Source organism: Tenrec ecaudatus, chromosome 3 (assembly GCF_050624435.1).
Source record: "Tenrec ecaudatus isolate mTenEca1 chromosome 3, mTenEca1.hap1, whole genome shotgun sequence".
Classification (NCBI taxonomy): Eukaryota; Metazoa; Chordata; class Mammalia; order Afrosoricida; family Tenrecidae; genus Tenrec; species Tenrec ecaudatus.
This window is the reverse complement of record NC_134532.1, coordinates 36,347,476-36,419,564: the sequence shown is the minus strand read 5'-3', so window position 1 is coordinate 36,419,564 and position 72,089 is coordinate 36,347,476. Positions and strand designations below refer to the sequence as shown.

The following is a 72,089-nucleotide window of genomic DNA, read 5'->3' as shown; positions in this document are numbered from 1 at the left end:
TATGATTAAAGGATTCTGTCCCTTTCAAGTTTTTCTAACACATGGCCAGTTCCCACATATGCTTCACTCTTCTTGTGAAATCCTGTCTTGGGAAAAGCATATAGGTTTAGACTTATTTTATTGATAGTTCGGTTATAAAAAAGAATCCCTTGCTGGTGTGCACAATGTTTTACCTCACATAAAAATTACTTCTGAAAAATTTCTAGTTGGCATGTGAGATAAAGTTTATTGTGCCAACCTGGCTGACACATGTGGTATTAATTGAAGGGTGGAGGGATAAATGGCTCCATGAGCCTTGCCATTCTAATTCTTGGGTTTCTTGCTTTCTGATGGTTGGACCAGGATGCAGTTACCTTAGCCAGTTCCCTTCTTCAACTGGCAAGGCTCATTCCTGAAAGACATCCCTGAGGAGAAGCCACATGGACCTACCCTGATGCAGCCCTGGTTGCTGGAGAAGCCATGTGGAGACCCCTGCCAGTGCTGAGATGCTTACATGCTCACTGATTCGGGTTTCCTCCTGCAGTCAGCGTTATTGCATGTGTTTTGTGAGATGGAGGAGGACTTTATTGATTGGTGTTGGACGTACGGGCTAATTTTGGACTTGTTGGCTTTGGCAGCACTGGGTTGGGATGTTTTCTTGATGTGCACTTACCCTTTATATAAAACTCTCTTATTCATGTTTCTGTGGATTTGTTTCTCTAATGTACCCAGACTGAAACAATATGATAGTAGTTGTTTATTTTTAATGGAATAATGTACTGTAGTCTGAAATTGCAGTGCTAAGTGTGTCATCGTGTCCTGATACACAGTCTTTAAAACATGGGAACACAGGTACAATATTTCATTCTTGACACTGTGAGAGCTATCTCCAGGGATTGTAACAGAAGTTCTGTGTTTCCTGGATGTCTAACAAATAAGGTGGTGAATGATCTTGGTCTCTATTCAAATATAGAGAAATGATCCAACAAAAGTAATTTTGGCAAAGAAGGGGCTTATGAAACACTTTTTTTGTGTGTGGGTGGGTCGGGAGGGAGTCTGGAAATGAGACCATTTAGCCACTATAGTGGGCTTTTGAGGGAGGTATAATGCCATCTCCTGTTGGAATATTTGGGTGCATGTGATTTGTTCTCTGCTTTTGGTAAATATTGGGGTTGGGAGAACTGACTCATATTGAAGTGGTTCTCAAGCCTCGTTACACAGCATAATCACTTATAATGAAGGTTTAAAAAAAAAACAGTGGATCATACCACAATCCAAATCAATTAAACTACTGAGGTGAGAGCTAGGTGATTCCTGATAGCAGTTCATATGAAGAACTGATTTGTCCACTTGTGGAGAATTAGTCACTGCAACCTCATGAATAGCAACAGAACTCTGTCATATATACTGCCAAAAATAAGACCTCAGTCCAGAACTCAACTCACTGCCAGTGAGTCGATGTCAACTCGTACTGACCTTATAGACAGGATAGAAATGTCCCTCTGTGTTTCCCAGACTGTAACTCTTTAAGGGAGTAGAAAGCCCTGTCTTTCTCCCAAGGAACATTGGTGGTTTTGAAATGCTAATTAGTAGTTCATAGACCAATGCATAACTACTATGCCACCAGGGCTCTTTCTCAAGATAGAAGGCACTCAAAATATGGTCAGGGAAGAACTACCAGCTCAAAGCAGAGTTGATCATAATGATATGAATGGAATAAGTCAGTTGAGACCTTCATTTGCTGATAGAGGATGTCTCAATATGATAGAGGATGTCTCAATGTGAGAAGAAACAGTGACAATTATTTAATCATTGAAACTCAGAATTTTGAAGTACTAATATAGAAAAACTAGAAGTCATAAAATATTACATGGAACTCATAAAGATCAATACGCTAGGTGTTAATGAGCTGAAACGGACTGATATCTGCCATTTTGAATCAGACAGTCAAACAGTTTGGTGTGCTGGGAATGACACATGCAAGTGGAATCACATTCATCTTCCTAAAGAACGTTTCAAGATCTACTTGAAGTACGATGCTATTGTGATCAAATACTATATATCTGCAGACAAGAAAATCTAGTCAATACGGTTATTTAAATTGTTGCACCAAGTACTAAAGCTGATGATGAAGAATCTGATGGATTTTACCAACATCTTCAGTGTGAAATTGATCAAACACAATCTGAATGCATGGATAATTATTGGCGATTGGAATTCAAAAGTTGGAAACAAAGAGGAAGGAATAATAATTGGAAAATATGGTCTTGGTGATAGAAATAAATCTGGAGATCACATGATAGAATTTTACAAGGCTAACAACTTGTTCATAGCAAATACTTTGTGGGCACACACAGGAATCAAATTGACTACATTTGTGGGAAGAGAAGATGGAGAAGCTAAATGTCAGCCGCTAAAATCAGTCCAGTAGTCAGCTGTGGAACATGCCATCAATTGCTTGTAGCTAAGTTCAGATTCAAGCTGAAGAAAATTACAACAGGCACACGGGAGCCAAATACAACCTTGAGTCTATCTCACCTGAATATTGAGGTGTCAGGAGCAGATTTGACTCACTAAACACTAAGGATATCACCGAGAACATGAAGAAAGCAAAAGGTCATTGAAGAGACGGGAAAGAAAGGATCAAACTGGATGTCAGAAGAGACTCTGAAACTTGCTTTTAATCATGGAGTAGCTAAGGCACTTCATAAGAAATGATGTCAAAGAGCTGAACAGAAACTTTCAGAAAGCAGCCAGAGAAGTACTATAATGAAATGTGCAAACACCGAGAGTGAGAAAACTAAAATGGAAGAACATGTTCACTATATCTTAAAATAACTGAAGAAAAACAAATCTGAGCTTTGAGGTGCTCTACTGAAATATTCTATGGGGAAATATTGAACGATCCAGGAAGCATGAAGTGAAGATGGAAAGAATACACATTATTTTACCAAGAAGAACTAGTTGGCATTCCACCATTTCAAGAGGAAGGATATAAACAAGAACCAACAGTACTAATGGAAGATATTCAAGCCACACTGACGAAATTAGCCAAAACCAGTTACCAAGAATTGACTGAATTCAATTTTAAAAGTTTCAACAAATTGATGAAGCACTGGAAGCATTGGTGGAATGATGTTTTGGGGTTCTGGGACCCTGCTGGAATGACCCTCTGAGGGATCCATGACCCTACCAGAATGATGCTATTTGGGGTCCGGATCAAACCAGAATGATGCTCTAGGAGTCTGGGACTTGCCAGAAAAAATTGTTGGCGTATCTGAGACCTCTCCAGAAAGTTGCTCTCCCACCAGAGAGATCCTCTGGGGGACTGGACCCCTCCGGAACCATCATCCACTAAGTGCATGCTTCTATGGGGGTGCCGAAAACCCCCTTCCCTCAAGTATACCTCTTGCAGTATTCCCACTCCACAACGCTCCATTCACCTACTCTCAGCACAGACTGGTGCCGACAAAAATTAAGAACAATTATTGTTAGTAGGCATTGTGTTTGGTCCTAGAGAATCTTTATAATAAAAGACTTACTTGAAGCATAAACTATCCAGAGCAAGACAAACTATTTAGTAATAAATGTCAAGTTTATAAATAATGTACTATAGTGGAGCAGAGGAGTGAACTTTGCATAAGATGTGAGAAGGCTAAACATTTAAACTGAGACCTGAGCAAAAAATGACCCAGGTACAAATCTGATGTTTTGATGGATTGGTAGACTGATTATTATCCAGAGGCAATATTCTACAACTCATCTACAGATTCAACCTAATTCTTCTCCAGGTTTGTTTTTCCAGAAAATGACAAGCTGATTCTAAAATTTTTATGGACATGTGACAGTTTTAGTATAGCCCAAATAATCTTGAAATACAATAAAATATAGGTGGAAAATGCACATTGCCTGATATGAAAATTTACTAAAAATCTATAGTAATTAAGACTGTGTAGCAGTGACATAAAGGTAGACATATTAATGGAATATAATTGAGAGTCTAAAAATTCAACCTCATACATCCATAGCTAATTGACTCAAAAAGAGTACACAGAGAAGTCACTGTGATTTCAGCAAATGCTGTCAAACCACTAGATACAGGAAAAAAGAATGGGTTTTGACTTCCACCTTGCACCATATGCAAACACTAACTCAAAATAGATCTAAGACCTAAATGTAAGAGCCAAATGTATAAAACCCTTAATAGAAAACATATACATAAATGTTTGTGACCCTGGATTAGGGAATGGTTTCTTAAGATATCTTGCATTTTAAGCAATTATGACATCTTAAACATAAGCAGCCCAATTTCAACATAAGTTGAACTTCATCAAAATTAAAGTCCCTTATAATTGGAAAGACACAATCAAGAAATTTAAAAAGGCAACCTACATCAGTAACTATTCATGAGATACCTAATAATCTTGTATTCAGAATATATAAAGAAATGTTATGTCAAAAACTAAAACTCAACAAATTAAAAATTAGTCAAGAAGGTAGTCACTACTCTAAAGATACAAGTATGTTAAATATAAACTATATAAATCTATTATAGATTTAGTCTAAAATTTCTGTAAATTGTTTGAAACTGAAAAATATTAAAATGAGTCTACAAGAACTAAAATAATATTCCGAGGCTATCCAATCTGAATTTAGGTAACATTTAAAGAAGAGACTTAATGGAATGAACACTAATGGCCTGATGAGCTGGGATGGGGGGGGGTTGATATTAAGAACATTATATGTGAAGGAAGCAAAAGTTCATTAAAGACAGAAAAGCAAGAAAAAAATCAAAGTGGATATCAGAAGAGACATTGAAATTGCTCATTACTTAGAGTAGCTAAGGCAAATGGAAGAAATGATGGAGTTAAAGAGCTGAACAGATAATCTCAAAGGGCTGCTCAGGAAGACAAAGTATTAAAGAATTAATCAGTTTTTCACCTTATATGCTACCAAGTCCTGCCAGCCACCTCCACCCCCATCTGCCCCAACCCCAAATGGCTCTGATAACGCCCATCAGCCCCCACTACAATCCCTAGGCCACAGCCACATTCTTGAACTATCCAAACAACTTCCCCACAGCTCTCCCTGCATCCACACCTGCACCCCTTCTCCAAGTACCTGCACCAGGCTCCACTCTGAAGCCCCAGTGATATACCTCATGCTGCCATGGCCATGTCACTGCTCTGCTCAACTCCCTCCAAAGGTTCCCTACCCTCATCAGGAAGCTGGATGAGTTCTGGGAGGCTGGTTAGCACCAGGAATGGCTGACCTGTGCTAGCTCCTTCTTCTTGTCCTTTCAAATGTCGGTGTCCCTGAGACATTTGAAAGGGAGGACAGGCCCCAACAATTTTCCTTGACCTTCATCCTCAGGAGTAAGTGTCCCATGGCCTCATTTCCACTCAGTCCAGCATCACTATGATGTGTGTGCATGCCTCTGCAGCACGGATCACATCAGCAGCCAGACTGCCTGCCAGACCTGCACTGAGTTGCTTAACCCACAAAGATCTGGCTCACTTTAGAAACGAACCACTAGGAGCTCAGTGAGGCTCAAGGACTTTCCCAAGGAAATCAGCTAATAAATATAAGCACTAGAATTAGATCTCAATTCTGACTGTAGGGCCTATCAGCCTACACAGATATGTTGAGGGCTTTTGTTGCTACACAGGAGCTGGCATCTAGAAAGTACAGTGTGAACCTTCATGGAATCAACAAGACCAGGTCTATGCACATGAATCACCCTCCACACTCAGGCAGAGACTGGACCAGAACTTCCCCCTAGTGAGATATCAAAGTTTATTGGTGGTTAATAGGGTCAGTATGCAGAAAGTCGGGGGTGGAAGGTAGAGGTGATGGAAAAACTACAAGGATCATGGAATGTTACCTTTCACCAGAGTTTTATAATTGCTGTCAATAAGGCTTAAACCTGTAAATAACTGAACAGGCAAAAGTTGTGAGATAGACACAAGGGGCCTTCAAAAGTTTGTGGGAAACTTCCATTATTTTCAGATTTGTTTGGAGTCATCACTGGGGCTTTTTCTTATTCTGGTTTCTTTGTTGGTCCGCTTTTGCACCTGCATGACCAGGTCCAGCGCCTTCTTGAAAGCTGGAATGACATGGTCCACTGGGGTGAGTGGTGTCCCCAGGTCCCATACTCACTGAAGGCACATCTGTCAACACCTGTAGTTGTTCAGGAGCCAGCAGAACCCCCGCCCACTCCCCAGCCCTGAAACCCCACACCCCCTTGCAACCAGCCCCACCTTGCAAGTAATTGAGAAGCATGTCTACAGTGGGTTCTACTTTGTTGTCAATTTTCTCCAGGTGGTAGTCTGACAGCTTGGCCATCTCGGGAGAGCTTAAGTCAGGTTGGCCCTTGCTGCGACACAGAGGAAAAAGACCCAGACAGTTCATTAACTGCCAGTCAACGTAGCAAGTTATTCCTGGGGTCCTGACTCAGGTAAGGAATGCAAATGCCTGCATAAGATGCCCACATCCTGCTTCCTGATCCTCACCCAGGAGGTCCCCAAGCATTAACTACATCATGAAGCTGAGTGTCAGCTTTATTTCTTGACCCTGTATGCTACCAAATCTTGCCAGCCACCACCCTCTATCATCTGCCCCAATGCAAAATGGCTCCGGATATTTCCCGTCAGCCCCCACTACAATCCCTATGCCACGGCCACACCTCCTTAAACTATCCCAACAAGCTCCCCACTGCTCTCCCTGTATCCACACCTGCCCCCTTTCTCCAAGTACCTGCACCAGGCTCCACACTGAAGCCCCAGTGATATACCTCATGCTGCCATGGCCATGTCACTGCTCTGCTCAACTCCCTCCAAAGGTTCCCTGCTCTCATCAAGAAGTAGGATGAGTTGTGGGAGGCTAGTTAGCATCAGAACCTGGCTGATCTGTGCCAGCTCCTTCTCCTTGTCCTTTCACATGCCTGTGCCCCTGAGGCATTTGGAAGGGAGGACAGGCCCCAGCAATGTTCCTGGACTTTCATCCTCAGCTGTCAGTGTCCCATGACCTTCATTTCCACTCAGCCGAGCTTCATTAGGATGTGTGTGCATGCCTCTGGGCAGCACAGATCACAGCAGTGGCCACCGAGTGCATGCCACACCCTGCACTGAGTCACTTAACCCTCAAGTGCAAACATCCGGCCCACATTAGAGAGGAACCACTAGAGGCCCAGTGAGGCTCAAAGACTTTCCCAAGGAAATCAGCTAATGAATAGAAGCACTAGAATTTGATCTCAATTCTGACTGTAGGGCCTATCAGCCTACACAGACATGTTGCAGGGCTTTTGTCTCTACACAGGAGCTGGCATCTAGAAAGTACAGTGTGAACCTTCATGGAATCAACAAGAACAGGTCTATGCACATGAATCACATTCCACACTCAGGCAGGGACTGGAGCAGAACTTCCACTGGGCCAGGGGGCTGTAGGAAGTCCCATGTGGCATGGGGATGAGCTTTCCTAGACCCACTAGATTGGGAGGTGGAGAATTAAGACTACAGTAGAGAGCAGGTGTCCTGGTGTCTGGTGGGTTGCATGCTGTGCTTCTAACCACAAAGCCATCAGCTGGAAACCACTGGCTGGAAAAAGATGAGGCTTTCTACTCCTGTGAAGAGTTACAGTCTGGGAAACCCCCACCCTGTCCAAAGGGTCGCTGGGTCAGAATCACTGGCGGTGAGTTTTCAGGGGAGTACTGCCTCTTGTCATGCCAGCACGTTTTCAAGGAATGGCGTGGAACACCAGGCCAGCCCCTCAGTCTCTCGCTGGCAGAGCCACACCCCACCTGGATGATCTCCTTGAGCAACTCTACGGCCTCCTTCAGGTCCCGGATCTGGGCCATGGCTTCCTTAAAGCTGGAACTTTTCCTAAAATCGCTTATTCAAAACCAAAACAAAAAGAACCCCCAAACCAAGCAACATACACAGGGAAATCATTAGAATAAGGATAAAATGACTCCAGGTGGGAATACACAGTTACAATGGAGTCAGCATCTAAATATAGGGCAAGCTACTAGAAACTTCTTCAAATGCAACAGAAAACAGAAATTTCCCTCTGGGCAACAAGCAGGAGCAGCTCCCACACTCCCCCACACTAACAAATTTACAGAAATATGGATCCAGTTCAATTGCCTGGATGTCTTTTACTGGCTACTTTCTCTGCATGAAAAGCAATTCATTATTGATGGCAATTTTCTCCTGTCCTCTTAAAGAAACCTTCTCTCCAGCTGTCTGTCCTCCACTAAGAAGCTTTCCTCCAGCTTCTTTCTACTGTTACATACAAACAAACAGGGTTTTGTAAAAATTAAAGAAGCAACATGCAAAATTTTTGAAGAGTGTATGTGGCATCGGGGGATCTTCCGTACTTGAGGGGTCTTGCCCTTCTTTGGAGACTTATATGCTTTCCCAAAGAAAGACTGGCCCTCTCTTTGCTTGAGTTCCGACTCACTAAACCCCCATCTTTGTACAGCTGGGCCTGTCTCTTTCTCCTTTTTCTTGCCACCTGCCAGACTGTTGACTGATAGCCACCAACCTGGGTCACCTCCCTTGAAGCCCCCAGTCCTGGACTTACCCTAGCAACCTGGGAATGCCAATCATGTCTCAATGCGCGGTGGGTGCACTGGAATATCACTTTAACACCCTAAAGGGTGAGCGCGCTCCCTGCCCTACCGGCTGTCAAGAATGAGCCAGGGAGTTTCCAGACTGGGTTCACCCCTCCCTCTCCCCTTCACTACTCCTGGAGAAGACACCACACAGGGGACAAGACTAGGCAAACCTAAGGAGGTCGCCCTAAAACGTTTTGTGCTCCAGCTACAGCCACTTGCTTCCTGAATAGCATTCAATTCGTGGTGAGAGAAGCAACAGAGCCACGGCTCACCTGTGAGCTGAAGACATTCTAGGAGTCTCAGGGAGGAGGCACTACTGTGTGAAAGGAAACAATGGAGGGGGCGAGACACGCAAAATTCCCGCAATGAATCAGGAACACCGACGCCTAAAGCCCAGTCTGGGATCTTCCTTTCTCCAACAGGAATTCTCCCCAGGAACCCCAACCAATCCCAAAACTGGGGGATGGAACCAGCCCCCGGGACATCCTCCCACATCTCACCATGTGAGGGGCGCTGACGGAGCAGGGGAGGGGGAAGAAGGACGCTTGCACCCCAGCCAGGCTGCTGTTTGCACCAGGGTCACCCCAAACTGGTCACCGCGCGACCCCTCACCTGGCGTATACTTTAACTTCCATGTGGTTCTTATGCATGTCTGAGAGTGAGAAAATAAACCACTACATCACCGGTCTAGTTTTGGACTGTTGTTGATAAGGACACTACCTGCTATGGTAAAGATGAAACAGTATGTTCTATAAAATGGAAGGAAAAAAAACAAAAGCCTAAGGAGCTTTTACTCTGCTCTCTATTGTTCTATGAGTCTAGAATTCATATGACAGGTCTGACTTTATTGTTCTTTTAAATGTATGTTCTTATTCATAAACGTAAAACCTTTGTGTGTTTGTGTATTTGAAAACTGAAGGTAAATACAATAGTAACATCACATTAAAAGTGGTGCTTGGTAAAGTAGAGGGGCAGCAAAAAGAAGAAAACTTTTTAGAGTGACAAAGGCTCAAACAATGGGCTCAAATATATGAACAATTATGATGATGGTATAGGACAGGCAAGTGTTTCTTCCTGTGGTACACAGGGTAACTATAATTTAGAACTCACTTAATGACACCAAACAATTGCAACTTCCATTGTACACTGGCTCTGAGTATAAGAAGTACTAAAATGTTAGAGTATTTTTTTAAATAAGCATTAACGTAATAATCATTCAGAACCGTTGTTGAAAACATATAATCATGGTTTTAAAATATATAAATTCAAGATGAATCAAGAGTTAAGGACAATATTGAACAACTGTAGATGTGCATGAGAACATTATTTTTTTATTTTCATGCATGAGAAACTTTAATACAAAATTGTACAACTGCAGAGAATGTGGGGTAAAAGCATTTAAAAACACGCTCTACAACAGGATATATTATACTGGTGTTTTAGCAACACAGTAACAAATTTGATGATTTCATGACTCTAATTAATTGAGGAGAATGATTACATCATACACCCTAACAGTTTATGTACAGATTTGTGGAAATGGGATGGATTGAGTTAGAGAGCGCCTATCCCTGCCTTTGAGTTCATATTTCACCTTCACTGAGTGGGATTATTACCAGGGATGCAAGGATGTTTCAACATTAGAAAAAATATTAATATAACTGACTACATAAACAGGAGAAAATTATGAACCCTCTGATCATGTTAATAGATGCAGAAAAGATATAATGCAATATCCAACACCCATTCCTGATAAAAACACTCAATAATATGGAAATGGAAGGGAGAGACCTCAACACAACAAATGTATTAAAGGAACCACTGTTGGTGAAGGACAATTAGATGGCTGGAACTTCCTGGAAATAAGACACTTGTGTACACAGCAAGATTGCATCGAAAGAGTAATACAGAACCCACAGATTGGGAGTAATACATCTTTAGCAATGAGGAGATGGAGACAGAGGGGGAGGGGAAGAAGAGGAGCAGAAGACAGCTGTGGCGTTTTCAGGAATCTCTAATTTATATGCTCACCTGAGCATGCACCAGGGAAAAGGAGGCTGGAGTCTGGGTGGTCTAGCATAGGGAGCAGAGCCTGAAATCAGTGAGGAGGAAGTTTTGTGAAGCCTCTTTCCATTGTGGCTCTTGAGTCTACAAGGCTTAGGCCTCTTCTTTGACTTGCATGTGTCTTCCTGTCATGGTTTGTGTGTTGTTGTGTTTCAAATGCAGGCAGGGTCACCCAAAATGAACAGGTTTCAGCAGGGCTTCCAGACTATGCAACTAAGAATGAATCAGTTGCCACTCCAGGTGCTGAAGCTCACCTCTCCCTCTTGGCCCCTCCCTCCCCATCTCTTCCAGGTCACACCCTTTAGGACAGACTCCACCCCACCCCCTACCTAGGTGATGCAATTTCCTGTTGAACCTACTTCCTCTGACTGAGAAGGTTCAGAGTGAGCTTCCCACAAATGTAGGTGAGTCTCTATGTTTCTATGTGGATTCCATGCATGGAGTCCCCTGCAGGGTGACGTCCCAGCAGTGTCTTGGTTCCTGAGGACGTTACAATTCCCACATCCTGTTGGCCCCAGTTCCAGGACGCCACGATCCCCTGGACGTTTCCATTTAAATCCTTTCAGAGCTGGGTACAGGCCACAGAGCTTTCACGCATGGGAATACTCTGCCTCCTTTATCCTGTCCAGAACCCCTCATGCACCCTCACCCCTCAATCCAGAAAGGCCCGATTGGGGGTAGGTTCTTGTCTAGTGTCCGTTCCCTCCATATCAGGTGTCAGGCATGAGAGCAAGGGACCCGAGTGGCCTTTACCAAAAGGAAAGGCCAGCCTTGCAGTCATTATGCCACCCCACTGATGACTGAGGTCTGTATTAGAGCTTAACTTCCCAGTACCTTGCTTTGCAAAAGGGTGCCATAGCAGTCACAGCCCCAAACACGGGCACAGTTTAAGTCCTCGCATAGAGTAAACCTCCACTGAGTGTGTTCTGCCCAGGAACCAAGGCTGTAGGTAATCTGGCCCTGAGGCAGAGGGCTTTGGAGAGTGGATTACTTTTACCTCTCCAGGCAGCCCAAGGAGGGGCAGTCTCTCTTGGAGGTTTGCATGTGTGTCCTTGATGGAGGTCACCAAACAGTATAGGGGGTCTCCGAGTCAGGAACCATGTCCTATCAGCCTTGCCCTGACTGCATTTGTCAGGAGGCCCTGGACCCATCTTGTAAGCCCGCTATCTAAGGATGGAAGTGTCTGTCATTGTGATGTATTCATTGATCACTAATCATGCTTTTGTGGCAATTTCCTTTGCCCTGACCCACTCCCACAACCTCTTTAATTCACATCTAAATTGTGAACCTGGGAAGCCATTTCCACCTCCTGTTGGTGGCTTCCCTCATCCAGATAGATGATTTGTGTCTTTGCTTTGTCTTTGTCTCTTAAGATTTAACAAATATTCTCTTTAAACTGTGTTTAAAATGGGGTCTCCTTTTTACTCTAAAACATCTTGACTGTGTGTGCTTCCTTAATCATTTCTGCCCATCGGAAACTAGCTTGGGCTCTGTTTTAGATTGCAAAAGGGACACCAATCGCAAATAAAATTTAAGGAGAACTTTTATTAATAATTAGAAATAATTTGGTGGAGGATTTAATCTATGGGGATACCCTTCAAATGGACTTTATGCATGCACTGCCTTCCACAGCCCATTACTAACTGGGGTGCTAAGACTTTTATCTCTAATACAGCTCCTGGGTTTTGTCTCTGCTGATGCTGTACCTTTCCACTTGGAGTGTGAAGAGCACCTCAGCTCAGAGATTGGTTGTGTTAATGGCTCATCCCTCTTTATCACGGCACTCTTCTACCCGTGCCACCACCCCCTTATCTTCCCTCGTGACTCGTAAAGCATTGCTGGCCCAGATTTAACGTCCTCTCATTTTATTAATAGGGAACTTTGCTTTCCTTTATCATCCTTTTGATTTAGAGAATCCAGCAAATATTTTATTTGTTTTCAGGTCCTTTTGTGTATCAGTCTGGAGAAAGAATAGTTTTTCTTCAACTGTAAAGGGTTTCAGTTTTGAAAATCCAGAGGGCAGTTCTACACTGCCCTATAAGGTCACTATGAGTCACAATTGACTCGATGGCAGTGAGTTTTGGTTTTGTGCATTAATATTATCTTTTAGTGACACACGCCTTCAAGGTAAGCACTTTTTTGGCTGTTTTGAGTTATTTTCACAGTGACATGGTATTTAAAGCATTCACTTATCAGTTATCCTAGTGGGTACAGACAATGTTTCATTGAACCCAATTCTAATTATGTAAACTCATTGAATCCTTTTGATGTATTGATTTCATCTGTTAACGGTTCCTTCTTCAATTTGTTTGATTTGACTGTGTAAGAACTGTGTCCTACTAAGGTTAGCTCCTCATTGTAAAAAATTGGGTCACAATTATTCCTAATACAAGGTAACTTTCAGATATATAATTCTTATATATAGTAAGATATCGTCTTATTTAAAATAAAGTTACATTTTCTCTCTCCCACTGCATGGGAATACTTAATTGTTCTAACCTTTTATCCAAGTATTCTTGATAAAAGGCTTGTTTTCTTCACTGCTTTATTGTTCGCAGGTGCACTCTGGTGCACTCTGTTTGTGATGCCATAGGACCTTAAACTCTTCCTTGTGGTTTCTAGGCTATAATTAATGTGACCAGATTGCCACATCGTGGGACACAACTGTTTACATTTCATGGCGCTGCCATACATTTACTGTAGCAGTAGGACTTCTTCACTAAGTTATTTAGATATGCAAATTCTCAGTAGGCTTACATGTTTTTCACTATGGGCACAGTGATTCTTAATGAAAATTATTTTTGCGTTTCTGATTTAGTCATTTTTCAACATAAAATCAATGTGTGTCCATAGACATGGATATGCTTTCATCATGTTTAGTTTTCCCTTTGGTTAGGTGCCATGTCATGTTAATTCCATCTCATGGCAACTTCATGTGTTATAGAGCAGAACAATTCCATAGCGTTTCTGGAGTATCATTTGTGGAAACAGATCTCCAGTCCTGTTGTCCACATAATGCAGGCTGAATTTAACCTATCAACCCTCAGTGGAACAGTCTAGCTCAAGCTGTTTGTGCCACCTGCAAACCTTCATTTTCCTTAACCCCAAAAAGCAAACTCACTGCCACAATGTCAATTCTCACTCATCGTGTTCCTATGTAGATGTCTGAGATTCAAACTCTACACAGGAACCACCAGCCTCATTTTCTTTTACAGATCTGCTGGTGGAGTTGAACTGCCAGCCTTGAGGGTAGCAAATGAAGCCAGGATTCTCCCCCACCCCTAGAAATTAACCCGGCCAAACAGATGCCATCAAACCCACACCAACTCCTGCAGACTCCATGTGTGTCAGAGCACAGGGATGTTGCAGAGGGATTTCAGTGACTGGTTTCTCAAGTGCATCACCCAGGCTTTCTTCCCTGGAGACTCTGAGTAGACACACACTTTGAATCTCTCCATGAACACCTATCCATGGTAACCATTATCATGCTCAGGGACATCAAAAACTAAGCCAGGCACACATGCGTGGATATGCACACATGCCAGAACCTATGTAACCTGGCATTCTATCCAAGAAGGAAAACTCAAAACTATACAATGAAGTAGAATTTTTAACTATAACATGAGAAACCACCCTTTTGAATATGCAAAATTTGCAGGACTAAGAAAAATTAAGCTATTCTGTTAATTTTCAGCTCTCACAATTCTCTATGTGAATTGTACAGATATACTGTAACCTAACTGGTCTCTTTACCATAGCTAGAGAATAAAATTAATATAAATTTTTATAGGTCTTCAAGAGAGACACTCTATGTAAATTTCTTAATATTCTTTCTGAGTTTTCATGGAAGATGAACAGGTTTATTAAAGACTTTTAAGATGTATAATTGAGGAATTATAAAATATTTATTACATTATTCTGTTTAACATGATAATACTACAGTCTTTCACATTTTCTATTAGGAACAGATATGCAGAGGCTTTAAAAGGATCATGTATAAATTCCATTATCTTTATTCCATTTTTCCATGATCTTTTTGAAACCCACTTGTGCATTCATGGCATGAAAGACTGACTACCAATGAGCTCCTTATATTTAAATTAGATAATAATTTGATAAATAGCCATCATTTGGCCCACCATTTGATTCTGTATGGTGACCATATGTGGTTTCAGAGTAAATCTATACTCAGTAAGATTTTTAATGGATAACTTCTGAAGGTATTTTCTCCTGGAACAAATTCTTTTGTTCTGTCTCTTAGTTAATTCCATCACATCCTTCAAATCACAGTTTTCAATGAATTCAATTAATTAGACTATTAAGGGCATAGGGTGAAAACCACCACTAAACAGAATGACCCCATAGGCAGGAACATAGAATGATTTCACAGTAGAAATCAACTGAGAGCATACTTACCTATGTGTACCTACCCCCTGTTTTGAGGACAGATGTTTGCTCTGGTCCTAACTAAATTAATTAGAGACATTGAAAACAATACCTTTCATATTGTTAGCTGCCATCTAGTTTTCTCCAGTTTATAAGAACACGATGCACCCATGGGGATGTAGTGGGTTATGTGTTGGATTGCTAACCACACGATCAGCAATTCAAAACCATTAACTGGTTGCAGTTTCAGAAACACACAGGGCGTTTTGTACTCTGCCCTGTAGAGACTTTATATGTCAGAATTGACTCAATGACAGCTCATTGTTTTTTAATGGGCAACAGAACAAAACCATGCCGTGACCTCAGTATTCTGAGCTCAATCTGGTTACTTTTTTTCTTGAGGATTGGAATGGTGACTTTGGGCTCTTCACATATTGGTCATAAACCTGAGAGTCCTCTTTTGCATTTCTTCTAACTATTGCCTCTTTTGTTTTACTTTTTTGCTAGTGTTTCTTCATGATCCATTTATTTTTCCAGTGTGGGAATTTCCATGTATACTTATTGTTAATGAGCTTTTCATTTCATATATAAAATATTCATATATAATCATGTATAAACCACTTTATTTTGCCACCTTCCATGAATCGGATGCAAATGCCTTAAAAGTTTATTGAAAATGTGCTTGTGATTCCTGGTTTTGCCTGGCTACCTACCTTAGTTCCGTACATTTAGGTAAAGTCTGAAAGAGCAGACAGTTCCACATACATAATTAGCCATGTGAATTCCTTGATGGCTTAGATTTGGGTTCAATTTAGGGTTATAGAGTGCTAGTGTCAGAGGCTGTGTGAGATTGGAATCTAGGTCCTGGGATTAATGTTCCTGGTTCAAGAACATGAGTCAATGGATAGCAACAGAACAAAAGTGTCATGAGTTAAGAGTCAGATGTTAGTGAACAGATTAAAGGGCTTTGTGTTTAGAATGTGTCATGCCTACCAGCTTATGTTTGGCGTTGCTTAGGGACTTATGTGTTATGGTATAAAGATATCGAGTTAGGGTTTCAACAGTATAGTTTTGGAAGGTGGTTTCTGATATTGAGACATTGTGTCATAAAGTTAGGATTAAGGTTGTAGAATACATTCAAAGTTGTTTTCCTGATTCAAACAATTGGGATAATTGAATTAGGTTAGTTTGAGAGTGTATGGCAGGGGTCTTCAAACTTTTTATGCAAGGAGCCAATTCACTGTCCCTCAGGCTGTTGGAGGGCCAAACAATAGTTTTTTTTAGAAAAACTGAACAAATTCATATGCACACTGGACAGGTCTGCTGCTAAGCAGGACAGGCAGAGGCAGCAAAAACAACTGGTGAACCTGATAAATACCCTCAGCAGGCCGAATGTGGTCTGAGGGCTGCGGTCTGAGGACCACTGGTGTATGGTGTTGGGATTTCTTAAGGAAATCCTAGTTTTTTTCCCAATTGGCTGTGGGTAGCAGGGAATCCTCAGGGTGTTAATAGACATTGTGGGTGTAAAGAGCTTTTCAGGTGGTTAGGGGTCCAGTGTTTTAGGATATTATCAGTGTGCTGTAAGGATGCTTACTGTGTGAAGGTGTAAGGGTTAATGGTTTGGGAGTTGTTGATTAGCAATTAATAGTGAGTTAAGTTTCAAGTTATTTTTGCGTGTTGAAATGTAGCCTACGTTTTTATATTTATTACCTATTTATGGCATATTTTGAATATTTTATGGATATGAATATTAATTTTTGATTAGAGGAAAATTTATTTCCTTTTGGAAGCCTTTTTTCCTCCTTAAAAATCTTATTTTGATTGCTCTAGTTAGAACATACAATTTTTAATATCAGTAGTGAAAGTGAACATTGATGTTTGTCCTTTTTCTGAGGTGGGGTGATGTTTTTCTCTTTCCTCTAAGTCTGACATTTTGACTTTTTAAAAATAGGAATGTATATTAGCATATTCACATATTGAACTATATTGTTTCATGTTACATTTGTAGAAGTGGTTTTTTTAATGAAAATCCTTTGACTTTGTTTAGTATGTTTCATGTGTCTATTTAGTTAATCCTTTTTTGCATTAATTACTATATTACAGAGCTTATTTTCTTATGTTAAATCAACTCTGTGGAAGATTCCAATTAATCATAGTATATAATTATTTCAGTGTGTTGTCTGACTCAGTTCCCAATATTTTCGAGCACTTTTTCATGTAGATCCATTATAAATATTGGTCTACAGTTTTATTGAAGTATCATTATCTGACCTTGTTAACAGTTTATTACTGGTCTCATAGAAAATGTTAGTAAGTGTACTCTCACAACTATTGTTATGTTTTCACCCAATAACTTTTGAACTTAAGGAAAAAAAGTGTTTATGCATACTGTGTGAATCCTCTGGTCTTTAAAATATTTCAGAGTTTGCCTTGAGGTTCTCATGGAATTTAATTGTGATTCAGTTAATTCTGGACCCTCTGAGCATCTTGAAACCCACTCACCTCATAGATCACTTGTTCTGGATGGATCCTCTGGTCTGGCAGCTGACCCCTCAGTGTAGAGCAGTGTTTCTCAAAATTCCTAATGCTGTGACCTTTTAATACAGTTCCTCATGTTGTGATGACCCCCCCAACCATAAATTTTTGTTGCTACTTCATAACAGTAGTTTTGCTACTGTTATGAATCCTAGTGTATATATCTCATATGCAGAATGTATTTCTATTGTTACAAATTGAACATAATTAAAGCATAGTGATCAATCACAAAAACAATTAGAAATATTTCTTTCTAATTATACATAAACGAAAATTGGTATAGCCTGGTATAGCCTGGGTAACAGTCTGGTGTAGCATGGTGTAACATGCTTGAAGCCTGTTGTAGCATTGGTAACAGTCTTGAAGACTGATGTAGCATGGTGTAACATGGTGAAGCATGGGTAACAGTCTTCACGTTGAAACCTGGTGTAGCATGCGTAACAGTCTTCAAGTCAGGGACTGATATGTGGGTGTATCTGTGTTTTCTGATGGTCTTAGGCATCCCTTGTGAAAGGGTCATTCGACCCCCAAAGGGGATGTGACCAACAGGTTGAGAGCCACTTGCGTAGAGGGATAAATTATTTACAGTAATCTTGATGGAAAAATAGTCACTCACATCTGAGTGACTGTGTGCTTCCCTCACACTTGGGCCCACGATGGGAAATACTCTGCCATAAGACATGCTGGGTGGATCATAGAGAATTTCCTTCAGTCTCCCTCCAGGAGAATGGTGTAAATCATTGAAGGCAGGAACGAATTCCTCAGTGATTTTATCATCACTTTGTTCTTTCTTTCTTTTTCTTTTTTTTTTAGCAAAGGAAACCCACTCCTTCTTTTTAATAAGAGAATTTATGTTCCGGCAAAGTTCACATGAAAGGTTTGATATCTGTTACCATGGAAATAACTTTTGTAAATATAACTATCACATTATTATTTTGTGGCTGTCTTGTGTATTGATTAGTGGTTTATGAGGTTGTCAATTTTAGGTGTCATTGAGTTGATTCCTGTGTTGGACAGGGTTCTCTAGAGAGACAAGACCATATTGCTAGTAATTATATATACATATATTTATAAAGCTAGATATATAATACAATAAATGAACCATTAAATTATATACAGATAGATAATACAAGAAATTAACAGTTAAATTATAAAGCAGTGAGACACTAGCAGTCCTTTAAGGCTTGAGAGCTGCCAGTTGCCAGTCCCTTTCTGTAGAGAGAGCTGGGCTATATATACCCAGGCAGCAAACGGCAAGGCAGGTCACCAACTGTCATCAACTGTTGGTCCCCAGTTCCAGAGACCAACATTCCAATTGTGTGGGCTTAAAGGGACCTCAACTTACAGCGACACAGTCCACAGGCTAGGCATCCCCTTTTAAATTTAGGCACAGGACAAGCAAGGCGTGGCTCACCAAGCCATTTATTCCTCTGCCCTTCAGTTAATCCTACTTGTGTTTATTGGCCAGGCTGGCACAATAAACTATCGCAATTCCACATTCTAGGGACCCAGTACACAACAGAAGGAAACACTGCATTCTCCTTTAACAGACTCGCAATTTAGGCTGAACCCCTTGGTGCCGTCACTGTGTCAATCCATTTAGTTGAGGGATTCCTATTTTTCACTGCCCCTCTACTTTACCGGACATACTGTCCTTCTCCAGGGACTGCTCCCTTCTGACAACATTGTCCAAAGTATGTAATATGGGCTCTCACTCTCTTTACCTCTAACTAGTATTCTGAGCCCACTTCTTCAAAGACAGACTTGTTTGTGCTTTTGGAGACCAATGTTATTTCAGTATTCTTGGCCATCGCTACAATTCAGTCAAACCCATTCTTCTTCAGTCTTCCTTATTCAGTGATCAGCTTCCACATATGAGGCCATTGACAATACGGGGTTTGGATGAGTTGAACCTACTCCTCAAAGTAAGATCCCTGCTCTCCAACACTCACAACAAGCCTAACAAGATTTATTTATCTAATACAACGTATCTATTGATCTTTTGACTGGTGATAGAATTACTCTCACCATTCTGTTGTTTTGTATTTTTTTGCATGAACTAACAGTTTTCTGGAAGGAGTTGGAATTTATTCAAGCTTAGATTAAGAATATTGCTCATGGAGGGGCCTGGAAGGCAACCTTTCTCTGCAACCGACCAAAATAAGACCCCTGAGTTGAAGCCTGTTCTTTAGACTTGGTGGTATGGTGAGCCTTATATTTAAGGTATGCTTGATGACTGGGCAGTACACAAATTGTGATGTTCTCTAGTTGTCTGACTTGCTGATTAGTTTTAGAGGAGCACTAGTCTACACACCTTATCCTATAACTGCAACCTCACACATCCCTGCCTTCAGAGACACCCTGGGGGTTGCAGAAGGGAAGTGACAATGCTATCCACGTAGCCACTCAGGCTAATGCCACCCTACTTTATCACAGCATTGCCTCTTCCCACCACATTCATATTGTTTTCCTGCCAAAATAGGTTCCTGGTGGAGCGTGTTTCACAAGCTCAAGCCTAGGCACTAGCTTTCCCCCTTCTCGCTAGCAGACCAAGACTATGGTACGCTGAAGCCTTTCACAAAGGCTTTAAAATTGGACAACCATAAACTCAAGAGCTTAAGAGAGTAGCAAATAAGGATTCCCCTGGCTTGTTTTCTTGTTTAGGAGATCTCTGTCTTGGCCAAGGTACATCTTGGATGTCCTATTGGTGTCCCTCTGTCTCACTGTCCACCTCTACAGCAAGTTTCTCTAGTTACCACATTCTACCCAACCATAGGCATTTCTTCACATACATTAGATATTCTAAAGAGTACCCATGAGGCAAGGGGTTTGAAGCAGGTTAAACTTGATGAAAAGCTCAGTATTGTTGGAATGGCATTTATGAGCATTATTCAACTTGATCACATTAGCCAAATAAGTCAAGGGCTATGGTCTTAGGTGCAGTGCAGGCTGATAAAGAACATTCTTCATAAAATAAAACTTTCTGTTCCAGTTAGATTTCTGGTGAAAAGATGTTTACCTTCCATAGAGTTTGAGGGTTTTGAGGCCTATAAAACTTCCACTTTATACTGACAATAAATATTGAATATATAGATGTGGATCTAAAGTTAATGATATTTGATAAATTGGTAAAATTGCTCTGTAAATGTAGAGTGGGCTCTGTTTTTAATCCAGACTCCCTCAATTTAGAACATAATTTTGATCCTAGGAGTTGGGTGTGGTCACTATTTAGCACAAGAAGTACAGGCCAAGAACCTGCCATTTCTTTCTCAACATTGTCTGCTTGTCAACAAAGATTTGCCACAGAGAAATACAGTCCAGTCTAGAGAACTAGAAATCTGTTACTATTGTCTTGACATTGAAGCATCACAAGAAAGGATTTCAACTTCCAACTGGGTTGTGAACCAAATCCATTCACCTGGCTCCCAACAGGGTTAGCATCCCTGGGGCTATGTGGGGTGGGGTAGAGGTGGACTAGAGGAGCTAGAGGGGAAGCAGGAGGGATCCATGACCCCAGGAGAGTGCCAGTGTACAGGGGCCCAGGCTGTCCTGCCCATCAGGGAACATTGCAAGCCCTCTAATTACAAGTGAGGACCCACATCACAGGAATGGGCTGTGCTATTGGGAATATAGTAATGGGAGGGGGTGCTCTAGGGGTATCCACGCAATGCAAGAGGAGGGACTGGGGGTACACATGTGACAAGATGGGCGGACCCTAGATTTAGGTTGGCAACTTAATTTTGGAAGTCACAGAGCTGGTTTGACTTGTTCCCTGGCTCAACTAATAGAGACCATTATTGGTAGGGTGTGAACACTTGGTCACAAGCCTCAGGTTCATTGTTCCCAGGAGCAGGGAAGGGGTGGGGGGTGCTACCCTGTAGTCTGGTGACTATCTGCCCTCAGGGAGGATGTCTGTAAGCATCTGACCTCCCCACACAGCCTGGAGAAAGGCTGATACAGGTCACGGCAGTGCTAATAAAACTGAATCCAGAGATGGCACAAAAGAATCTCAAAGACATCTTATGGTCCCTCAACTATCCTTCAGACCCGACCAGTTGCACATTAGTGTTTACACTTGCAAACACAGTATAGGCTTGTCATGAAAACCATCACCCATTTCAAGTCTCCTACTCATACCCACTCAGACACACTAGCCCTCGATAAAGTGACTTGTTAAATAAAGTACCTGGGTGAGATGACACGGTGTTCATACAAACTACTGAATGGGGTTACCTGGGGTTTATGGTACTGAGGATCTTCTCCCAGAACTGAGTGTTTTGGATATTAGAAATGGGGGAGGGGGCTTTATTTGCGTATCTTCCTATTTTTTTTTTTTTTTTAGGGCAGCAAGGCTACCCTAGGAGATTTTTATTGGGAAGTCTTACACCATGAACCATATCGTCCTGACCTTGTTCCTCCTTGTTCTTTTTGTTTCCACACATCAAAAGTATATGATTTTAGTTCTTTTTTTTTTTTTTCTTCTTTTACATTTTATTAGGGACTCCAACTCTTACCACAATCCATACATATACATACATCAATTGTATAAAGCACACCCATACATTCCCTGTCCCAATCATTCTCAAGGCATTTGCTCTTCACTTAAGCCCCTTGCATCAGGTCCTCTTTTTTTCCCCCCCTCCCTCCCTTTTCCCCCCTCCCTCATATGCCCTTGGTAATTTATACCTCGTTATTTTGTCATATCTTGCCCTATTCGGGGTCTCCCTTCCCCCCTTCTCTGCTGTCCCTCTCCCAGGGAAGAGGTCACATGTGGCTCCTTGTAATCAGTTCCCCCTTTCCAACCCACTCACCCTCCACTCTCCCAGCATCGTCCCTCACGCCCTTGGTCCTGGAGGTATCATCCACCCTGGATTCCCTGTATCTCCAACCCTCATATGTACCAGTGTACAGCCTCTGTCCTATCCAGCCCTGCAAGGTAGAATTCGGATCATGGTAGTTGGGGGGAGGAAGCATCCAGGATCTGGGGGAAAGCTGTGTTCTTCATCGATACTACCTCACACCCTAATTAACCCATCTCCTCTCCTAAGCCCCTCTATGAGGGGATCTCCATTGGCTGACACTTGGGCCTTGGGTCTCCACTCTGCACTTCCCCCTTCATTTAATATAATATATATATACACATACATATATACATATACACATAAATACACATACATACACACACTTATATCTTTTTTTTTTTGCATGATGCCTTATATCTGGTCCCTTGGGCACCTCGTGATCGCACTGGCCGGTGTGCTTCTTCCATGTGGGCTTATTTGGGATCTTCCTATTTTACGGTGGCAATTACACCTGGATACTTTCAGAATACTCAATGTCCTACCATACACATAAATGAATAACCCAAAAGGATTTGATGTATACCACAATTTATTTCTTTTTAGACATTTAGGTTGTTTCTTGTTTTATAATGAAAGTTACTATTTGGGTTAAAATTAAAAAGAGAACATTCACATTCTTATTACCAGAAAAAAAAGCATTCACATTCTTATTATCAGAAATCACAGCAACAAACATGGCCATACTGTAAAATTTTCTTCATCACAATTATAATGTTAAAAACAACAATAAAACATATTGTATTTTTAGTGAGAGTGTTCCCATTAGGACAGAAAAACACCAAAGTCTTAACTTTGCTAGAGTAGATGTCTTGGATGGCATTTAAAATGCATAAAGGTTTTTCTAAAATATTTAATAAAGCTTCTTGTGTTAAAGTGAATAGGATGTCCCAGAAGCACAGACTTATGACAACACTTGTTTTATTGCAGAGCATTCCATAAGATGTAGATAATAAAAATCGATTTCCTTCTAATCCTTTGATGGTGGCTAGGGTAGCAACCAAACTTACCTCTCCTGACCCTCAGCAGAATAAAATCACTGAAAGGCTAGGTATACATTCATAAAAATCTCTAACTGGCACAACCAGAACAAATCTGAAATTATGTCCAGAAGCAACACTCCTTAGTTTGTTTATGTATGAAGTCTTCAATCTGAAGAGGAAAAACATAAAAAATTGTAGCTGAAAATCTTTTTCAGCAAGGGAAAAAGGAAAGGGCAGGTATAGCTTGTCGACCAGTAGAACCTTTGCAGGAGGAAAGAAACAAATGAGAAAGCCGTATCTCAGATTTAGGTTCTAAAAGGAAAGAAACGGGCTCTCTTGAGACAATGATAGTCACCCCTGGGCTCGAGATGTATGATCTTCAATGGGGCCTCACACCTTGGGTGCCATTAATCCTCCAAGGCCAAGCCAAGTAGTTCTAACATTGAGGCAACTTGAGCAGGTTGCTCCGGAGGTCTAGTGGGATAAACTATCCCACCTACTTTCTGTCGAGTTGGGCAGTCATTTCCCCAGTGACCTGTTTGTAGTATGGACATGGCCTTCTTGGAGGTCACAGATTAGGGCATACATTTGCTCAATGCCCTAATTGGGAGCATCTGAAGCAGGGTCCTCGTGGCACAGTCATGTGCTGCCCAATAACTAGTTTAGACACACCCACTCTCCCCTGGAGGACACTTGCTAACATTTGACATTTAACCTTATCTCTTTGTAGCTTATATAACGTTTCCTGATCATCTCTACTGTTGAAAACTTTGAATGCTGCACAGAGAAGATCTTGCTGTGAAGTCTGAGGTCCACATTGTAACCTTTAATGTTTCTTTTAGTGCCTGGAGCTGATGGTGAGATGAAATTTGAGTGAAGTACAATGACCCCTTCTGGTGTAGTAGGGTCTACACTTTGGTATACTTAAACCTTCTGAACATTGTGACAGACATTTGACAGAATTTTCATTTGATTCCTGAATGATTTCCCTAATTTTTTCATAACTGACTGCCTTGGTTGAGACTTTTGGTAAGCCCTCAAGGAGATACAAATCATATCATTTTGAAGAATTGGGTGCTCAGGACCATCTTGTAATTCCAATTAGGGTTGTGCTGGGGAAATACCTTGAAGTCCATGGACTTATCCCAGTTCTGGGCATGCACTTTATCACCTCTCTTGGTCAGCTATGCACTCTCCCTATCTTCAGGGGTCAAGGTCATTGTTAAAATCATATGGACGTCATGCCAGGTAAGATCATATGACTGAGATATTTAAAGTATTTTTATTGTTTACCTTTTATTTCATAATCATAAACTTAACTCTGCTTTCCAGCTGGACTCAGGGGGAATAAGGAAAGTAGGAAACCTGAAAAACGAGTGAGAGCACAAGATTAAATGATACTGCAAGCACATTTGGAACAGAAGGGTGGTTTCTCAAGCTACACAGGAATGGTCTGGTGCTTAAGAGAAAACATGAAAATCCAGATCAAATTTAATTATAGAGTTGTCCACAGTCAGCAATGGCGATCTTCTTGCTGCTCTTGCCATTCCTAGAACCAAAACACTCATGGCTTCCAAAATGTTCATGTCTTCTTTCACAGACCGAAGACCACGTGCTTGTCATCCAACCATTCAGTCCTAGTGGTGCTGATCAAAAACTAGGAACCGTTCGTATTGGGCCCAGCATTTGCATAGACAGGATGCCAGGACCTGTGTGCTTCAGGATGAAGTTCTCATCTTCAAATTTCTCTCCATAGATGGACTTGCCACCAGTGCCATTATGGCATGTGAAGTCACCACCCTGGCACATAAACCCTGGAATGATTCTGTGAAAGCTGGAACCATTATAACCAAAACCTTTCTCCCCAGTGCTCAGAGTGCGGATGCTTTCTGGTGTCTTTGCAACTTTGTCTACAAACAGATAGAAAGTGACAAAGCCATTGATGGCTATGTCGAAAAACACAGTAGGCTGATCATGGCTGGACACAACAGGACCAGACAAGACTACAAACTCAGGCAGCAGCATTTGCAAAGCCGATATATAAATTCTTTAATGCAAGTGTCTGAGTCCAATGTATAACATCCAAGATGTTTTCCTAGAACTGATAATTTAACAAGAAAGGGATATGAACTTTTACTGCTCCTGCGACATCACAGAGGGCAATGAAGGGGGCAGGATTTAAAGATGGATCCTTTGGGTCTGAACAAGCTGTCTTTGTACTGGAGAGAGCTGAACATCAAAGAGTGAGAGGCAGAGATGGTGCTGGCAGTAGGGGACAGGTGTCAGATGTCTTAAAACATGGTAAGGGTGGGAGGGGAACTGGTCACAAAGGAGAGGGGGGAAGAATGGACGATTACGGTATGGACAAGGGAGGGATTTGGTAGAAATTGTATGAGGTAACAAGGTCGGGGATATTGGATTATAGCTTGTGAGCTCCGAGGTGGTGGGAGGAGGAAGGCTGAAGAATGAGACCAGATAGCACGAGATATAGGGTTACAGTCTGGCAACTGGGAGAATGCAGCAGTATCCAAGGAGGTTGGAGAGACCTGAAGGGAGTTGTAAGGGGGAAGGGAGAAAGAAGGCTCAGTAGCAGTTTGGTCAGAGGTAATAGGCACTGAAATTGGCGGCACAGTGTGATCAGAAGGATCAAAGTCTGATTCTTAGTCTGAGAGAGGAACATTTTCCTGTACCAATAGGACTTGCATAGTGGAACCATTCAGACATAAATGAGGTTGAACATGAAGCAGAGAGAAAACTTGGAATATAGGGAATATCAGAATATATTTTGTAGATTAAAAAGAAATTATTGAGATCTTGAATAATTTTTAAATCAAGTATAGCAGCTGGTGACCATCTTGAATTGTAATCCAATTTGTTCTGCAGTCACGCATTACATAAGAAAATCAGTTTTCCCCTTTGAATAAATGATTTAAGTCCCAGCGAATTGAAGTTTGCCAGTAAACAAACAAGAGGTATTTAATGCCATTGTTTAGTGTGGTAGTTATATAATTATTTGTCAATTTGATGATTAAGACTGAAGGGGTGGAGTCTAGCCTGTCAATCAAAATATAAGCAATGACCCCTATGTGGGTGTGGCCTCCTGACAATTCTGGGAATTCCAGAATATCCTCCTTGGAGACAGGAGGCAGATTCTTTCCCTCTCTCTGTCTCCCTTTCAGCTCACTCCCTTAGAGACCCTCTACTGACCAGACCCATGGCACTACGCTGATAGACCCCATGCCCTGAAACTAGAGAAGCCACATGGAGACCCCTGCCAATGCTGAGATGCTTACACCACCACTGGATCCAAAGACTTTCTACCCACTGGCCTGGGATCATCCTGCATTAAGCGTCATTGCACGTGTTTCTTTAGTCTAAGGGGAACTTTATAGAGTGGTATCAGACATATGGGCTAATATTGGACTTGGGGCTTGAACTGGACGGTGTTGGGGTGCTTCCTTAATGTACAATTACTCTTTACATAAAATGCTTATAACATGACTTTCTATGGATTAGTTTCTCTAGCCTACATCAACACCCACAAGGCTGAATGTGCTCTCTGCGACCACACACCAGTTGATGCGAAGAGCCAGGGAGGTTCTAGACCTGGACCTTGGGTTCTCCCCTGCCCCGCTCCCGGGAAAAGGTACCGCACAGGTGACCATACTTAGAAAACCCACGCCAAAGCACTAACGTTTTGTGCACCAGCTGCAGCCACTCTCTTCCTGAGACGCATTTTCTTCGTAGTGAGAGAAGCAACAGGCCCGGGGCACACCTTTGAGCTGAAGAGGTACAAGGAGTCTTAGAGAAGGCACCACTGTGCAGAAAGGAAACAATGGGGGGGGGGGTTAGCAGAAACCCACAAGGCAAGGAATCTGGGAACCCGAGGACAAGACCCCCAGCCTGGGATTACCCCTTTCCCAGCGGGGATTCCCACCATGAGCCCCAACCAATTCAAAAGCTGGGGGATGGGATCGGCCTCCCAGGACACGTGCTCACCTCTCACCACGAGGGGCGCCGCCTGGAGAAGGCGAAAAGGAGAGAAAGGGCATTTGCACCCCAGCAGGGCTGATGGGTGCACCAGGATACCCCAAACTGGCCACCGCCCACACGCGTGACCCTAGAGAAGAGCGCCCCTCACCTGGGAGCGCTGGCTACACGGTGCTCAGGTTGCCGGCGCTCCTCTAGCACCAAGGGCAGCACACCGTAAGTAGGAGCCGCCAGAAAAGCAATACTTCCGGCTAGGACATCGCCACTTCCGCCCCGTCTCTGAGCGACCCGGAGTGGGAGGAGCCGGCGGGGCCGGGGCTCCGCCTTCACTTCACCTTTGAGGCGGCTCTGGATCCGCCCATTGCCGCGGCTGCACAAACCCAGGTGCCTGCCGAAGCGGGGAGGGGCGGTGCTGTTGGGGGCGGGGCTAGGGCGGCGTGGGGAGGAGCCAGGGAGAGGCGGTGAGGCAACCAAGGGCCCTCAGCTCTGTCTGTGGCTGCCTCTGCAAAGGCTCAGGTAATGATTGCACCTGGGGGCAGAAATGGTACTTTCCCCAGCGCCGAGAGCGTGCATGGGGGACATAAAACGATGTACAATGTACGTGTGTGAGCCTGTGATCAGATTCCCCAGATGGGGCATCCTCCTAAGTAACGCGAACCACCCAGCCATCCAAACCTGCCACGGTGTTAATGGGCTGAAGAAAGAATTGTAACTAATGACCTTTGAGGTAAAGGACCATAGTGCTCCACAAAGCATTGTCTTGTATGATTGCCTTTAGGAAAAGAGAAGTTCTTGGCATCATGTGGTCTAGGTAAATTATGTCAGTGTAACAAAATGTAAAAATAAAACTTAAGCAGGAGCACTAAAAAGTGATGGGAGAAAGGGGGTGGAGTGTTGTTAAACTTGACTGTCTTTAGAGTTGGAGTTTACTTTTATCTTGTTTTATTTTGCTTGAATGCTATTGGGGCAGTTAAACTTGACAGTTAAGTTCAATGATGCTTATGATTTACGTACTCTGCTAATTTAATATCACTTACCAGAGGTTCTATCAGTCCAGTGGTTTCAAGTGCATGAGCAAAATGTTTGTAGAGACTCTTCCAAGTTGAGAGGTCTGGAATTTAAATTTACTTCCTCTAAGTAACTCTTGTCTGCTGGGTCTCTCAGAAGTGCTTATGGGACAGATCAAAGTGAAGCATTTCCCTATTAATTTGCATCCATAAGGATTATGCTTCTCTCATGCCTGATACAGTAGAGAATTTCCTTATGAAGTTGTAGTCAGATTCCAAAGTTGCTGGTTGAAAATGGAGATATGAGGATTGCAATACTTTGTTACATTTCCCAATATGGTCAGATAGTTCCACAGATGATACAGAAAACTCTGTGTCACTTATCAACAAATATTTACTGAATTAAACTGATTTATGTTCCTAGGTCTGATGGAGCCACCTTATACTTAGATCTTGGGAAACAGAGAGTAGATTTTGCAACTAAAAGGGGACTTCTCTTAAAATACCTGCCCTGTTCGACTGGGTAGGCTAGAGAAACAAATCCAGGGTCACTCATAATGTGTAAGAAGGAGCTTTACACCAAAGAGTAATTGGATATCAAGAAAACACCCCAATCCAGTTCAGATCAAGTCCATAAGACTGATATGAGCCCATAAGTCAAATACTAGTCCATAGATTCCTCTTCAGACTCACACAGCACATGCAATGATGCTGATTGCAGAAAGATCACAGGTCGGTGACTGAAAATTCTTGTGTATCCATCCAATGGCGGCAGAATTTCTTAGGGCTGGCGCAAGTCTCTCGTGGTTCTTCTACCTCTGAACAGTGGGAAGGTGAAGCAGAGAGAGAGGGTAGCCTACCTCCAGTGAGAAAGATTAGAAGTTCCCAGAATTCTCATGAGACGGTCAAGCCCACCAGGAAACATCATGGAACTGTGATCTGATTGACAGGCTAAACTCCAATCCTAGTCTTAATTATCAAATGAATATGAAATTATGTAACTACTACACCTGCTTTCATGTGAGGTTTTCTGTCCTCATGGATAAATCATGAATTGTCAAAACAAACAAACAAACAAACAAACAAACAAAAAAACAACTCAGTGCCATGGAGTCAATGTGAACTCAGAGTGGCGCTATAGGACAGGGTAGAAGTGCCCCTATGAGTTTCCAACACTAAATCTTTGCTGAAGTAAAAAGCTCCATCTTTCGCTGTGGTGTGAATGGTGGATTCAAAGTGTTAGTCTTACAGTTAGCAGTCCAACTCGTAACCACTACACAAGCAGGGCTCCTTATCTATCATTGTAGCTCTACCCACAGTAGCATACAAGTGTAGTCCAAAAGGATCCCTCAGTTATGCAAGCTACTTTCCATTGAATTGCTAACCTAATGCTAGTGATTGATCAGACCCAGATGTGCCCAGCTACCACTACCAAGGGCTCGAAAAGGAATCCCATTAGAAGATCATAGATAGCGCAGGAGGAAAATGTGGACCAAACTTCAAATCACAAAAGAGACCCTCAACACAGTGGTCTTTAGTCACCTTTCAAGTCCAGTCTTTGTGTCAACAAGCCTGTGACAATCCCAGGGTTTGTAGTTGAAATTGTATGGCTAGAATATACCAAGAGCTTAGTAAAGTCCTAGAAGATAGGAGAGAGAAAATAAAATAAAAGACTCAGACACATTTTATGGTAGCATGCTTACTGTAAGGGCGAAACTAAGGAATAGGAAGGAAGACAGGACAAGGGAGAGCAGAAACAGAAATAGCTTTATTAGGTGGGGGGGAGCTCCTGGACGAGGTTCCAGGACCTAGGCCAACAGGTCAGGGAAGTTGTGCTCAGCAGCTGAGGTTGAGGAATATTAAAGGGGTGGTAAGAAATGTAGGGCAATTAGCATATGGGGTCTGGAAACCAGGAGGGAGAATTGCTTGTGGACGCATTGCTGCTTTCTTTGAACCAGTAACATCTGGTTTCACTGGTTATCTTATCTGGAGCCCAGCTGCTGCTGACCTTTGGGATATGCAGGGAAGGGCATGCAGGGTCCGGACCTGCTTCAGCTTAGTCCAAAAGGGGGCTGCCTAGTTCACACCGGACCCAAACACTTACCTCTGGGATGGCCATGATCTCAGCAGCCAGATTTATGCAAAAAGAGGGAGGAGGAGAGAGTCAATCTTTACTGTCGGGATATTTGTACTTAGCTATAAGCTATGCACATTCAGTAGTTACATACATCACAAGGTGGGTGGTAACCACAGTAAAATCTCTGAGCTCACTGGTGAGGAAACCTAATACCTGCATAGGGGGAAAGCATGAGGGGGGATGGGTGCTGTGGCAGGAGGGGAAAACAAGAATGTTTGCTTTTATAGAGAGATAGAATCAACCATGTGCTCACTTTAAGGCAGCATAGGTGTTAGGGGAGAATCTGTGAGAATGATGTTTAAAGCAGAATAATGTACTTGTACTTTACGCTAACATACCAAAGTGGTGGCTTTCCTACCGTGGAATACTAGCTTTCCAGATCCCCTCTGTTATAAGTTAGGGAATATAGCCCTAGTCATATTTCCCTCGGTCTTATTTACCCACAGTCCGGAACTGAACTCACCCTGTTGATAAACTAACCAACCATGTAAGTCAGATCAAAAGGTCAGTACAGACTCAAGGACAGAATTTAGGAAATGAGGAGGAATAGAAACAAGAACGCCTTGAAGAAAGTGAGATGAGTGATAGTGGGTTGCTGTTGTTGTGGTTGATAGTTGTCCTCAATTAAGTTCCAGCTCCCAGAGAACCCATGTACAACAGAATGAAACACTGCCAAGTCCTGCTCCATCTCACAGTTGTTGTTCTGTTTGTGCTCTATTTCACTGCCCTTCTACTTTCCCAAGCATGATATCCTTTTCCAGGCACTGGTTTCTCCTGATAACATATCCAAAGCACATAAGACAACATCTACCAAGGCACACTTCTCAGGAGCATTCTCGATGTACTTCTTCTGAGACAGATTGGTTAGTTCTTCTTGAAGTCCATGGTTCTTTCAATATACTTCACCAAATGATAATTCACATGATGCAGAAAGTATCAAAAGAGGATGGAAGGAATGCACAAAGCAAAAAGTAGTGTATAATCAAGGACCTATGTTACTGAAGGAAGAAGTCCAAATAGTACTGAAGATATTAGAAAAAAATGAGGCTCCAGCAGTTGACAGAATACCAGCTGAAATGTTTCAACCAGCTGATGAAGCACAGGAATCACTCATTTCTTTATGAAAGAAATTTAAAACTCAGCTACCTGACCCCTCAAAAAAAACAACTGTAGCAATTATCAACCAATAGAATTAGTACCACATGCACATAACATTCTGCAGAAGATAATTCAATAATGATTGCTGCTGTACTTCAGCAGGGAGACTCCAGAAATGCAATCTGGATTCAGAAGAGAATGTGAAATAAGCCGTCATTGCTGACATCAGATGGGTCTTGCCTGAAAGCTAACAGAAAGATGTTTACTTGTGTTTCATTGACTATGCAAAAGCATTTAATTGTGTGGATCTGTGGCAGATAGATTTATGTCAACTTGAAGATGTATGAATGTGTAATGGTGGAATCCAACCTGCCAGTCAGGTCACAGCCTCACAGTGCCTCCTTGGGTGTGTGGACATTTAATAATTGGAGAATATTGAAATTTCCATCTCTCTGCCATTCCATCTTCCTGCTTGATGTAACTCTCTTCCTTTAGGGGTAGCCCCATGTAGGCTGCTTGAGCCTGAGAGTTTTGGGCGCCCTTCCACACTACGACTGACCTTGGATCCATCTGATCCCGCATCCACTGGCCTGTTATCTTCCACATCCAGCTTCACCTTTGTACATCATCAGCCTGCAGCTCTGTGGGTGTGCAGAGGACCCTGCCCTGCATCAGACTTGTCACCTTGAGTTAGACTCGGGTTGGGTGCCTTGTTGGTATAATATTACTTCTTGATAGAAAACTCTTTCTTATACATATATGAGTGTCAACTGGATTTGTTTCTCTAGACAACCTGGTCTACCACAGGATCATAGCATTGAGAAGAATTCAACTTTGAGAACATGGAGTTGTGCTCATATAGAACTTGTACATGGACCTAGAGGCTCTTATCTATAAAGAAGAGACTATCTTGTGGTTTAGAATCAGGAAAGTTGTATGTCAGAATTGTATCCTTTCATCATGCTTATTCAATCTATATGCTAAGCAAATCATCTAAGAAGCTGGAGTTTCTGAAGATGAACTTGGCATTATACTTCTCATTTTCTAGGAGGAAGGCTTTTTAACATTTGTCAATCTACACATGACACACCTTGCATGCTTAAAAGGATGGAAACCTGTACGGATTCCAACACAGTGTAAAGAAAATAAAACTCTCGTTATGGGACCAATAGATAATATGATAAATAGGGGAAATATTGAAGTTGTCAGGATTTCATCTCGTTTGGACACATGTTTGCATTGGGCTAATCTGCTGTACAAGATCTCTTTAAAGTACTGCAGGGGAAAGAAGTCACTTTGACGACAGAGGTGCACCTTTTTTTATTCCCATCATGTGCATGTGCAAGTTGGATATTGAGGAAGGAAGACCAAAGAAGAATCAATTCATTTGAATTATAGTATTGGCAAAGAATGCTGAAAGTACCATGGACTTCCAGAAGATAGTACCTTAAGGGGATTGAAATTTTTAAGTCAAAACTGATGAGGTTGTGGGGAGAGTGAAAGGATTAGCCTGCTGTTAGTTAAAATACAAGAATTATAACCATATCAGATTTGTTGGAATTTTAAAATGCAGCAGTCCCCCACTTGCAGTACAATTCGATTCTAAGCTTAATTAGTGGAGCAAATCTTCTAATTCAGGAAGATGGTAAACTAGGCCAGTAAAGTAGGCAGAAAAACAGTAGCATCCCCTTTAGATAAGCAATGGAGTCTAATGCTTCAGGGGCCCATGGCCTGGTAACCCCTTGAGAAATGTATGCTTAGATACTTGTTATCTGTGGATGTTACACAAACCTGCTTTTTGCCACATAATTTGGGGTACAAGCATGCACACACACTCCAGCAGGCACACACACCTGCACATGCCAGATGAACCTCAAATGCCAGTGTCTTAAGGTGAACTTGACCTGCAGGCAACGATGCAAATGCACACACCTGAGCATTTTCAACCAGTTGATCCAAAGGGACTCCTAATTTACCTCGCAAATGGCACATTCTGTTCCAGGGCTCTGGCTACATCAGAGTAGCTGCATGTGGCTTGTCATTTGGAGTGTCTCAAGGGAGTGAACTATAGCCCCTTTGAACCTCCAAAAGAGGTCATGAAGCTGCGATCTGATTGAATGGTGAAAGTCCACCCCTTTGGAAGTTGACAGGAGATTACGTAGCTGCACATCACCAAACATCTAATTTTTAATGGTGTGCTCCTTTTCCTTTATTTACTAATTTTCATTAGTTCAATGATGGGTTCACTAGCCACTGTTCTCAATCCATTTTCTGTCCCTGCTACATTACCAGTTGTGGTCTACAAAGTGATGGTACACAATTCTAGGCTGATACCATGAAGCAACATCCTAGACTGCCTGCCTTCAAAAGGCTGGTTAAGTACACGTTGAATGTGTCCTACAAGCACAGTTGTACTCAGAGAGATTCGTGAAGGGAATTTTGTTGGTCACTTAGTTCATTAAATATACTTTCATCTCATGTCTGACAATTGGGACCATGAGAACAACATATTAATAGGCTGATCCAGACAGACAGAAATAAAGAAGCTGAACCAGAGTTACGAGAGGATAAGACTACAATAAGCATTCTGGAGACTACATTGCTCACCTGTGGTGTATCCAAGTGTCACATAGCCTTGGCTTCAAGACCTCATGGGATATTTGTGAAACTGGGTATCCACAACCTGAAAAGTTGACTCTTCCATCACATTGGACTTCACATGGCTTCCTTGAAACCAGAAATTCACAGTTCTTTTAAAGCCAAGAAAGTTATGGAGAATATTTTGATTAAAAAAAATGAAAAACAAAACATGGGCATACATTTGCAAAATTTTACTTATTTTGGCTATTTTTATAATAGAAAAACAATGGGGACAATCAAAAATGGACTCTAGACAGATAGATAAACATCTGTATTTATATAATGGAAAATTATGGAATATCGCTTAAAAACATGATGAGTCTGTTAGTCATTTTAAGACATGGACTTAGCAAGAGAACATTCAGATTAGGAATGTTAATTAATCTCACAAGGATAACTATTTTATGAAATAATTATTATAAGAAATTAAGAAAATGTTTTCATAGGAAAAGATAAGGTTTCAATGACTGCAAGGGTGCTGGAATGTGGTGGGGGCAGTAAGCAGAAAGGGTCATAAAATTTTGAAGGAAGAGACAGACAAAAAGAGAACTGCATAAAGTGGGGGAGGGGGTAGAACTGGGTCACTTTCACTGATTTGACTTGATGAGATGGGCAGTGCAGCTATACAGAATATGTTTTTATTTCAACTATTGTGTTCTACACACAAAAATCATAAAGAAGTATTTAAAATATATAAAAATGAATAAATACCAAGAAAAATAAATGAAAGAGTTAAAGTGTATTGTGCCAACCTGGCTGATAAACACATGAGGTTAATTGAAGGGTGGAGAGATAAATGTCTCAATCAGTGAGCCTCACCTTTCAAGTTCTCGGGCCTCTACCTTTCTGATGATAATATCAGGTTGCACCTGCCTTAGCCAGTTCCCTGTTACCACTGGCAAGGCTCACTTCTTGCAATACATCCTGAAGAGAAGCTACATGGACCTACCCCAATGCAACCCTGGGTGCTGGTTACACGTTCACTGATTCGGCTTTCCTCCTGCACTTGGCATCATTGTGTGTATTTTATGAAATGAAGGAGGACTTTATGGATTGGTGTTGGACACATGGGCTAATGTTGGACTTGTGGGCTTGGGCAGCACTGGGTTGGAATGTTTTCTTGATGTGCACTAACCCTTTATATAAAACTGGCTTATATATACAAGTAAGTTTCTGTGTATTTGTTTCTCTAATATACCCAGACTGACACTTATAAAAAATATAGGTTGAGAAATGTGGCCGGGTTAAAAACCATTCTGATTCTTTACGCATTAGATGTCAACATTTCTCTGAGTCTCAATTTAAAAAAGGGAAAAGAAAAACTGAAGATGACATAGATTCTTTATTAATATAAAATTCATTTTAACATAGGAACAAACAGACTGTTTAAGGCACAGGTATATATTGTTTAGACATTGCAGTGTGGAACTGTAGAAACATAGAAGAAATTCATATGCATTGAAAATGACATGGTGTATGGATCTTAAATACCAGAACAACAACAATGAAAAATGTAAGACCAATAACTACCAACCAAAAACCCAGCCTGATCCTGTATAAGAATTATTTACATAGGATTGTGTTTAGAAGAAAGACGTTTCCTTTTCAAAATCCAGTTTCTCTATTTCTAAAGTGATAATTCTTTATTCCTGAGATCCTAGCTAACATAGGTCTCAGACATAGATGCCCTTCAATCTCAGAGTTCTACTGGGGTTGTCGCTTGGAATTATGCTGTGGTAGTTACAAAATCTCTTGTCAATTTGTACATGGGGACAAACTGACCTTAAATATAGAACTTGCTTTGTTAGACTTAAAAACTGTTTTGTTTCACTTTCCTGAGAATGCTTTACCAGTTTCACACAAGAACTTGCCTTCCCCCTCCCCTTGTTTGGCAAGACGCCCCATAAGGAAGTATAAAACCTGCTTTAATGCTGTTCAGGGCGCTCGCCTTACAGACTGAGCCTGTCTCAGTTGCGGGTGTGGGTCTAGATTCGTATCTGTCTGAATAAAGCTTTACTGTTTCCATCTCTGTTTCAGTGAGTGGTCTGGGTGAGGGTCTCGCTCGCTAACAAAAAGTTGTGTGATTCATTGGTGCTATAGGGCATCCTGACTGGCTCATATCTTCCCTGTGGCCCCTCTGTAAAGGGGTGTTCAATCTCTACAGATGGGCATTGGGTCTCCACTCCATGTGCTTCCTCATTTACATTGGGGATGGTTTTATTCTGGGTCTTAGATGCCTGATACCTGATCCCATTGACACTTCATGATCATACAGGCTGGTGTGCTTCTTCCATGTGGACTTTTTTGCTTCTGAGATAGAGGGCCACTTGTTTGTCTCCAAGCCTTTAAGATGCTAGATGCTATATCTTTGATAACAGTACACCATCAGCTTTCTTCACCGCATTTGCTTATATACACATTTTATCTTCAGCAATGTTGTTGGGAAGGTGAGCATCACAGAATGTCAGATTGTTAGAACTAAGTGTTCTTGTGTTAAGGGAGTACTTGATTTGATGCCCAATATCCTTCTGCAACCTTAATTCTCATCATATAGATATGAGTATATAGATCTATTCCCCTCTTATTATGTATATATTTACATATGTACATTTTATTTATACCCTAAAGAAATAAAGAATACAACACAAACAGACATATACACACCTATGTTTATTGCTGCATTTTCCAAAATAACAAAAAGAAGGAAACAACCAAGGACACCTATTATAAAGGAATAGACAAACCCTGGCAATAGAATATCATGCATCAATTAAAACAAAATGACTGTCGGGTTAGAAACAAGTGGAGTGAGGCGAGGATTGCAGACTCTCAGTTCCCGTTACACTGCATAGACCATATCTCTGCAAAGATGGTCAGTGTATCCCAAGCCCAAGGAACTTTCTGTAAGAAGTGCGGCAAACATCGACCTCACAAAGTGACCCAGTATAAGAAGGTCAAGGATTCCCTGTATGCACAATGAAAGAGGCCCTATAATGGGAAGCAGAGTGGCTGTGGTGGGCAGACAAGGCCAATTTTCTGGAAGAAGGCAAAAACCACAAAGAAGATCATGCTGAGATTAATGTGTTGAGCTTAACTGTAGATCCAAGAAGATGCTGGCCATTTAAAATGCAAGCATTCTGAACTGGGAGGTGATAAGAGAAAAAGGGCCAAGTGATCCCAGTCTAAGCCTTGTTTTATCTTGTAAATTTGAAAAAAGTGTTGAATCAATAGTCACATTATCTGTAAGCATATAGAGCTATATACTTACTTGGGGGTAAAAATGACTGAAACACCATGAGGCATGAAACAAAGTATGCTTTGCAAACTCAGTCAATCCTCCAAACATAAATATTTAATAACACTAGCATTATAATGAAAACCAAACATAAAGAAACTTGGATTATACTTGAAAAGATAAGCCTTTGATGACTGTGAGGAGGCAAGGGGCAGGGAGGAAACAGGGATAGGAGAGGGATAGGTTATTGAGGAAGATGGGGCAGAGAAAAGAGACTATTATATGGACTGTTTAAAATATTACTTTTGATTTCCATTTCTTGAGAGATGGATTGTGTAAATATATACAGCGTACATATTTCTTAAAAAATCCTTCAAGATTTCTTATTCCTCCAATCTAAATATAGGTCTGAGTGACTAACAAAAATAAAAAACCAAAAAGCAGGAAGAGTAAAACTGAATGGATTAGGGTCGTTAGCTATAGAAAAAAAGTTCAAACAAAACGACAAAAGAAATCAGTAAAGGCTTTTTTTAATGGGTACCCAACTTACTAAGAACCATTGACTTAATTTATCTGTTATGCTGGAAACTGAGAGCAGCATAGTAAAATGCTTAGTCAAACAGACATAAGCAAAGATGCAAATGAAGACTGGGGACAAGAGAAAAGAAAATGTTGGTGGTGGTTTTTAAATTGCAATATGCTTTTTTCCCCCAGAGTTGTTAATGAACACATTTCCCTGGCAGAGAAATTCATTCTATCTCAGTGTCCAATAGAAATTGTCCTCTGTCAAAAGTCTTTTAAGTCATTTTTCCATGATGGCCTGATGAAGCCCTGAGCACTTCTCATTCTGAGCCCAACTTCTGCATTTTCAGTGGCCATTTCAATAGCAATGATCAACAAGCCTGGCCACAACCTTCGAAGGGGAGCACCTGATCTGAGTAGTTTGGGAAGGTAAAAATCTTGTGACCCATTGACCATGGAGGACAGACCAATGTACATAAGGCATTGAATGGGACATTACATGATTCAGAAAAGAAAAAAAAAACAACAAAACGACACCCATGTGATTTTAGGTGAAACAATGAAATAATCAGAAACCTCGGGAATTTAATGTGTTCTTTCTCTCTGAATTGCTAATTTTCAATCATTCAATGATGTGTTCAATTGTCACTAAGCCAAGGCCCATTTTTATCAGGTTTATGCTCACTTTATTACGTCTGTCTACTTAGAACTGTTTTTAAAGGAAAGACTTAGCCCATTCAATTTTCTTGTTTCTTTTTAATATGATGTACTTTCTTCCTGAATTGCTAATTAACAAGTCTAAGAAGTTGGGAAGCATGCCCTCCACCCACCACTTTTCCTTAGTTTGTCTTTCTGTCATGGCTTCCGTGTTGTGATTCAAATGCAAAAAGTGTTTCAAATGCAAGCAGGGTCACCCAGAGCTCTTAGCAGAACTTCCAGACTAAGAAGAAACTACTAACAATGGATCAGTTGCCACTCCAGGCCCTGAGCTTCACATCCAGGCCACTCCCTCCAGGAGTCCCTCATTATCTCCAGGCCCCGCCCCTTGGCAAAGACCCCACCCCTACCCAGGTGATGCAACTTCCTGCCGAAACCACTTCCTCTGACTGAGAAGGTGCAGCCTGAGTATCCTAAGGGGGTAAGTGAGTCTCTATGTTTCTTTGCTGACCCTAGGCTCGGAGTCCCCTCCAGGCCTGGCATCCCCAGCTGTGCCCCGATCCCCACGGATATTACTTTTCCTGTACCCTGTCTGCCCGCGATCCAGGTCACCGTGACCCCCTAGGATATTTCCAGTTAAATCCTTTCTGAGCTGGTTACAAGCCTCTCTGCCTTCTGCCCTGGGAATACTACGGCCCCCTTTCCTGCTTAGGCCCCCTTTCCTCATTCGCCCTCACCTCTCGCGCCAGAAATGCCCAATTGAGGGGGGCTTCTTGCCTACGGCCCGTTCCCTCCTTGTCAGTTATCGGGCATGAGAGCAGGGGACCCCATAGTGGCCTTTACTGAAAGGAGAGGCCAGCCTTGCAGTTATCAGGCCACTCCACTGATGACCGAGGATTGTATTAGAGCTTAACTTCTCAGCACCTTCCTTTGAAACAGGGTACCAGAGCAGTGACAGCCCCCGCATAGATTAGTCCTCACTTGGATTGCAGAGTCCCACATAGAGTAAGCCTCCATTGAACGCCTTCTGACCAGGAAGCAAGGTTGTAGGTACTCTGGCCCTCAGGCAGAGGGCTTTGGAGTGAGGATTACCTTCACCTCTCTCTAGGCAGCCGGGGGAGGGGCGGTCTTTCTTAGAAGCTTGCAAGCCTGTGTGTCCTTGATGGAGGTCAGCAAACTGAAGATAGTACAGGGGTCTCCTAGCTATCCCTTATCAGTCGTGCCCTGACTGCTTGGGTCAGAAGGCCCTGGACCACTCGGAAGTGTCTGTCATTGCCCACCAATCATGCTTTTGTGGCAGTTTCTTTTGTCCTACCCCTTCCCCACAACCTCTTTATCTCACATCTTAATTGTGAACTTGGGAAGCCATTTCAACCTATTGATGCCTTCGCTCACCCAGATGATGTATTTGTGACTTTGTGCTGTGTTTGTCACTTAAGATTTAACAAATGTTCCCTTTAAGCTATATTTAAAATGGGGTCTCCTTTTTACTCTAAAACATCTTTCCTGCGTGTCCTGTCCATCAATCCTGCCCATCAGAAATCAGCTTGTGCACTGTTTTAGACTGCAAAAGGGACTCCAAGCTCAAATATAATTTAAGGAGAACATGTTTTAAGTCTTAATAGTGACAAAGAGAATACAAAGACGCAAACAGACGTCACCTAGATGAAGGAGATCATTGGTGCAGTTCAAGGAAACATACAAGTCGGGAATCTAATTACGGTAAATAATATTAGAACAAAGGAAACTGTCACAAGTTCATGATTGACGGACAATCATTGTTAAAAATGGGACTACAGAAGCAGGGACAGGACCATAATTGGGACATCTATATTGTCAGAACATTTTACAAGACTGGTCCAGGGCCATCTGATGTAGGCAGTCCGGGCTAAACATAAGGAATATAGGACACCCTGGATTGGCTGGAGAATGGTGCAGGTCGTCCACTTTCCCACTTCCTCTACCTCTAGGCAAATTTAACCTATGTCCTTGCTTAATAATCAGAAATAATTAATGGAGGCTTGATCTATGGGGAGACCCTCCAATTTGACGTTAGGCAATCACTGTTATCCATACACCTTTACTAACTGGGGTGCTAAAACTTTAATCTCTAAGACAGCCCCCCACCCCCACCCCGGACGTGTCTCCTAATTTCTGCTGATGCAGTAACTTTCCACTGGGAGTGTGAAGAGTCCCACTTGGGGATGTCTCCCCAAATAAACCTCACCTCAGAGATTGATCCTATTTGGCTCAAATCTCTTTATCACTCCACTCTTCAATCCACTGCTACCACCCACATACCATCCCTCTTGGCTCTTAGCACATTACTAGCCCAGATGTAAAGTCCACTCAATTTTTATATTCTCTTGATTTTCAGAATCCAGCAATTATTTATTGATGTTTCAGGTTCTTTTATATTTAATTCTGGAAAAAGAATAGGTTTTCTTCACCTGTAAAGAGTTTCAGTTTTGAAAATCCACAGGGTAGTTTTCCTCTCTCCAATAACATCACTATGAGTCAGAATGGTCTTGATGGCAGTGATTTTGGGTTTGTGCATTAACATATTTTAGTGAAGGTCAGCACTTTTTTGTTATTTTATTTTCATAGTGTCATAGAATTTAAATCGGTCCTTTATCTGTTATCCTAGTGCAGCGGTTCTCAACCTGTGGGTTGCTACCCTTTGGGGGAGTTGAACAACCCTTTCACAGGGGTTACTTGAGACCATGGGAAGACACATATTTTTGATGGTCTTATTAGCCAAGACACTGCTCCTCTATCTGTCTCCAGGCAGGTCCACCCACATGCAGATACGCCACATATGAGTACCCGGAGGTGAAGACTCTTACCCATGTAATACCATGATTCAAGACAAAATTTCATTTCTTATAATTAGAAATAACCATTTCACAATATATTCACATGTTATTTTTGTGATTAATCACTGTTTTAATTATGGTCAATTTGTAGCAAGGAAAATACATCCTGCAAATAATTACAATTCATAACAGTATCAAAATTACAATTATGAAATAGCAACGAAAATAATTTTATGGTTGGGGGTCACCACAAAATGAGGAACTTTATTAAAAGGTCGTGGCATTAGGAAAGTTAACAACCACTATCCTAGTGGATACAGAAAATGTTTTTTGCAACCAAATTGTAAGTATGTAAATTCTTTTTGTCCTTTTGATTTATTTCCTTTGGTAACTTTCTTTATCAATTTGTTTCATTTTACTGGATAGAACTATGTCCCGATGTTAGCTCCTAATTTAAAAAATGCGCTATAATTATTCCTAGTACAAGGCAACATATAGATATATATTCTTTTTTTTCCGATATATAATTCTTATATGTAGTAAGATATCATCTTATTTAAAATAGGTGACCATTTTCTCTGCCCCACTGCATGGTAGAACTTAAATGTTCTAACCTTTTATCCAAGTGTTATTGATAGAAGGCTTGTTTTATTCACTGGCTTATTGTTCTCAGGGGCACTTCAGTGCATTCTGTTAGTGATGTCATGGGGCCTTGAACTTTTCCCGGTTTCTTGGCTGTAATTTGTATGTGAACAGATTTCCACCTTGTGGGACTCAACTGCTTTCATTTCATCAAGCTGCCAATCATTTAACCACTGGAGAAGTAGGGCTTCTTCACAGACTAATGTAGATTTTGCAAGATGATTTTTTTTGCATTATAGACATGGTGATTCTTATTTATTATTATTATTTAAATCATTTTATTAGAGGCTCATAGAACTCTTGTCGTAATCCATATATACATCCATTGCGTCAAGCACATTTTTTGCCCCCATCATTCTGACATGGTGACTCTTAATGAGAATTATTTTTGTGTTTCTGTTTCACAGAAGTTTTTTGTTTTAGTTCATTCATTCATCAGTATATGAGAAGCTTCAACACTACACAGAAAACTACAGGACTCTAAATCCACGACTTTCCTAACAAAATGGGTGGAAACTAATTCCACGTTTCAGGGTCCTAATATGAACAATTTTGCACTTTTGCTCATGCTGTGTTTTAAAAGACTTGTATTATTCAGCAAGGCAACTCTGTTTCCCTTGTGTACCCTTCCCTCCAGTATGGGTTTAGAGTGTGGCCAGATTATTAGATGTTCATTGTCTTCCAGTCAGTACACTGTTTGAAAGGTGTTAACAGCTGTTAAGGAACCTTCATAAAGCTGAAGATTCTTTCTTGTGACATTGCTGTAGGGCAGTAACATTTCCCCTATTACAAATGTTATATTGACAGCTATGAGAGAGAGGCACAGAATTATAAGACACGTTCAGCACTTCTCTAAGGCAGCTGCTTTTCTAGGGTTTGTTTACAACCTAAGTGAAGTCACTCCCTTCCGACCTGCAGTTAACACCTTTTCTGGTCATCGATTTCTATACTTTCTCTTAAATGAAAACTGGTTCTGACTGAAGTGATGATCTCTGAAGGCAAATTGTTCACACACAGGTTGTTTTAACTTCTAAGGAAGCCCGATGATTGAATTTAAAGATCTCGGGGCTTTGGAACATAACAATACAAATAGAGATGTTTTCTTGGAGAAAACTATGAAACTGAGAATTCTGAGACTACAACAGGAAACCCACCCTGACAACACATCTCCAACTGCCTCAGAGGCTAGTTCTTGTGCTCACATGATCATAAGCACCCCCTGTAGCCCGTTCCTGAAGGTGAGGTTTGTTCCTGGGTTCACCCTGACTTCCCTCACCATGTCTCACACAGTAATAGCTGGCCATGTCCCACTTTCCAGCTATGAATTTACAGATATTGCACCTTCTCTATAGATGACTAATCAGGTCTTCATGAAGTCTGCATATTCGTAGCACAAACATCAGGTTATATTGAGTAATCCACTGCAAGCCCCAGGATGGCTGTTCCAATAAGGAAGGCAGCTGGAGGAAAAATTATATTGATTTATTGATCATGTAATTCTGGGTGGTTACCATTTAATCGGCCTCTGGCCTCCCCTTTATTTCCCAGTTTGAGTTCAGACCAAGTTGATCCTGGAGACAGATTATTCAAGGTACTGAAATTGGGGCAGATGTGGATCTCAGATCAGGGTCAGGTAAAAGACCCTGGAACCTGGGCACGTGAACCTATCCTAGGCCAGGTACCCTCATCCAGTAGGTATGTAATAGAGGCTCAGGGAGAAATGTTGTCTTTTGTCTCTGGAAGCCCCTGCAAATAAGGTCAAAGGTATTCAGTCCTGTGCCATCATCCTGGTGATGATGTGTCCACTAATGACATCTTCTTTTATTCATTTATTTAATGTGGCTGGAAATCCCTTTATTTGGGGGTGGGGGGTGGAGTGCTCTTCTGTTGATAGTGTGGCGGGTTTTAAAATTCTATATTGAAAAATGTCTTTTCCTCTGAGCTTTGATGATCTTCCCTAGGATTCTTGTGCCCAATCTAGCTGGCCAGAGGAAATCTCGAGTTTGTCTAAATCTTCTTTGTCAAGCTGTCTAGTTATTCTTGTTCTGTAGGAATTTTTGCTTTTTTATCTTTATCCATAGAGTTCTTTCAATTCACTAAACTGGTCTTTAGTTCATAAATCCTTCTTTTAAAAAAAATCATTTTATCAGGGGCTCATAGAATTATCATCACAATCCATACATGCATCCATTGTGTCAAGTACATTTGTACATTTGCTGCCATAATCATTCTCCACTAATGACTGCTTAGTTGCTAATTGGTCCACACCAAGTTCTCACTTTCATTCAGAGTTCATTGAGATATCCATGTGCCAGGGTGCTTGGTCAGCATTTCTCAGGTTAGGTCCGAGAGGGGTTGGCCCGCTGTTGTTATCATGAGTAAGTCTTTGAGGACTTACTTCTCCATGAGTGGAGAACCCCAGTGTGCTCTGACAGGGAGTCCCTGGCACTGGACACACAGAGTGTCCTTAGGATTGACATATTTCCAGTTTGGGGTGAAGACATACTCCACTTGAAGTATGTCCTGTGAGGTTAAGCTATTGGTCCACACAGATGTAAAGATCGCCTAGAGCCAATTTATTTTTTCAGGAACATGTTTATTATGTTTGAGGTGATACATCAGGTACTCTCTGAGCTACAAAGGGTAAAAGGAAATCTTCTCATTACATACTGATAAAGGTAAAAGGTAAAACATTTTCACAGCAGCATGTACCACATACTCAGAAATAGATCTGGGTTTAATACAAATGACATAATTCCTAACCATCTCCAGCTACTTTTATAACGTCATACAGATAATGAATTAGGCTAAAATGCACTATAATATTTGGTAGACTTCAGGACCAGTATCCTTAGTACATCACAAAATACATTTTGATATCCCAAAGAAGCAAGACTTGCAAGTAAGCGTTTTAAACATAACTAATCTACAGCTACAAAGTTCTACTCTTGATAGCATTTACCTTTTTCGGGAGTCTCACAGTCTCCAAAGGATAAAAGCAGAGAGTAGAATCAGTATAACATATACACAGAAGTCCGTATTGTAAAGGCTATAAAGATTTGCAGCACAGTGAGAAGATGCCTTCTGCTCCTTCACACTGCATACAAATTATGTTGCGTATCTCTTGGTCCACTGTCTGGCTATCCTGTCATGTTCTGCTCTGTTGGTCAAATACTGAGTGGCTATGCTTCCAACCAGAGGATCCGCAGGGTTGCAGTCTGTCAAAAGGGAACAAATAGACAGCAAAACCTTTGAAATAGTCAAAGCAGGACTCCAGTTATCTTTAAGGATGTCCAAACAGATGACTCCCTGACTGCTGATGTTGCAGTGATAGATTCTGGGGCGAAAAGTAACCTTTGGTGGCTTAAATGGATAATCTGATGAAAATGTGATATCCAGAAAAAACAGACCACCTTCATATACAGAACCTGGCGGACCAAGTAGAGTTGATCTCCATTCATAAAGGTCATCTCCTTTAGGCCCAGGACTACAGTTAGGAGGAGGATCAAGAGTTATCTCAGCTAGCTTCTGGATTCTTTTAGCACTAGTGGATAACTTAGCAGTGGTTTTGCTAGAGAGTTTGGTGTTTTTCTTCTACTGAGTGGCAGAAGGTTTTCTTTCTTCTGGTTCTTCAGGCTCTGGAGCGGCTGGGTCTCGCTGGTCTGCTTCCGAACTCCCACTGCTGATGCTGGGATTCTCATCGTCCGACCTTTACCTATCACTGGACATCTTGGTGGAGTTATTTCTTGGAAAACTCGGCCGCCCGCCCGGCCCGCTCGCACGCCACTATGGTGTGGGGCTGGAGCCAAATATTTTAGGGTTATCAGTGCACACTGGTAGAGGAGGTATATAAAATCATTTTCTGAGTCCTTTCCCTAGGTCTCAGTAAAAGGCCACTGTTAGTTTTGAAAAATGGATACAGTGGTTCCAGTGTATGTACCTTTAATTTTCTGCCTCCTGCATCTTTTGTGACCTGAGTGAACTCTGGGAATGAGGGGAGGGAAGGGATCAATGACAAAATAAGCAGTAATTTATATGCCTTATTTAACATGGGTTTCACTACGTCGTTGAGGAAAAAACCAGATGAAATTGGGATGTACAAATTAGTAAATCAGTACAACTGAACCCTCAGGCACCTTGCTTATTGGGTAACATCCCTGCATATGTCTGAAACAGAAAAGATTCCTTGAGGCCAGGACAGAGTAGAGGGGAGATCCACAAGACACCTGTCATATGGACATGATGTTGTTATCACATATAAACATTTATAAACCACTTTATTTTGCCTTCTATGATTCAGATGAAAATGATTTAATAATTTACTGAAAATGTGCCTGTGGTTACTGGTTTTGTCTCTCTACCTACCTTAGTTCCTTACATTTAGGTAAAGTCTGAGAGAGAAGATAGTGCCACATACATAAATAGCAATGTGAGTTTCTTGATGGATTAGTCTGTGGTTAAAATTGGAATCTAGGTCCTGGATTAATGTTCTCTGTTCAAGAAAAGGAGTCAATGGATAGAAATAGAACATAAGTGTCAGGAGTCAGCTGTTGGTGGAGAGATTAACGTATGGTGACCAGATTATAACATTGGTAAAGGAGGACACCAGCAGGACACCATTGATAAAACTCATATCCTGGTGAAATAGCCACATGGCAGCCAAAAACCGTATACCCTAGCTTGTCGTGCATTCTTTCCAAAAATTGGGACTTTTAAAAAATGCCGCGTGATGCGAGAAACATTTTTTAAAAATCAGGACATTCCCACCAAAAGCGGGATGTCTGGGAAAGGGCTTTATATTTAGAATGTGCCCTTCCTAACAGCTTATGTTTTGACTTGCTTAGGGCTTATGTATTATGGTATAAAGATATAGAACTATGATTTAAACAGTACAGTTTTGGGAGTTGGTTCCTCAATTTGAGACTTTGAGTTATAAAGTTAGGATTTGGTTTATAGAATACATTCCAAGTTGTGTTCCCGATTTTTAAATTGGAATAAATGAATTAGGCTAAATGTTTTAAATTGGTTTTTGGTATCAGGGAATGCTCAGGATATTGATAGCCATTCTGGATGGTGAGGGGCTTTTCAGGTGCTTAGGGTTTCAGTGTTTGAGGAGATTATCAGTGTGTTGTCAGGATGCTCAGCATGTTAAGGTGTAAGGGTTAATAGTCTGGGAGCTGTTATTTAGCAATGAATGGTTTGTGAATTAAGTCCCCAAAGTTATTTTTACGTATTGAAATGTAGCCTATGTTTTTTATATTTATTACCTATTTATGGCATATCTTGAAGATATGATTAGAGGAATTTTCATTTCTCTGTGGCAGCCTTTTCCTTAAAAAATCTTATTCTGATTAATGTAGTTTTAATATACAGTCAGTTTTTAAAATCTGGTGAAAGTGGATATTTTTGTAGTTTCTCTGAGGTGGGGTGATGTTTTTTCTCTTTCCTCTAAGCCTGACATTTTGACCTTTTTTTTTTTTTAAAAAGTAATGTTTATTAGCATATTAACATAGTGAAGTATACCCATTTTATGTTAGCTTTGTGGAGGGTTTTTTTCTCTTAACATTAAAAGCCTTTGACTTTGTTTGGTATGTTTTATGTGTCTATTTTTATACTTGATAATTATCCATTCTTTTGTAATGTAAAAAGATCATTTGTTTATATTTATTGGTATATTACAGTGCTTATTTTATATTAAATCAACTCTAGGTCAGGTTTCAATTAATCATGGTATATAATTATTTTCATGTGTTGTCTGACTCTGTTCCCAATAATTTTAAGAACTTTTCCATGTAGATCCATTACCAATATCAGTCTGCAGTTTTCTTGAAGTATCATTTGACCTTGGTATTAGGTTATAACTGGTCTCATAGAAAATGTTAGCAGTGTGAGGAGCGAGGACCTAGCAGCGGGTGAGGAGGTTGTGAACCAAAAAAAAAAAGAAAATGTTAGTAATATACTCTCACAACCATGGTTATGTTTGTACCCAATAACTTGAACTTAAATAACACAACATAAAGTGTTTATTCATACTATGTGAATACTCTGGTCTCTAGGAAACAGAATCTTCAACTTTATCTTACAGTAAACCTTGAGGTTTCTCAGAGAATTTAATTTTGATTTAGTAATGATAGACCTTTTGAGTATCCTGAATCCTACTCATCTCTCATAGATCACTTGCTCTAGCTGGGTCTGCTGGACGTGTAGCTGAGACTCCTCGGTGTAGAGGGATAAATGATTTACACAACTCTTGACAGACAAATTGGCACTCACACCTGAGTGACTGTGTGCTGCCATCACACTTGAGCCCAAGTTTGGGAAATACTCTCTCATAAGACGTGCTGGGTGAATCTTAGAGAATTTCCTTCAGCTCACTTCGAGGAGAATGGTGTAAATCAATAAGGAGCAGGAATTCCTCAGTGATTTTGTCATTGCTTTGTTATACACACACACACAAACACACACACACGAAACCCATCCTTCTTTTTAGTAAGAGAGCTTATGTTCCAGAAAATGTCGCATGAAAGATTTGGCATTGGTTACCATGGAAATAACTTTTGTAAACATAACTAACAGACTGGTATTTTGTGCATGTCTTGGGTACTGATTAGTGGATTCTGAAGTTGTTGTTGTTGTTAGATGTCATTGAGTTAATTCCACATCATAGGGACCCAGTAGACAACAGAAGGAAACACTAACCTCTCCGCTGCCATACTCACAATTTAGGATGAACCCATTGTTGCCATCATGGTGTCGATCCATTTAGTTGGGGATTCCTATTTGTCCCTTCCCTTCTACTTTACCACATACACTATCCTTCTCCAGGGACTGCTCCCTTCTGACATCATTGTCCAAAGTATGTAATATGAACTCTCTCTATCTTTACCTCTAAGTAGCACTCTGAGCATACTTCTAAGACAGATTGGTTTGTGCTTTTGGACACCAATGTTACTTCAGTATTCTTAGACAGCATTATAATTCAAATAAATGAATTCTTCAGTTTTCCTTATGCAGTGTTCAACTTCCAATACATAGGAGGCAATTGATAATACCGTGATTTGGGTGAGGCGCACCTTGTCCTCAAAGTAAGATCCCTGCTCTTAAATACTATAAATAAGCCTAATTAGGCATCTATACAATGTAGCTATTGATCTCTTGATGGTTAGTATGACCATTCTGGTTTTTTGTATTTTTTTCATAAGTTATCAGCATTTCTGGAAGGCATTACAACTTAGTCAAGTTTAAATTAAGAATGTTGCTCAAGAGGGGTCTGGAAGCCAACTTTACTCTGCAACCAACCAATGTAAAAGCCGGTGGAATGGTGAGCCTTATATTCAAGGTATGCTTGATGACTGGTATACATGAGAGAGTCTAGAACAAATTTTGCTTTTCTCTAGTAGCCTGACTTGCTGATTAGTTTTAGAGGAGCACTAGTCTGCAACCTATAACTATAACTGCAACCTCACACAGCCCTGCCTTCAGACACACCCAGGGGGTTGCAAAAGGGCAGTGCCAATGATATCCAAGGAGCCACTCAGGCTAATGCCTCCCTACGTTATCCCAGCATAGCCTCTTCCCAGCACATTCATTTTGTTTTCCTGCCAAATTAGGTTCCTAGGTGGAGCATGTTTCAGAAGTTCAAGCCTAGGCACTAGCTTTTTGCCTTCTCCCTAGAAGAGCAAGACTGGATGGGACACTAGAACCCAAGTCAGTAAGCCCTCTCCTACAGTTTGTGTTGTTTGCCATCTGTCAGTATTACCTAGAGCTTGGAATCCAGAATCTAGGCCAAGGTGACACAATGGTTGATCAGTCATCTCTTTCCTGGATCCATCTAAGTTTCTGCCCTCACCTTGGTTCTTGGCATCACCCATTTACCTAACTCTTGCCATTCCTTGATTGTAGGCTACAGTCTTTCCCAAAGGCTTGAAAATTGGACATCTGTAAACACAAGAGCTTTAAAGAGCAGCAAATAAGGATTCTCCTGGCTTGTTTTCTTGTTTAGGATATCTCTGTCTTGGCCAAGGTACATCTCCGATGTCCTATTGGTGTCCCTTTGTCTCTATTGTCCACCTCTACAGCAAGTTTCTCCAGTTACCACACTATTGTGCTTAAATGGACTACCCAACCATAGGCATTTCCTCACACACAATACATATTGTAAAGAATTCACAGGATGCAAGGGGATAGGGGCAGGTTAACTTAATGAACAGCTCAGAATGGGTTGGAGTGGCATGTATGAGCGTGATTCAGCTTGATCACTTTCAGCAGATATGTCAAGGATTATGGTCTGAGGTGCAGTATGAGCTGATAAAGCACGTTTTTCATAAAATACTCCTTTCTTCAGTTAGATTGCTGGTGAAAAGAAGATATTTACCTTCAATGGAGCTTGAGAATTTTGAGGCCTTAAATACTTCCATTTTATTCTGAAAATAAGTATTGTATATGTAGGATGTGAATCCGAAGTTGAAAACGATATTTGAGAAATTAGTTAAATTGCTCTGTAAAGATAGAGTAGGCCCTGTGTTTAATGCAAACACCCTCAGATTGGAGCATGATTTGATCCCAGGGTGTGGGGGTGATCACTATTTAGTGCACGCAGTACAGGCTAAGAACCTGCCATGTCTTTCTCAACACTGACTCCTCTTCTGTTTCAGATCAGAGATTTGCCACAGAGAAATATGAGCCAGTCTAGGGAGCTAGAAATCTGTAACCACTGTCTTGCACATTGAAGTATCACAAGGAAGGATTTAAACTTCTGACTGGTTTGTGAACCAAATCCATTCACCCTGGGGTTGCTGAGGGCATTGCTGGGCGTAGGAGCTTGAGGGGAAGCAGGAGGGATCCGTATTTCCTGGGGTCTGACCCCAGGAGAGCGCCAGTGTACAAGGGCCCAGGCTGTCCTGATAGTCAGTTTCCAAGGTCTTTGCTCATCTCCCTGAATGATGGAATTCACTGGGAAAGTAACTGTTCATAATTGTATTAGAACTTAAGTTCTGAGTACTCCAACTTAACAAAAGGCTCGTGTCGTGGTGGTTACAGATTGGGCTGCTAACTGCAAGGTCCGTGGTTCAAAATTCTAAGTCACACTTGGGGTGAAAGATCGGGTATCTACACTTGTAAAGATTTACAGTCTTAGAAACCCACAAAAGCAGTTTCATCTTCTCCTAAAGGGCTGCTATAATTGGAAAACACTCGATGGCAGTGAGTTGGGTTTTAGGTTTGGGTTGCTGATGACAGTGACAATTCAGTGTCTATTAGTTATGTCCCCACTTTGATTTAGCCACCATCAAATTCTCTGTGATCAGATCTGTGTGTAACCAAGTAGGTAGGTCATTTTCCCCTGGGGGAGAATGCCTTAGAAGTAGATTGCCTGCACTCATTTCCAGCCAGCCCCTCTCCACTTGCCTGCCTAGGTGTATCCTTGACGGAGGTCAACGTCCTGAGGACAGAACAGGGGCCATTGTCACGAGTCTTGCCTTCACGGGGTTTTTTTATAAAGGCCCTGGGCCTATCTTGTAAGTCCCTCTATCTAATAATGTGCATGCTTAATCATTCCTGCTGCTGCAGTCCCATCCGTACCTGTGATGTATTAATCTGGCACCAATTGTGATCTGTGGCATGCCTTATGTTCTATGCCCTGTTTATTCAGGGTCCTCACTGAATCCTCAGTTGTTATTTTGACTTCGTGCTAATGGTGTGTGTGGGTGCGTGTGCACACGCATCTTTTATTATATCTTAAGTTTAATAAATGTTCTCCTTAAATTATATTTGACATATGGTTCACTTTTCTACTCTAACACACAATTTAGGATCGCAAATAACTCAAGGTACAGTTCTCCTTTCGGACAGCATCTTGGCAGACATCTCTGCACGTAAGGGCAGGTCCTGCAGCTTTTTGGCTTCTGTCCTGAATGGGGAAAAGTTACAAAGGTCCTTTAGCTCTGTGGATAGATGCTCACTCTGCCCCTTAGCCTCAGACCAAACACACTCAGCTCTGTGTAGGTTGGCAAATCTAGTTCCCCCAATAAATACCCAGATGTACACCACTTCACCTACTAACCTCCTGCCCAAATGCACTCAGCTCCCTTGTTCGGTGGTCCGGGAATCCAACTGTTCTGTCTCAGTCTCTTGGTTCTGCTGCCACCGTGTCTCTGTTGCTGCTTCTCCCCATAATTTTCTCTCTTGTGTCACAGCTCTCTGTCTTCTGGATTGAAGAGTTTCAATGCAAGAATCTAGGATATGCCCTCCCCCCCCCCCCGCAAGCTGCCATGTTTTCAGGCCGTGTCTCGCTTAGTCTTCCCCCATAAGGAAATGGCTGGGGAGCTCCAGGAAACGCAAATGAACCGGGCTGATGAGTCAAGGCAACGGGGTAAACCAGAGCAGCTCTGCGTAGGGTGGGAAGGCCATGGTGTCCACTAGTGACTGGCTGTTGGGGTGAATGTAATGCTGGTGATGGCCTACGGGAGCCTGGTATTTGTACTACTATTTATTTTTGTGAAGAGGCAAATCATGTTCTTTGCAATGAGATCTCGGAGGAGCCCTCATGTCCCTGTGGGGAACCCTCATGCCCCCAACGATCTGAAAGAAGAGATTGATATTCAACTATCCAGAGTTCAGGATCACAAGTAGGAACCCCAGCTCCTTGCAGATGATGATGCCAGACTGCCACAGCTGGAAACCCAGGGAAATCAAAACTGCTACAATTGTCTGTACAAGATGAAAGCTCTGGACACCATTCATGTCTCCTGGATCCCATTTCACACTGAAGGCTGGCATCCTCATCCCCTAATAGGCAGAAATTTCCATTCCTACCTGCTCCATCTTCGGAACGCTACTACTCCTTTCAAGGGTGTGTGCAAGGCCCTCATTGATCCCCTGCTGCATGGCTATGAGGCAGCCTGCTATGGGCTAAAGGTCTTTGGCCAGAGTGAGTATACCTACGCTCTCAGGAGGCCCTGACTGAACTGGCCACTGCGGTCAAAACACAAAGTGGGAGCTCTCAGTGACACCACCAGTCAGCAGCCAAAGACCTTACCCAATCTCCTGAAGTCTCCCAACGACCTTCCAGGTGACATACCTCCCCTCCAGTCAGAAGAGTAAACCTGCCAAGCATTTCCTCGAATTGAAGAGCTTTAAGGACAAGTGTAATACCCTGGGGAATACTCTGATGGACCTGACAGACTCGCTGGAGATGAGCCAGGACTGGAGTGTGCTTGCCAGGCAATCCTCAGGTTAGCTGGCTGGTGGGCCTGCACCCTTGCCCGACGCTCCCGATGTGTGCAAGATCATGCCTGGAAGACCTTGGGGGATATTTCTGAACAACAATTAAAACTATTTTCCCCAAAAGCAAAAAAAAAAAAAAAAAAGAATCTAGGATCCAGGCTCTTCTTTTTTGATGGTAGTGAAATCCCAAGTTCTGTTTCTGAAATGGCTCAATTAAACCTAACTAGATGTCCAATGTGACTAATTCCCACGTTAGGCTTTCTTTTTTAAAAAAAAATCGTTTTATTAGGGATTCATACAAATCTTACCGCAATCCATACATACATCAATTGTGTAAAGAACATTTGTACATTCATTGCCCTCCTCATTCTCAAAACATTTGTTCTCCACCTAATACCCTGGCATCAACTCCTCATTTTCCCCTCCCTACCTGCTCTCCCCTTCTTCTTGAACCCTTGCTAATTTATAAATTATTATTTTGTCATATCTTGCCCTGTCTGATATCTCTGTTCACCCCCTTTTCTGCTGTCTATCCCTCAGGGAGAAGGTAATATGTAGATCTTTGTAATTAGTTCTGCATTAGATTTTCAGACATCTAAATGGCGTAGCCACAAGGGTACCAATCTATTGTTGGGCAAGCTGCCCAATCCTCTTAAACCAAATAAGCCAAACTCAATGCTATCAAGTTAACATGGACTCATCGAGAGCTTATATGACAGGGTCGAACTGCCCCTGTGAGTTTCAAAGACTATCTCATTAACAGAGTAGAGAGCCCTGTCACTCTTGGGAGAAGTGCCATCTTTCTCTCAAGGAGAAATATGTCATTTCCAACTGCTGACCTAGCGATTAGCAGCCCAACAGTAATCACTATGCCACCAGGGCTCCTTTGCCTTGTTCACGTTGGCGGGCGACAAACCCACATAAATATTTGGAAGGAATTAAGACTGTATATTTGTATAGGCCAACTAACAAACTGTATTAGGTGCTACAAATAATGCTAAATTAATAACATTGTTTATCTTGAGAGTCAAAAGTGCACTCACTATGGGGGATGTATACTTTTTCATTTCATATATATATAAATTTCAATCTAATAGATGCTACATAAGTGTTTATTTTGGAGTCCTGGTTTTCGCATTTATTAAGAATTGGACTGCTAACCTCATGGTCAGTGGTACAAACCCATTAGCTGCCTGTCATGGCTTCAGAGTCTTGGAAACTGTGCAGCAGTTTTATTGTGTCCTATTGGGTGTTTATATGTCTAACTTTACATGATGGTGCGTTTTAAAGTGTTTCTAAACTGAAGTGATTGTACAATTTCTAGTTCCTTTAGAAGTTCATAATAGTTTTTTATATAGCCCATTTAAAATGTTTCCAGATGGTTTAATTAATCATCATTTTCAAAGTTCATTGATTTGTCATTCTCCTTGAGAGTCACACAGTAAGGAATTGATAGTTCTGTATGCTGTGAGGTAGGGATCCAGCTTTTTTGTTTCTTCCTCTTGGCATGTATATTTGATTGTCCAATCTGTATTATAAAGTCATCTTTTACTCACATGTTTAAAAATTAAGAGTTTTAGATTTATTGGTCATGGTATAAGCATGTTTTCTATCATTCAATAATGGCAACGTTAACAGTATTGGGGACTTTGTGTAAGAAGGGGGACAGAACAGTAACAGTATCTGGACCTACAGGTTCTGTGATACTCTCATTGTATTCTCTCATCAGCCTGCAACTTGTGCATCAATAGCAGCACAGAAGAAAGAGGAAGAAGTGCCTGGTTTGGGTATTATTATTTCAAGGATGTCCCCATGAGAGGTTGAAATTTGTGAGCATCATTGGAACTGATACAGTTAAGACAAACATAGAGCATCCCAGTTGCCGGCAGTGTCTAAGGACTAAAGTAAATGACCAAAGCTCAGGTGATTTTGATGTATATTTTCTATATTTCCTACTTGACTTGTAGAAGCCTGTATAACACTGATTCAGTTCATTGGAAAAGTGGGAATTTGGAATTGTAGAAGCTATAGCTAAACTCAGATTCTGACTTCAACATTGGGTAGGAGAAGATTAGGAATATGTATATTGATCATATACATATTGCCTATGTATTGACATTGAACTAAACTATTGACATTGAACATAATACATCATCGAGGGTACTTTGGATGACATTATCTTTCAACTTATTCTATGGCCAACCCATGAGAATCATTCAAATGATATACTCTGCCTAGTTTTTTTAAGTAATTTTATTGGGGGATCGTGCAACTCATCACAATCCTTACATACATCTATTGTGTCAAGCACCTTTATATATTTGTTGCCATCATCATTCTCAAAACATTTTCTTTCCACTTGAGCCCTTGATATTAGTTCCTCATTATTTTCCTCCCTCCTTCACCCTCCCTCACTAACCCTTGATAATATATAAATTATTATTTTTTCATGTCTTACACTGTCAGATGTCTCCCTTCACCCATTTTGCTGTTGTCCGTCCCTCAGGGAGGTGCTTTTATGTAGATCATTGTGATAGGTTCCCCTACTTTTCCCTTCCCCTCTTGGTATCTCTACTCTCATTATTGGTCCTGAGGAGTTTATCTATCCTGGATTCCCTGTGTTTCCAGCTCTTATCCACCCCAGTGTACATTTTCTGATCTATCTGGATTTGTAAGGGTGAACTGGGATCATGATAGTGGCGGGGAGGATGCATTAAAGAAATAGAAGGAAGTTATAGGTTTCATTGGTGCTATATTGCACCATGACTGGCTCTTCTCCTTCCCATAACCCTTCTGTAAGGGGATGTCCAGTTGCCTACAGATGGGCTTTCAGTCTCCACTCTGCACTCCCCCAAATTCACAATGATAGGATTTTTTGTTCGTTGATGCCTAATACCTGATCCCTTTGACACCTCATGATCACAGAGGCTGAGCTTCTTCCTTGTGGGCTTTGTTGTTTCTCAGCTACATGCCTGCTTGTTTATCTTCAAGCCTTTAACATCCCAGGTATTATATCTTTTTATAGCCAGGCACCATTAACTTAATTCACCACATTTGCTTGTGCACCCGCTCTGCCTTCAGCGATCCTGTTGGGAAGGTGAGCATCATGGAATTCCAGGTTAATAGAAAAAAGTGTTCTTGCATTGAGGGAGAACTTGTGTGGAGGCTCAATGTCCATCTGCAACCTTAATACGAGAACATATAAATAAATGCACATAAATCTATTTCCCCATCATCATATATAAATATATTTATTTGTACATGCCTATATTTAGACCTCTATCAATGCCCTTTGCCTCCTAGTTCCTTCCTTTATTTCCTTTTACTTTCCTCTTGTTCCACTATCACATTCAGCCTTCATTTGGGTTTCAGTAATTCCTCTCGGTTACATTGCCCTTGATCAAGCCCTACTAGCCCTCCTCAACATCAACTTTGGATCACGTGTTTCCTTGTCCCTGGATTTGCTAACACCCTCTTCCTTTCCCCCTGCCACCCCATGCCACCCCCCTCAACAGTTGACCCATTGTTTTCTCCTCCAGATTGTTTATCCTGCCTATCTATATAGAACTGAAGAGATAATAATATACACAGAAAAAAAGACAGCAAAACAAAGCAACAAAATAAAATAAAACAATAACAACAAAAAGAAAAGCTTGTAAATAGTTCAAGGTCTGTTTGTTGACCTTTAGTAGTGCTTTCTAGTTGAGTCTGATGGGGTTACATGGCCTGGATCCAAAGTCTACTTTTGGTATTCCCTGGGGACTTTGTTGCTCTGTTCCCCTTGGTGTTCTGTTTCATGCCCGTAGTGTTTCACCTCAGTGTGGTGGGGTCAGATTTGGTGCAATTCCTGCACTGTCTCCAGTGTTTTTCCTCATAGCACTATGGGTCAGTGAGTGACCTTGTGTCTCCTACTGTGGCCAACCCTATGTTTCTCTCTGTGCTTTGACTGCTCTGTGCGGGAATATCATCCTCAAGACTTGGTGGGCCAGAATGTATTCCGCTCTCTCTTCCTCTCCCTTTATTTGCTCCTGTGTGCTCTGATAATGATATGACCCTCGCCCTGAGGTATAGCTTCAATGCTGTCCTCTTAAGTGAATTCTTTTGCGGGAGGAGGGACAGTCCCCATAGTTGGGATTGGTTTGGCCCCTCAGACCTCCCTATTGGCTCCCTGCTTCATGCTGGTATGTTGCATTCACATCTTGGTGCACTGGGTTGAAGTCTGGTCCCTTTTTCTCTGTGGAGATATAAACAATACCTTCCCCTTGGGTGGCTTAGTGCCCTATTCCCCTGCTACTCATGTCTTTTTATTTCTCCCCCTCCCCCCTCCTCTTTAGTTGCCTTCCATATGTATCCCTGGATGATTTTGGTCTGGCCCCTGCCATACTACCTGGACTTCACCCCAGGAATGTTTGTATATAGTAGCTTTTCCCCCTATAACTCTTTTGCACTTTTAAGCTTACCTCAACAGACTTATGTTTTACTTGTCCTTTTGTGCTTGGTTTACTTCACTTAGCAAAATTTCCTCCTGTTCTTCCCATTCGGTAATGTCCTTCATGTGTTCATCACTGCTTTGGGGGATGCGTAGTACTCCATTGTATGTATGTACCACAGTTTTTTAATCCATTCATCTGTTGGTGGAAATTTGAGTTGTTTCCAACTCCTTGATTTTGCCTAGTTTTTAAGAAATAAGATCACCTTTTTAGGACAGTTTAATCTTCCGCAGGATTTTTGTTTGGTTAAGTATCTTTAATGCTTCTTTCTGAAAGTGATATGTTACATATCCTCCCAAACAGCCACATTCTCATTAATGCATCTAAAATGGGCCTTGTAGCCATAGAAGCTTAAAAATGGGTGACGTCTCACTTCCTCTAACTATAGAAGTAGGAGGGACAATCACCCATCAACATCAGTCCTGATTTATGTGAGGCAGAGCTTAAACATACCTGTGCCCTCCAATAGTTTTCCAGTTCTGACACTAGTATCTTTCCAACAGTCCTAAGGGTGTGCAACAGAGCAGCAAGGGGAACAGAGCAGTCCTACTCAGCTCATTAATTTTTTGCAGTGGCCATGTACAAATTACAGTCCAGAGTCACAGGTAAAAATTTTATTCTGTAACAGAATGTAATTTGGTATCAGAATCTGTAGGCTATGCGTTGGCATTCATATTAAAGAACCATGTAGGCAAATTTTCTCTTCTTGAGGACAGGCCTGTTCTCTCTGTCCCTTCCAGACATTTAGCCCCCTCAAGGAAGACTCATTTCACAATTCCATCTCTCTAGGCTCCTCTCCACTCCTTGAGGTATATCCTCCTCTTGATCTTGCCTGCCCTACCCATATCATGGCTGAAAAGCCCTTTCTGGATCTGTCACAATTGGCTCTGTCACTGTGTCCCTTCTTCCCTCGGCATTATTGCCATTGGTACAGCTCTTGACTCATGAATATTACAGTGCATTGTGCAGGAGCAGCAGTAGACCAGTCCCTAGGAGGTAGAGGTTCACGATGTTCCTTGATTTGCTCTGCAGTATCTCACAAAACTAAATAGCTATCAGGTAAATAACTCTTCAGGATGTGGAAGCTGGTGAATCTCAAATGTCAGGCAGCAAACTGTTGGCTCATGGAGTGGAGGAAGCTCTCAAATCAGGTCACACAGGCAGCTCACAGTTGAAGGGATGTCATGGAAATGGCTCCTGAATGTCTGCAAGCTGGCAAATCCCTAATCTATGGGTTCATTCTGAACTATGTGGCTGCAGGGGCTAACAAAACCTAATCAACAGTTCAGATAACAGGCCAGTGTCCCACTGTCTCCTCTGAACAATACCTACAGGCAGTTCTCTCTCTTGATATGATGGCTTCTTGATTCAACCTAGCACCTTCACTGCTTAGGCCAGATTAGGAGGAGCCCCTTAGAGAGCATGTGATGAAAGAAGGCAGGTGCAAGAGGACCTTTTATTTAAAGTTAAGTCAATACTGCTCGAAGGTGGCTGAGAAGAATTTGTCCTAAGATTGACAAGAAGAGCTTATCCTAAGGTGGTTTCTAAGAGTTTCCCCGCACTCAGGAAGGGAGATAAACCCTATGAACTTTCTGTTTAGGGATCTGAGTTATAGCTTCTTATTCCTGATCCAAGGTTTTACTTTGTTCATTAATAGGCCACTTTGATCTATGAGTTTTGTGTGGCCATAGCCATGGATTATCAAACCCACAACTGAGACAAAGAGTGGTGTGGGAGGAATGACTTATGTAAGAATTGACCAAAAATGTTGGACAGCTGAGCTCTGTTTGACCTCCCCCATCTGCACTGTTCCTGATAGCGGGTGCCACTGAAGGTACCGAGCCTCGTACGCTGGTGATGCTGCTAGGACTCCACATTCCATTTCACAATGTACTGTAAACTTGTTTGTTAATATAAACAGGTGTTTATCTACTTTGTGTGAGTATAAATCAGCTACTTCTAGCTCATTCAGCTCATTTCACTGGTACTCAAAATTCTAATTTTATGAGTGGGTGGATTACTTTGGTGGTACAGAGGTCCCCAACACTCGAACCTTAGGAGTGACATTGCAATTGTGGCAAATATTAAAAGACAGAGAGCAGACAGCCGGACACAGGGGCTCCCTTCCCATGCCAGGACTGAGAGAGTGAATGTATTTTCCAGTGGGCATATATAATGGAGCTTACAGATCATTCATAAGGCACCCACCTCATGCACTTAGCATATACATAGTCAATGGGTAATATAAGTGAGTAACGCGACAAGCAATGAGGTGAGTCACTATCTTGACCTAATGCTGCTTGACTTCAAACCTGCCCTGAGCCCTCCCCAGGCATTTGCTACATTTTATAGTGGACTGGCTACAGAACCTGATTATTCTAATTTACCGATAACCTTCAAGCACAGTGAAGCAGCTAGGCAGAGAAATGATTCTTCTACTACTGTGTTTCAACCAAAAATAAGACACTGTTTTATATTTATTTTTCCTCAAGAAGACACACTATGGCTGATTTCCAGGGGATGTCTTATTTTTATTAAGTATGGCACAACAATCTACATTTATTCAAATATAGTTAAGTCACCTTATTGTGGAACATCAACCCTCAGTGCTGAGTAAAATGGCAGCCACAGCTTTACTTCTTCCCCCTGAAGACACACCATACCTAAAGCAGAGCGCCCTGCTCCTCACTTCACTAAGGAGACTTTTACATTCACTGTCTATGTCTCCCTCTCTGCCTCAGCTTGCAGCACGCGCAGAACAACGGGGACCTGACAGTGGGGCGCTATCAGGTTGATGGGACTGCCCACACCCCTCCCATCATCTCCGAGATAGCAGCTGTCACGATGGGGCAGGTGAGAAAGGCTGTCCATCTTTGTTCCCTCTCTGTGGCGGTATGCTGCATAGCCATTCCTGTCACTATGTCTTATTTTCGGAATATGACTTATCTTGCACAATTGCTTGGATAACCTGCTATGGCTTATTTTATGGGTCTGTCTTATTTTCGGGGGAACACAGTATGATAGCTCCTATAAGACTGCTCCTTCATGGAGAGCTATTGTCGGTTGTACATTATTTGGCCTGGAGAACGTGTATTTGAAAACATTCCTTTCTCAGAACAATAGAGATCTTTCTGAAAATAGAGCTAGTTTTCCGTCCCCATGGTTGCCAATGTAGAAATAAGGTCAAATACTTTCCACCAAGTTCTCAGTTTAGTACACATTATGGAATGTACAGTTTTCATTACTGTTTTGCTTTCTTTACTGTAAGATATTTTTTAAAAATCTTCAAATGAAAAATACATCGTTAAATAGACTCCCCTTACTACAGGAATCACTGACATTCAATGATGTGGGTATAAAGTTCACCTGGGAGGAATGGCATCTCCTGAACCCTGCTCAGAAGACCCTATATCAGGATGTGATGTTGGAGAACTATCACAACCTGGTTTCCATTGGTGAGGAGAATTCTCAAGTCATTGACCTTGTCACTGGCTTTTCCTAACTTATGTGTTAAAATCTTTGCAGTTTCTGTGGTGTTCTCGAAGAGGTAGATTCCCATTGCATTCTCTGGTACTAGGTTAATGGGTAAGGTCATCTACTCTTGAGAAAACACCTTTTACTTTTTTTCCTTTGAACATGATTTTCCTAGAAATACAACAATCTGCACACTTTACAAACCTTAGGTTAAATTTGGTGTCTAAGATTATGTAATTCTTATGAACAGGTAATCTAATTGTCACCTCAGATGCTTCCTCTCAATAGGAACAAGGAGAAATGGGGTTGTTTTTAGAGACAAGCTGTATGGAAATTTTTCAGGTGTGTGGTCAACATAGCTTAAGGGGAATTGGCCTGGGAGGTTGATTCAACTGTTAGAAGGCCTCACATCCATCATAGGTGTCGGGTAATACATAAAAGTGTGTGTTCCTTCGAATGTGAGACCTCACTTTTCCTACCAGTTGCAAGAAGTACTCCTGTAGCTCTTCTGAGATTAGATTTTTAGATGTCCATTTATTTGATTTACATTATTATATGTCTGTGTCTATAATTTTCTTTAAGGTTGTCAAAACTTTCCCCTTTATATGCTTGTACCTTACTATGAAAGTTCATCTTGCAAGCCTCTCTCCAAACAGAGAACTTGGAGTACATAATTGTCCCCAGAATACAACACATTCCTCTACTATTGTGCAAGCATGGATCTTAAGCTCCGGCCATAAATAGGTCTCCATTGTGTTTCCTTAGCTTTCCCCCTTGGAGTGTCTCTATTTTTGTTATTATTTCACAACTCATTTTGCTACTGTTATGAATTGGGTGACCCCTGTGAAAGGGTCCTTTGATCCCCAAAGGGGTCATAACCCACAGGTTGAGAAACACTACTCTAAAGGTATTGGTTTCCATTTTCTCATTTTTTCTCCTCTCTAAAGTTTTCTTCATTCTAGTGACATAAGTTCTTTCTGTTTTCTAACAGAGATGATCAAATTGCCTTCTCTGTTGGAATTGTTTAACAGACATATTTTTCCATATTTTATTCTTTTTGGTGAAATACGTGTGTGACTTCTGTTATTTTCAGGTATCTAAGATCATCTTCCCAGCAAGAAAATTATCCGCTTGGGATATTCTTTAGCACTGTACCTTCAATTTTTTTCTACTTGTAAGATTTAAAAAAAAATCATTTTACTGGGGGCTCGTACAACTCTTATCACAATCCATACACACATCAATTGTGTAAAGCACATTTGTACATTTGTTGCCCTCATCATTCTCAAAACATTTGCTCTCCACTTAAGCCCTTGGCATCAGCTCCTCATTTTTCTCTCCCTCCCCGCTCCTCCCTCCCTCATGAACACTGGATAGTTTATAAATTATTATTTTGTCATATCTTACACTGTCTGACGTCTCCCTTCACCCACTTTTCTGTTGTCCGTCCCCATATGTAAATCCTTGTAACAGGTTCCCCCTCTCTACCCCACCCTCCCTCTGGCTTCCTGGTATTGCCACACTCACTGTGGTCCTAAAATGATCATCCAACCTGGATTCCCTCTGCTTCCAGTTCCTATCTGTACCATTGGACATCCTCTGGTCTAGCTGGGTTTGTAAGGTAAAATTTGGATCATGATGGGGAGTGGGGCATGTTGTATGTTTCATCATTGCTACACTGCACCCTGACTGGCTCTCTTCACCGCCACCCTTCCTTAAGTGGATGCCCAATTGCCTCCAGATGGACTTTGGGTCTCCACTCCGCAAACCCCCTCATTCACAATGATATGATTTTTTGTTCTGATGATGCCTGACACCTGATCCCTTTGATACCTCATGATCAAACTGGCTGCTGTGCTCCCTCCATGCAGGCTTTGTTACTTCTGATCTAGATGGCTAATTTTTTTTTAAGTTGCCTGTTCCTCCAATAACTTTTTAAGTGGAAAGGACATTATTAACATCCTGCTTTCTTTTTTCCTTTCTTTCTAATTTTTTTTTCATTAAACGCATGTCTGATGTATATTCCTTATTATGCAGTATGCCTTCTTAAGCCCACACCCACACCTTCTTAACAGGTCCAAAACCTGAATGATGCTTTGCTGCTTCTATAGAACATTTGGGCTGTATATTCCAACACTGATTTTTTTGTTATTGAAACAGTGCATAGTATATTCAATATTGCTGTCTTTGTTTTCTGTCTTTTTATTAGTCTATTGGTTTCCATGTATATGAAGATCTGGTCTTCAGTCATTAGTGTTCACTCTTCAGTCTTCAAATCCTCAAGTTTATTCTTTAGATAATCTCTATGCTCTCTGATCTAAATCCTTTGGCCAGCTTCAACTTACATTTGAGGAACTGATGATCTGTTCCACAGATAACCCCTGGCCTTGTTTTGATTAATGAACTTCTCCATCATTTCTTTCCATAGATGTGGTTGATTTGATTTTCATTTGTTTGATTTAGAAAGATCTATATGTATAGTCTCCATTTCTGTTTCTAATAAGGAATTTGTTGTGAAATCATTAGTCTCAAAATTTTATCAGTTAATTTGTGTGTCATTTCTGTCACTAAAGCCACATTTTCCAATTACTGTTATTGTTCCCAAATTTTACATTCATCGGTGCACATGATTGTATGGTTGATCAGTGTCAGGTTGCAAAAGTTTTGGAAAATTTTGAATATATATCTTTTTAATCATTTTATTTGGAGATTTCACAGTTATCTTAACATTCCATAGTTCAGTCACATGGAACAGTACTGTATAATTGCCACCACAGTTCCAAAACATTTTCTTCTTGAACTCCTTGATATCAGCTACCCTTTATCCTCTCCCTCCACCACCCTCAATTTCTTTATTGTGAAAAACAGAACCTGGATGAAAGTATAAAGCAGCCTCTATAGTCCTTGCCACAGGGCTTGAAAGACCAGTACTAGTGTTAGAAGAAAACCTCCACAAGCAGCAAGGATAAAGCTAGAGCTGATAACGCACAATCTCCAGATAGTTTTCTTCCCAACTACCCTTCTTCCATTAAAGATGTTCGTATACAGCTCCTACAGGTGGCTGACTTCTTGCTTCTCAGCTAAAGATGCCTAGCTTTAAAAGCAATTAGCTTCCTTTTGTTGCTATCACTCAAGGAACCAACTATCCATTTGTCTCTTAAATGCCTTCTGGAAGGGTCCTAAGGGATGGTTGTGTAATTGAAGGGCAGAAATAAAAAAGGCAGACAGGAGTATTTAGGCATTCACCTCTTCTTGGATGCCAAGTCTGAGCAGGAGAGAGAATGTATTCTTTCACCAATTTACCATATATACTCCTGTATACGCCGAGTTGCTCAGCACTTTTTAAATGCAGATTTGTGGTAAAATGCAGTTTTTGTAATATTTGGGTTGGCTTATACTTGAGTATATATGGTATAAAGTCTCAGGGCATGCAGGCACATACCCCCTCCCACCACCACACAGACACCTATGTACCAAACAAGGTAGGCAGTGCCTTTAACCTGGAGGGCCCTGAACTATTTGGGTGAGCAACTTAAGACCAGTGCTGAGGGCAGGTGGGGGGAATAACTGTCATCTGAGCAGGGTGGCCAATAACAACAGGTCTGCTCTTATAGCTAAAGCTGGTGGCAGCTAGTAATTAGACATGTGCTTGTATGAGGTATCATTAAGGTCACACTATAGTAAGGGGATATTGTGGAGATGGTTTTTAATTCAGAGAATGTGACTGGGACTCTTTTCCAACTTACAAATGTGCATGCCTCACTCTTCCCAGATACTAGGCCTTGCAATCTTCTTTAATTCTGAGAACAAAGAATTTGTCTACATCCACCCTCTTCTTGGTCCTCAGTTTCCCACAGCCTGATACTTATCATGAAGTGTTCTAAAAGAAATCAGGATATTCACACATTCATACTTGTTCATTCTGTAGTATCTGTGCCTTCTGGAGGCTTCCACCACTTGCAGCTATATACATTCACTGTTACATGACCTTATTTTTGCTGTCTGCTTTTTCTTCTTTAATTGCACATGCTACTCCTACGGGCCGGTTTTGCTTTGGGGCTAAATCTACATTTATGTTTGCTTTAACAGTAAGTGCACAAATTTAAGTAACACTTGTGGCTGGTCTTACCTGCATGCATATGAATATTAACCTACCACTGACAGAACTATACTTCAGAGAAGATCTTTAATGTACTTTTGATGATCAATATGACACCAGTATTTTCAATTTGTCAATCTCAGCCTTATAAACCATTTGATTATCTAATTTAAAATAGCCAGTACCAGTCTATTAAAGTTTAATAAGCCATATACCATCAATATTTAAACATTCCATTTTGTTTTGAACACTTGCAATTGTTCTTGAAAATACTTCATATATTCTGTCTTCCAATTATTAGAGGATGTATGCAGCTATTTTTTCTTATTTTCAGTCATGACTTGTCAACCACTTAATGTCCCCAAAGTTCTCCTCCATCCACATCATCACTGTTGACTGTACTTTGAAGATTTAGTACTTGTTCAGTGTTACTTCATTGCCATTAAACCTGAGGGGTTCTTGTTCCAGAAGTAGATCACCAGGTCTTCCTCCCAGTCCCTATTTCTGGAGAATCCACTAAGACCTGTGCGCCGTGGGTGGTCCTGCTTTTCTTTGAAACACTGGGTGGCAGTGCTTCTGACATCACAGCAACCTTCAAGCTACCGGACAACACTGGAAGATGGGTGGTATAAGCTAGAATACAGGCTCCATAAACTAGAGAATATGTTTCTGTGCCATGGTGCTTTCATATATACCTGTAAACGTGATTTTCTCCCAGGTAGAACATTCTGCATTTTTCATATTCCGAACTTTATCTAGTACTTAGTTGTAGCTCAGTAAAGATTGATGGAATGAATACATCTGTCATCTATCAACTGAAGTTAGCAAGCCTTACCACTACTTTGGCCTATTGGTCTCAATGTTTTGTTTATATTACATTTGTTGTATATTTCATGGCTTTATTTAAGTAAATACCAAATCTGTGTGCATTCATTACTTTCTTATCCAACCTTGTTTCTATAATAACTGTTTTGATCCTTGGGATTCTTTACACGATTGTATTACTTCCAGTGGGCAATAAATTTTAAGCATAGTCTTTTATTTACATTCATGTAAGAGGGTTGTCACTAAAGATTTACCTTGTATCAATGCTTATTTTAAGAGGTCCATGATGGAAAGATTCAATGTTCTCTTCTTTTATAGAAATCCAGAAAGATGGTGATCATATGCTCGAACACTTGCAACAGGAAAGATATAAGGACAGAACAGAACAATGCTATAAATTTAATACATTCGAAAGTTTTGTTTCTCAGCACAAAACTAATTTTCCTCTCAAGGAAAATTATGAGATGTTTGATTTTCATGAAGAATTGTAAAATCAGAGTTAATCACTCTGAAATTAAATAAGCACAGAAGCAACAAAATAAAGAAGTCAATTGTGCTCAATGCAGATGAGAAAAATTTTCCCCATGTTGAACAAGAGCAATTTTATACTGAAATGAAACTCCCTGAGTGTGAACAATCCAGATTCATGAAGTCTCAGTGGATTCAGCATCAGGAATCAGATGAAATTGAGAAACCACACACAGGTGATAAATGTGGGATGACCTTCATTGAGGAGCCTTTGCTCTTGGAGCACCAGATCATTGATATAGTAGATAAGATCTATAGATGCAGTCATTGTGGACAAAAATTCAATAAAATGTTCAATCTCAATGAACATTATCAAAAAGCTCACGAAGGACAAAAGCCATATAAATGCTTAGAATGTGGCAAAACTTATCATAGGAAATCATACCTCAAGGAACATCAGAAAACTCATGTGGCACGGACTACCTATGTGTGCAATGAATGTGGGAAAGGTTTCACCAGGAAGAGTAATCTCACTGTTCATCAGCGAATTCATACTGGGGAGAAACCCCATGTATGTGGTGAATGTGGAAAAGCCTTTATCAACAGAACTGTTCTCACTGTTCATCAACGAACTCATACTGGAGAGAAACCCCATGTATGTAGTGAATGTGGAAAAGCCTTTATCAGGAAGACTGCTCTCACTGTTCATCACCGAACACATACTGGAGAGAAACCTCATGTATGTAATGAATGTGGAAAAGCCTTTATCAAGAAGAGTGCTCTCACTGATCATCAGCGAACTCATACTGGAGAGAAACCCCATGTATGTAATGAATGTGGGAAAGCTTTTATCAGGAAGAAGGGCCTCACTGATCATCAGCGAACTCATACTGGAGAGAAACCTCATGTATGTAATGAATGTGGAAAAGACTTTTATCAACAGGACTGCTCTCACTGTTCATCATCGAACTCATACTGGAGACAAACCTCATGTATGTGGTGAATGTGGCAAAGGCTTCACAAAGAAAGCAAATCTCAAAATTCATCTACAAATTCATACTGGAGAAAAACCTTATCTATGTGGTACGGGTGGTAAAGTTTTATCCGGATGAATTTCCTTATAGCACATCAGAGATCTCACACAGTAAAGCAGTCCTTTGCATGAATTAAATGTGGAAAATCTTATATGTAGAAGTCAAATCTCATTAAACATGAGAAAATTCCCAACGAGAAAACTTCTCATTAGGGTTAGTGTAACAAAGCTTTTAAAACAAAGGAAGAGGTGCTCGAGTTTGGCCTGGACCAAGTGTTTGAACAGACAATTGTGATTTACCATGCAGGTACCCATTCTCTGAACTGTCCCTCTACTGACATGGCCCATCGGTTTGGGGACAGGGCCTTCCACACCTCCACATGGCCCAAGGGCACCTCAGTTTTCTTCCAGCTATCAGTGCCTGAAAGAGCTGAACCCATTTTTTTCTGGGTCACAGCTATACCAAACAGTAGATTGCCCAATAAGATGCCAGTAGTGCCTGCCCCATTTGCGTGCTCATTGTTAACCCCAGAAACAGCTCCAAAGTACCATAAAATAAGATGATAGAAGATGTATACGAACAATTAATCCTGAGGACCATTGCACCACAGCGAACCTCACCCTCCATGACCCTGAGAGGAGAACTAGACGGTGCCCATCTTCCACTGCTAATTACTCAGAAAGAGATCACAAAATAGGAGCATGAGTTGAGTGGGAGAACACAATGGAACAAAACCCAAAATCATAAAATAGATCCGGCTTACTGGTCTGCTGGAGACTTGGAATCCCCAGACTATGGTCCTTAGTGTCTTCACTCCAGGAAATGTACTCACTCCTCTGACTCATCTTTCAGCTAAACAATATACAGGCTTGGAGGGGAAGAATAACATCTGGGAAGTATACAGTCCTTACAGCAATCAACCATATCAAATCAAAAGGATAGCATTTGGTTATGAATTAAATCTCATAAAAGCAAGAAGGAACTGGAAAGAAAGTTGAATAATGATGGTAAAACACAGGGAGGGCGGAAGTGGGAAGAGTGCTGGTACATCTTGGGGACTGCAATCAAGGCATGAATTGTTGAATGGAAAACCAATTTACTGTGTAAAGTTTTAAATCACATTAAAAAAAAGAGAGCTCATGTCACATCAATGATTTCATGTAGGATAGTTACCATGTAGCTGTCATGAGTGTGGGTAAAGATTTATCTGTGTTTCTAAGTTTTCTTGACATGAACACACAATGGAAAACGCTTTAAATTCAGTCAAGATGGGAAAGCTCTCCACAGGGAGTCATGTGTCATCACATCAGACTCATCTCATACAGGAGGAAAGCTTTGGCAACATAGTGACTTGGCATATACCTACTTTGGCTTCTCTCGTGTGTCAGTAAACTACACTAGGATTCTAACTAATGTAGTTCTGGATGGCTGGCCGATAGCCAAAAAGGAAGTCATGTGACAATAGGGGATTTGTACAGCAGAGACCATATAAATACAGGGACTGTGGAAGCGCATATGCATTTAGTGACTGGCAGTGCCTCCAGTATTAAATTACATTTTCTTTTATGTTTCCAAAAGCCCATAGGATAAACTCTGATGCAGTAATTGGACAGGAGGGCTGAACAAAATGTCTGCCACATTGTATGACTTCAATGTAAACCCTGCAGGAAATCATATGAATAGAGACTGGGAAAGCCTGATAGACTCATCATGTATGCATACGTACATTGATATCAAGACCAATATCTGATTTTACCTTTGATCTCTAACTACGTTAACCAGAGAAATACTGTGACCATAGAACAGGAATGATCATGGTCTTGCTATCATGCAGACTTCTTGGGAAAGTCAACTATTGCAGATGTAGTTAAGTTAAAATAAACCCTTTATACTTTTATATCTTTTTGACCCATTTAAAATATATTGTAGTTTTTAATATTCCTTTGTGATTGAGCTTTATCTTTTTGCCTTTGTTGTTCTTTAAAATATATCTCATTATATGAATGCCATGATACCTACTAGTGAGTGGTATTGCTGGATCATATGGGATTTCAAATACTGGTTGTTGTAAGTAGTGTCACATGGTTTTTCACAGTGGCTGTAAGTATTTATGGATCCAAATCCCTCCTATCCTCCAGCATTTGTTTACTTTCTTTGGTTTGGGCAGGAATTGTAGGTGTTAAGTGCTGTCATTGTGGTTTGAATTTACATCTCCCTGAAGGCGACTGATCCTGAGTATTTTTTTAAGTTTGTTAAACATTTGTCCTTGATTTTTGGTGAACTGTCTGTTCATATATTTTTCCTATTTCTTGATTGTGTCTCTTGTTATTTTCTTATTGAGATGTAGAGTTCTGTATATTTTCTTAATTAGCCCTTTGTCTGATGTGTTGTTGGTAACAAACATATTCCCAATCTGTGGGCTCTCATTTCACTCTTCTAATTCTGTCTTTTGGCGTGCATAGTAGTGTAATTTCACTTATATCCAATCGGCTTTATTCTAGCTGGCGACCTTTGGGAGGATTGAAGTGTCTCCGAAAATCCCCTAGGCCCCAAATGATAATCAGGTGGGGTTTATTGTAAGAACAAAAACTGAAGCCAGTTTGGCAGTCGAGGGGCTGAGGGTATTACATTCTTTCCATGGGTAAGCAGGGAGAGGCTGAGGACTCTGCATTCTTTTAGCCAAAGGTTTACAGAGGCTGAAATAGGAGTTAATTTTTCCTAACTTTGGGAGGCAGGAAGAAATTGGATAAGGAACAACACTAAAAAGGTTAGATCTTTTTGGTCCTGGGTGGTGCCTCTTTGAGGGGCTGAAGTTGAATATTGTGAGAGGCCTCACTATGGATGTGTAGAGGAGACAAAGCCTGGGTTTTTGATCCTGCAGGAGTCAATGGGGTACCTGCTCCCTGCAAAGTTTAACATAAGGCTGGGAAAGGTCAGACTCCTTGGGAAGTGTAGGGTAAACTGCCTTAGGAACTGGCTCCGGGGATCCTGGGATCTTAGGCTAGCCGATGCATTACTCTTAGTTGTCAACAAAGACCCTGAGTGGGAATTTGTAACATTACCAGGAGATCTGCCTGCTTGACACATCTTTGTAATCACCATGGGGGTCCTGAAGAAGATTTAGCCCAGTGGTTCTCAACCTTCCTAATGTTGCCACCCTTTAATACAGTTCCTCATGTTGTGGTGACCCCCAACCATAAAATTAGTTCTGTTGCTACTTCATGACAGTAATTTACCTACTGTTAAGAATAGTAATGTAAATATCTGATATGCAGGATGTATTTTCCTTGTTAAAAATTGAACATAATTACAGCGGAGTGATTAATCAAAAACAATATGTAATTATATTACAAATAGATGAAATTTTGTGTTGAAGCATGGCATAGCATGAGTAACAGTCCTAATATAGGAACAGTAAACGACATTGCTACATCTTGCTACAGTATGTGCAAAAAGCCAATATCAGTGCGAAGGTAAAGATAACTTCTTTCTCACCAGATCAGAAATCCTCAGGGTAGTCTTTGAACGTAAAGCATAGTGATTAATTACAAAATAATATGTAAATATTTTGTGAAATGTTTATTTTTAATTACAAATAAATGAAAATTTGTCTTGAAGCATCATGTAGCATGGGTAACAGTCTTAATATAACAGTAAACTACATCGCTACATCTTGCAACAGTATGCGTAAAAAGCCAACATCAGTGCGAAGGTTGAGATAACTTCTTTTTCACCAGATCAGAAATTCTTGAGCTAGTGTTTGTAAAAGCACTATGAAGATCATCTTCCACAACAAGTCTACTTCTGTATTTAGATTTGATAATCAACAAGCTGATAAACCCTTTTTCACAAAGATATGTTGTTGGAAATGGAAGAAGAAGGTGCAACACAGTCTCAGACAGAACAAGATATGACTACAAACACTTCAGAATTTTGTAATTGGCATTGTAGAAAAACTAGTGCTTCATCGCTGTTAATAAGTTCAGTGAACTCCTCTTGTGCTGTCTCAGGGACATCTTCATGTTTGACTATGAATGGGCTTCTGGCAAGTGCAAATGGGGTGTCAGGTAGATTTGCAAAGTACGATGAAATTTCTGCAAGCATGTGCAAGTGATCTTTAATTGAAATTACCATCATCCTTTTGTCTGGTTCAATGTCATCTTCCTCAAAGAAAACAAATAAGGTAGGCAAAATGTATATTTTAATTTCATCCAATTTTTTCCCCCAAATCTGAAGTATTATTTGGAATGATCATATATTTTCAGACCAATCGAGGCATGTTGCATTTGGTCCTTGCATGGATCAATTT

At 41.1% G+C, this 72,089-nt stretch overlaps 2 pseudogenes; one reads left to right on the top strand and one right to left on the bottom strand.

Moving 5' to 3' along the window:
• Positions 1-45,111: 45,111 nt before the first annotated feature.
• Positions 45,112-45,911, bottom strand: LOC142443352 (ubiquitin-conjugating enzyme E2 E3 pseudogene; annotated as a pseudogene).
• A 6,661-nt stretch (positions 45,912-52,572) lies between these two features.
• Positions 52,573-62,501, top strand: LOC142443223 (protein C1orf43-like; annotated as a pseudogene).
• The last annotated feature ends 9,588 nt before the right edge of the window (positions 62,502-72,089 follow it).